Genomic DNA, 72,089 nt, shown 5'->3' with positions numbered 1-72,089 from the left:
AGTCCATGGTATATTCAATATTCTTCGCCAACACCACAATTCAGAGGCGTCAATTCTTCTTCGGTCTTCCTTATTCATTGTCCGGCTTTCACATGCATATGATGCGATTGAAAATACTATGGCTTGGGTCAGGCGCACCTTAGTCTTCACGGTGACATCTTTGCTCTTCAACACGTTGGAGAGGTTCTTTGCAGCAGATTTGCCCAATGCAATGTGTCTTTTGATTTCTTCACTGCTGCTTCCATGGCTGTTGACCGTGGATCCAAGCAAAATGAACTCCTTGACAACTTCAATCTTTTCTCCGTTTGTCATGATGTTGCTCATTGGTTCAGTTGTAAGAATTTTTGTTTTCTTTATGTGGAGGTCTAATCCATACTGAAGGCTGTGGTCTTTGATCTTCATCAGTAAGCGCTTCAAGTCCTCTTCACTTTCAGCAAGCAAGGTTGCATCATCTGCATAATGCAGGTTGTTAATGAGTCTTCCTCCAGTCTTGATGCCCTGCTGTTCTTTATATAGTCCAGCTTCTTGTATTATTTGTTCAGCATACAGATTAAATAGGTATGGTGAAAGAATACAACCCTGACACACACCTTTCCTGACTTTAAACCAATCAGTATCCCCTTGCTCTGTCCGAACAACTGCCTCTTGATCCATGTAAAGATTCCTTATGAGCACAATTAAGTGTTCTGGAATTCCCATTCTTAGCAGTGTTATCCATAGTTTGTTATGACCCACACAGTCGAATGCCTTTGCATAATCGATAAAACACAGGTAAACATCCTTCTGGTATTCTCTGCTTTCAGCCAGGATCCATCTGACATCAGTAATGATATGCCTGGTTTCACGTCTTCTTCTGAAACCAGCCTGAATTTCTGGCACTTCCCTGTCGATATACTGCTGCAGCTGTTTTTGAATGATCTTCAGCAAAATTTTGCTTGTGTGTGATATTAACGATACTGTTCTATAATTTCCACATTCGGTTGGATCACTTTTCTTGGGGATAGGCATAAATATGGATCTCTCCCAATCACTTGGCCAGGAACCTGTCTTCCATATTTCTTGGCATAGAGGAGTGAGCACCTCCAGCGCTGCATCTGTTTGTTGAAACATCTCAATTGATATTCCATCGATTCCTGGAGCCTTGTTTTTCGCCAATGCCTTCAGAGCAGCTTGGACTTCTTCTTTCAGTACCATTGGTTCCTGATCATATGCCACCTCTTGAAATGGTTGAATATGGATTAATTCTTTTTGGTATAATGACTCTGTGTATTCCTTCCATCTTCTTTTGACGTGTAGTGGTTAAGTGCTACGGCTGCTAACCAAATGGTCAGCAGATCAAATCCGCCAGGTGCTCCTTGGAAACTCTATGGGGCCGTTCTACTCTGTCCTATAGGGTCACTACGAGTTGCAATCAACTAAACAGCACTGGCTTTTGGTTTGGGTTTTTTTTTTTTTTTTTTGCACCGTTTAATATTTTTCCCATGGAATCCTTCACTATTGCAACTCGAGGCTTGAATTTTTTCTTCAGTTCTTTCGGCTTAACAAACGCCAAGGGTGTTCTTCCCTTTTGGTTTTCCATCTCCAGCTCTTTGCACATGTCATTATAATACTTTGTTTTTTCGAGAGGCCCTTTGAAATCTTCTGTTCAGTTCTTTTGCTTCATGAATTGTTCCTTTTGCTTTAGCTGCTCGACGCTCAAGAGCAAGTTTCAGAGTCTCCTCTGACATCCACCTTGGTGTTTTCTTTCTTTCCTATCTTTTCAGTGACCTCTTGTTTTCTTCATGGATGAAGTCCTTGATGTCATTCCACAACTTGTCTGGTCTTTGGCCACTAGTGTTCAATGTCTCAAATCTATTCTTGAGATGGCCTTTAAATTCAGGTGGGATATACTCAAGGACATATTTTGGCTCTAGTGGACTTGCTCTGATTTTCCTCAGTTTCAGCTTGAACTTGCATATGAGCAATTGATGGTCTGTTCCACAGTCAGCCCCTGGTCTTGTTCTGACTGATGATATTGAGCTTTTCCACTGTCTCTTTCTACAGATGTAGTCAATTTGATTTCTGTGTGTTCCACCTGGCGAGGTCCATGTGTATAGTCACTGTTTATGTAGGTGAAAGAAGGTATTTGCAATGAAGAAGTCTTGCAAAATTCTATCATTCGCTCTCTGGCATTGTTTCTATCTCCAAGGCCATATTTTCCAACTACTGATCCTTCTTCTTTGTTTCCAGATTTCGCATTCCAATCGCCAGTAATTATCAACGCATCTTGATTGCATGTTCGATCAATTTCAGACTGAAGCAGCTGATAAAAATCTTCTATTTCTTCATCTTTGGCCCTAGTGGTTGGTGTGTAAATTTAAATAATAGTCGTATTAACTGGTTTTCCTTGTAGGCGTATGGATATTATCCTATCACTGACAGTGTTGTACTTCAGGATAGATCTTGAAACATTCTTTTTGATGATAAATGCAACACCACTCCTCTTCGAGTTGTCATTCCCAGCATAGTATACTATATGATTGTCTGATTCAAAATGGCCAATACCAGTCCATTTCAGCTCATTAATGCCTAGGATATCAATGTTTCTGTGTTTCATTTCATTTTTGACAGTTTCCAATTTTCCTAGATTCATATTTCGTACATTTCAGGTTCTGATTATTAATGGATGTTTCCAGCTGTTTCTTCTCATTTTGAGTTGTGCCACATCAGCAAATGAAGGTCCCAAAAGCTTTACTCCATCCACGTCATTAAGGTCGACTCTCCTTTAAGGAGGCAGCTCTTTCCCAGTCATCTTTTGAATGCCTTCCAACCTGGGCAGCTCATCTTCCGGGACTATATCAGACTATGTTCTGCTGCTATTCATAAGGTTTTTGTTGGCTAATACTTTTCAGAAGTAGACTGCTGGGTCCTTCTTCCTAGTCTGTCTTAGTCTGGAAGCTCAGCTGAAACCTGTCCTCCATGGGTGACCCTGCTGGTATCTGAATACCGGTGGCATAGCTTCCAGCATCACAGCAACACACAAGCCCCCACAGTACGACAAACTGACAGACATGTGGGAGATTTGCTTACTTGAGGATGGGAAATTAATGCCACAAAAATTCAGACATTTTCCACCTCAGTGAAATTTCTAGGGGCCCAGTGGTGTGGGGCATGTGGAGATATTCCTCCTAAAGTGAAGGATAAGTTATTGCACCTGGCTGCTCCCGCAACTAAAAAGAAGGCACAATGCCTAGTGGGCCTCTTTGAATTTTGGAGGAAACGTATTCCTCATTTGGGCATGCTACTTCAGCCTGTTTATCAAGTGACTTGAAAAGCTGCTAGTTTTGATTGGGGCCCAGCACAAGAGAAGGCTCTGCAATAGGTTCAGGCTGCTGTGCAAGCCACTCTGCCACTTGGTCCATATGATCCACCTGATTCAATGGTGCTTGAAATGTCAGGGGCAGGTAGAGATGCTGTTTGGAGTCTTTGGAAGGCCCCTATTGGTGAATCATGGAGCAAACCCTTAGGATTTTGGAGCAAAGCCCTGTCATTCTCTACAGATAACTGCTCTTCTTTTGAGAAACAGCTCATGGCTTGTTACTGGCCCTTAGTAGAGACTGAGCTCTTAGCCATGTGTCATGGATTGTATTACGTCCCCCAAAAAATGTGTGTATCAATTTGGTTAGGCCACAATTCCCAGTATTCTGTGGATGTCTTCCATTTTGTGATTGTAATTTTATGTTTAAAAGGATTAGGGTGGGGTTTTAACAGAACCCTTACCCAGGTTACATCCCTGATCCAATGTAAAAGGAGTTTCTGTAGGGCATGGTCTGCACCACCTTTTAACTCTCAAGAGATAAAAAGGAAAGGGAAGCAAGCAGAGAGTTGGGGAACCTAATACCACCAAGAAAGCTGCACCAGGAGCAGAGCGTGTCGTTTGGGCCTGGGGTCCCTGAGTCTGAGAATCTCCTCGGCCAGGGGAAGATTGAGAACAAGGACCTTCCTCCAGAGCCAACAGAAAGAGAAAGCCTTCCCCTAGAGCCAACACCCTGAATTTGGACTTTTAGCCTACTTTACTGTGAGGAAATAAACTCCTCTTTTTTTTTTTTTTTTTTTGTTAAAGCCATCCATTTGTGGTATTTCTGTTATAGCAGCACTAGATAACTAAAACACCATGGGACACCAAATCACCATGTGACCTGAGCTGCCCACCATGAACTGGGTGTTGTCCGACTCACAGAGTCATAAAGTTGGACATGCACAGCAGCATTCCACCATTAAATGGAAGTGGTATATAAGAGATTGGGCTTGAGCAGGACCTGAAAGTACAAGTAAGTTGCATGAGGAAGTGGCCCAAATGCCCGTGGTCTCCACATTACCTTCCGTCTCCCAGTCTGCACCAATGACCTCATGGGGAGTTCCTTATGATCAGTTGACTGAAGAAGAGAAAACTTGTACCTGTTTTACTGATGGTTCTATGCAATATGCAGGCACCCCTAGAAAGTGGACAGCAGCAGCACTACAACCCCTTTCTGGGACCTCCCTGAAAGACAGTGGTGAAGGAAAATCCTCCTAATGGGCAGAACTTCGGGCAGTGTACCTGATTGTTCCCTTTGCTTAGAAGGAGAAATGGCCAGATGTTCAACTGTATACTGTTTCATGGGCTGTGGCCAGTGATTTGGCTGGATGGTCATGGAGTTGGAAGGAACACGATTGAAAAATTGGAGACGAGGATTTATGGGGAAGATGTATGTGGATAAACCTCTCTGAATGGGCCAAAGAAGTGAAGATATTTGTGTCTCATGTGAATACTCACCAAAGCGTGACCTCAGCAGGGGATGATTTTAATAATCAAGTGAATAGGATGATGCGTTCTGTGGAAATCAGTCAGCTTCTTTCCCCAGCTACTCCTGTCATTGCTCAATGGGCTCATGAACAAAGTGGCCATGGTGGCAGGGATAGAGGTTATACATGGGCCCAGAAACATGGACTTCCACTCACCAAGGCTGACTTGGCTACAGCCACTGCTGAGTGCCCAATATGTCAGCAGCAAAGGCCAACACTGAGTCCCTATATGGCACCATCCCTCGAGGTGATCAGCCAGCAACCTGTGGCAAGTTGAATACATCGGACAACTTCCATCATGGAAAAGGCAGTGCTTTGTCCTTACTGAAATAGACATTTACTCTGGATATGGATTTGCCTTCCCTGCACACAATGCTTCTGCTAAAACTACCATCCATGAACTTACAGAATGCCTCATCCACCATCATGGTATCCCACACCGCATTACCTTGGATCAAGGGACTCACTTCACAGCAAATGAAGTGCAGCAGTGGGCCCATGCTCATGGAATTCACTGGTCTTACCTTGTTCCCCATCATCCTGAAGCAGCTGGCTTGATAGAGTGTTGGGATAGTCTCCTAAGGACACAATTACAATACCAGCTAGGTGGCAATACGTTGCAGGGTTGGGACAGTGTTCTCCAGGTGTCTGTATATGCTCTAAATCAGCATTCAATATATGGTGGTGTTTCTCCCATAGCCAGAATTCATGGGTCCAAGAATCAAGGGGTGGAAATGGGAGTAGTGCCACTCACTGTTACCCTGAGTGACCCACTACAAAATTTTTGCTTCCTGTTCTTGCAACCTTATGCTCTGCAAGTCTAGGGGTCTTAGTTCCAAAGGGACGAATGCTCCCACCTGGACACACACCACTGATTCCATTGAGCTGGAAGCTAAGAATGCCACCTGGCCACTTTGGTCTCCTTATACCTCTGGATCAACAGGGAAAGAAGGGAGTTACCATACTAGCTGATGTGATTGATCCTGATTACCAAGAGGAAATTGGATTGACATTACATAATGGAAGTAAAGAAGAGTATGTCTGGAATGTGGGATATCCCTTAGGGCGTCTCTTAGTACTACCACGCCCTGTGATTAACATCAATGGAAAACTATAGCAACCCAATTCCGACATGACTACCAATGGCCTAGACCCTTCAGGAATAAAGGTTTGGGTCACCCCACCAGGTAAAGAACCACAACCAGCTGAGGTGCTTGCTGAGGGCAAAGGGAATATTAAATGGGTGATGGGAGAAGGTAGTTCTAAACATGTTATGTTCACATGACTAGTTGCAGGAAGGAGGGCTGTAATTGTTATGAGTATTTCTGCTTTGTACATGTGCATCAAGTCTTTTTGTTTTCTTCACTTTTAAAACATAAGATGTAAACAGGGCTTGTGCATTTTCCATTGCACACATGTTAGTTGTATCATATTAGGCACTATTATGACTTCGTACTTGTCTTTATTCAGAGATTATGTATGGTTTGGGGAGATGTGTACAGGTGCCCAGTTGATGAGTGGTGGACTGTGGTCATTAAGATTGGGTGTCAACTTGGCTGGGCCATGATTCTCAGTGTTTATATGTGATCATCCCCATGATGGGATCTGCTGTGAGTAACCAAACAGTTGAAAGGGAATTTCCTTGGGGGTGTGGCCTGCATCTAAATATAAGTGGACTTTCTGGCTTTTGTCTGCTCTGGATCCAGCTGCCTCCTGTTTGTCTGACCTCCTGTTCTTGGGACTTGAGCTAGCAGCTTACCTACTGATCTCAGGATTCATTAATCTTCACAGCCTGTGAGCAAGAGCCCTGCTTTCCAACCTACCGATCTTGGGTTTACCAGCCCCTGTGGCTATATGAACTAAGAGAAGCCTCTATCCTGATCCACAGACTTGGGACGTCCCAACCTCTACTCATGTGAGCCATTTCCTTGATATAAATCTCTCTATATATGTATTAATACACTTTTCTGGTTTTGCTTCTCTAGAGAACCCATCCTAAGACACATGGTATTGTCTGGGGCTGGAGTAGGTGTAGGTGAACACACTGGATATGACCGAAAACAAAAAATCTAAAAAAATGAAAGAATTCCTTGAAATTCTAATATTTTTCTGCAAAAGAATAAAGGAAATAAAACTATTTAAGGTGTACTATCACTGGGAATCACATGAACATTTTCAACTTTCTACAAAGTAATGAGCCCTGAATCTAATCAGCCATGACACAACTGGCAAGGCTGAATCAGCTCATCTCTGGGCAGGAGTTCCCCTTCTCCACAATGGCCAGGAAGACACCTTCCAAAAGGGAGGAGGACTATACTATGCTAGCCATGACCTGTAATGTGTTCTGGTAACTATGTTTTGTTTTGTTTCATTTTATTTACTTTGTCGTTGTCGAGGCTATACACACAGCAAAACATACACCAATTCAACAGTTTCTACACATATAATTCAGGGACACTGATCACATTCTTTGAGTTGTGCAACCATTCTCACCCTCCTTTTCTGAGTTGTTCCTCCTCCATTAACATAAACTCACTGCCTCCTAAGGTTCCTATCTAATCTTTCCAGGTGACTATGTTTTAATCTCAGGGGAACAACACTGGATTGAGAAGAATGAAGTGGAGCATGCACCTTTGCTTGGGGTTCCTCTGTACTAATGTGGTGTGTGGCACTAATGACTGTTTCATTAATTCAAAGTCAACTCAAAGGCATGTTCTCTTCGCGAATACCAGTGTAGGGTATGGAATCTTTTCAGACTCAGTCAGGGTGCCTGGAAGACAGATGATCAAACACACAATTGAACTATTTTGAAACAAGCTTCAAGAATGCTACAACCAACTTTCTACTCTATGAATGTGGGTTAATCGAGCTGGGCGGTATCTATGAGGATACAAGACCCAGCTCGCTCCTCGCAGCAGAGTGACTGCTATAAGCAAAGGCCCTGTCAACCAGGGAACCTGGATCCTGAGGGGAGAGAGACCACTGCCTTAGTCTCAGTAACTAAGAAATGTTCATAAAGAGAGAGCTTAGGAGAATCACCAAAGGGTGAATTCAGGACCCCAGGGAGAGAAGCAGGGCGGGGGGCTCTTCCTAGACTGCTTACTGCCTTAAGAAAGCAAGGAGGAACTCTTGGCATTCTGAGAGGGGGCTGTACCCTGCCCTAGGAGACACCAGCAGTCCCCAAGTGTGGGGTGGGTTGAGCGAAAACTCACGACTTCATTATCTCCTGTACTCTTGTCTCTTAGGGGGGCTTCCATTCCTGGACCCAACCAGAAACTTCTCGGAACAGAGCAGAATGAAGAAGGTGGAGAGGGGGCCTGCGGGGCACACAGAGAATACCCACACACATAGTCTGAGAAAGCAGCAAAGCTGGTGTCCCCAGGTTCAGGGCTGCGTCCTTGAAGGCCAAACTTCCCACACTCTGAGAGGGAGAGCAGCCTTGCCCCAAGGGCACATGCTCCCACCTGCCACCAGGCGGGCTCTGAGGTTCTGTTCCCACAGATGTGATTCAAGTGAGGAACAGCAGAGGGACAGGACAGAGAGAGGCAGTCGGCTTTCACATAGCAACCTAGCATAGACTTCTCTCCCAGGGTCTGAGCCATTCCACAGAGAACTCTAGAATAAAGTGGGTCTTCAGCTTTTGTTCTACTTTCTGTTCACTTTCTGTTCTAACACTCAGATATAAAACATAATTGTAATTTAGAGAGCACTGGGCCCCACTGACTTTCTCTTCGCTGAGGGTCATATTTAAGTTCTCTGTAGTGTAGACACTATTGACTACTCATCTTTCTGGAATTCTCTCCTCTCTTGCTTTCTCTGAGTCTGATCATCTTTCTTGCCTTCATTTTTACCAATCATCTTCAGTCTTCTTTGCAAGATCCCTGTGAATCAGTGTTGTTTTTCCAGTATCTTCTCATTAGCCTGATTTTCTGCCAGCCTGATCTTGGGTACCCTTACTCACTTCCATTGCTCTAAGTCGCCTTTTATCTCCCCAACACTGCACTCTACCACCCTTCCTGGCCAGACACCACATCCACTAATGAGTGCCTCACAGATGCTTCATACCCAGCAACCAGAGCTTGCTATATCCTACTCAAAGCTGTGATCTCTCCTGCATTTCCCATTTCAGTCAATGACACCATCATTTACTTGGTTCCCCAAGCATGTTCCTAAAGCAATTCTGGGCTCCTTCTTGTCCTAAGTTCTACGTTCATTTAAATTGAAAGTTCTGCCAACTTAATTTCCTAGATGGCTCTCAAAACTATCATCTCCTCATCTTTTCAGCATCCCTTCCACTGTGCTATCCTCACTGCACAAATCCTGGTTTTTCTTCTCACGCCACCAGGACAGCCCAATAAGCTCTCCAATTTATCTCTGTGGCACTTGTCCCTTCAAATCTCTAGGCCCACTTCTCCCACCCTCCACTGGGCTCTCTCACCTTAACACCACCAAGTGTGTGTGATACTGCAAACACTCCAGGATATGTTGTTTTCATACCTTTGCACATGCACTACCATTTCCTTTCTTTCTGGTAAATTCATGCTCAAATTCTGATGCTTACTTTGGTGTTGCCTTACTCTAGCACAGAGGTGATCCTGACCTCCTTTGGACTAATTCTGCACTTGTGATTGGTATGCTGTTTATTACTGCTGATGTCATTATTCCTCTTGCTCCCCAACCTAGGGCCTGTTAGGGTCAGACACTGAGTTTTGAAACCTGTGGATTCAATTAGATCAAGAGTTTCAGGATAAGAAGGTTGAGGTTTACTTCCCAGCTTTATCTCCATGGGAAAGTCCCTTTACCCCCTTTTTTATAATGCAGCAGGCATTTCCAAAATCTCATATCTGAGCATGATGCTCTATTGCTCTTAGGCTGAAATCTAAAATCTTCAACACATTGGTGAGCCCAGCGTGATCTAGGCACTGGCTGTCCTGTTAACTTACGCCACACACCCCTTGACCTCCAGGCTCAGGCACCTTGGCCTCCTTTCAGCACACAAATGTGCCCAATACCTTCCCATCCATGTCCTTCACTTATGCTGTCCCCTGTCCTAGGGAATGCCTAGAAGAATGCCTCCTTCCTCTTCAGCTGGATGGCCAAACCTGCTCCATGAGGAAGGATATCCTGAGGCTCTCCACTGAGCAAGGTTCCCATCACAGTCTCCTGTTCAGGGCTCTGCCCCTGTGCACCACATCTAACAGGGCCCTGCACACCAAAGACCAGGCTGACTCAGATATTCAAGGTGCAACTTTCTGACGTTCACAAAGTGCCTCAAAGAAGAGGAGATGTTTTCTTATTTGCACAAATTCACTGCACAGGAGCCTGGCCACCCTATTTTGTTAAACACATCTCTTTTCCTACATAATACTTAACGGAGTTAGCTGCATTTAATTGTTATTAATAAATCATTCGTATATAATTTTTTAAATTTAGATTCCATCTCTCATACTAGATTGTGCATCCCACTTGGGGAGGGATTGCATCTGTCCTGTTTATTGTTGCAACCCCAAGGTCTGCCTTCTCATCTCCCCCTTAGACATACTCAAAAACACTTAGTGAGCTAAATAACTTGGAGCTGGTGGCATTACTCCTTAGTAAGATTTGTGTTGGCTGCACCAATAGTCCGAACAAAACAGAACTGCTCCCTTTCACTATACAGTTATTGCTTGCCTTATGTCTGCTGCAAGAGCCAAAGTAAAGTGAGCTGGGAGTTATCTAGCCTATGTAAGAGAAATGCCAAAGGCAACGGTCTTAGGCTGGGTTCTCTAGAGAAGCAAAACCAGTGAAGTGTGTGTGTGTATATATATATATATATATATATATATATATATAAGAGAGAGATTTACATCAACTAAATGGCTCACATGATTGTAGAGGCTGGAACATTCCAAGCCCGTAGGTCAGGATAGAGGTGTCTCCTGATTCATATAACCACAGGGGCTGGCAAACCCAAGATTGACAGGTAGGAGAGTAGGGCTCTTGCTCACAGGCTATGAAGATTAATTGATTGGCAGGCAAGACTGCAGGTAAGCTGCTACTTGAAGTCCCAAGAACCAGAGGTCAGATGAACAGGAGCTAGCTGCAGAATCCAGAACAAACAAAAGCAAAAGCCCTGGAGCCTTACCAGAACATCCGCTTATATTAGATGCATCCACAAGCCCAAGGAAACTCCCTTTCAGCTGACTGGTTACTCACAGCAGATCCCATCATGGACGTGATCACATATCAAATCTCACAGGGAAGTGGTCACATTATACGACTCCCAGCCACTGAGAATCATGGCCCAGCCAAGTTGACACACAGTCTTAAGCATCACAGCACCAACACCCAATAGAATTACCCCCCCAAAAAAACTGAAAATACATTTTCAGATTTAAAAGTGGTTTTCTTATAAGCATAGTGTTTGCCATTGTCTAGGATGGCACTTAGCGATAACAATAATAATAATAGTGACTTCAGGCCAACATGGCACCATAGACAGAAGCACCACACCGTCCCTCCACAGCAAAGACCCAAAAAACTAAGTAAAACAGAAATAAAAGTCATTCCTGGAGCCCAAAGTGTCAAAAAAAGAGATAAAGAACTCAGCTAAACACCAAATGGAATAAGAAACTGAGAGGACTGAGAGCGAGGAGAGATACTTGCCGAGGTTCCTTTTCAGCTAATGCAGCATAGATTCACCACCTTGGACTCCTGTCGGAGATCGGCTGACAAAGAGCACAGGAAAGCAGCTTCATGGAGCTCCCCGCAAGCGACAGAGCACCCGAAAACCAGAGATACACACTTTCCCATCCCCCAACCTCTCCCCACGGCTCTACCTCCAAGCTTCCTGGCTGGCTGCAGTGGTTCAACAGGACGGGAAGTGCAGTATCCCTGCTGCTTGGATTCGCCCCACCCACATCGCCACAGATCAGCGGACAGAGAGTACTGGAAAGCAGCTTCATGAAGTTCCCAGCCAGAGATAGAGCATTGGGTGATGAGCAATATACGCTTTCCTATTTCGCACCTTTCTTCCCCTCCCGTTTCAACCTCTTCTGCTTCCCGCCAGCCAAGGTCTCTTGGCCAGGAGGCAACTGCTTCCACTCCGGGCTGCTTGGATTTGCCCCGTTCACAATGGCTGGGTCCCTGAGCTGGTGTAGCTACTGTCTCTCTTGGATTCTTCCATTCCTCCCACTACCTCCCCCTCCTTTCTCTCAAACACTTGGCTCTGTGTGCCATCTTTGCTTCTTTTTGAAAGGCTGTGAAGCCCCACTCAGCTGGGGATCCACTTTCCTGGCCAGGAACACTAACCTGGCGGGATCCCTGGGGCTTTTTTTTTTCTTTTCTTTTGCTTGTTTTGCTTTGTTCCATTTTGTTTTTGTCGGTTTGTTTTTCTTTTCAGACTTGGGAGCCCCTTCTAGCCAGGCAGCACTGCACGGCCTAGGAACCACTCCCCTAATCTGCACAGCTGTGTAGGCAGTATCCCTGGGGACATTCCTTTTCTTTTCTTTTTTCCTTCTCTCTTTTTCCTTTCCTGTCTTTCTTTATTTCTCAGTTTTTGTCTATACTTACCTTCTTTTCCAGTTTACTGGATACCTGCTGCTGTGTGACATCTATACCTCCTCTAGCCAGGCTATACTGCACAACCTGGGAGATTTCCCAGTCTTTGCAGCTGCACGGGTGGGACCCCTGAAGGCTTCTCTTTTCTACTTTTTTCCTCTAGTTATTTTTTTTTCTTTTTCCCTTTTTCTTTTTTTTCCTTTTTGCTTCTATACATTTCTTGGGTTCTCATCTCTACACTCCAACTGCAAGCTCCCTTTGCACTCTTTTTTTTGGGGGGGGGGAGGGGGTACTTTTTTTCCTTTGTTTTTGGCTCCTGTTTCTTTCTCCTCTTTCCCATGCCATACTAGCTCCGTACATTACAACCTCCCCCCTCTTTACTACCTAACCGCACTGTGCACTGAACATCACACCTCTGAGTGGCACAGGCACAGCCTACCAGAACCTGCCCAGCTCTGATTCCTGGTCCACCCTGTAGGCCCTAGTACATGCCACAAACAATCGATCCCAGCTTCTCCCAGTAAGCTCGGCCTCTCCTGCTGCACTTTAGCTGAGTGATTGGCCCCCCATTGGACAAGGAGGTGAAAATGGTCACGACTACAGATGAGCAAACAACAAAGAATGCACAGCCCACCTGCTCAGACATCGCCAGATGAAATAAAAAACCAGGACAAAACAAACAAATCTACAATCAAAAAATGAAGAAAATAACTACTGAATGTCCTGAAGACAGCAGACAATATCAAAACATATAAAAAAAAAAAACAGGAGAGGATGGCTTCAGTAGGAGTCCAAAATAAAACACCAGATGACTTTCCGGTAGAAGAGAAGGCACTAGAACTACCTGATAGGGAATTAAAATCTCTAACATTCAGAGCTATCCAAGAGATGAAGCAAAAAGCAGACAAAAATGTGGAAAAATAGACAAGTTCATGGAAAATACAGACAAAAAATGGAAGAATTCAGGAAAATAATACAGGAACAAAATGTCAAAATAAATTCACAATGAGAAATTGTACAAAAACAACAATTAGAAATCCAAAAGATAAACAAGATTTCAGAAAAGGACAGTGTCACAGAAGAACTGAGGAGCAGGTTTGAAATGATGTAAGACAGGATGAGTGAAATTGTAGACAAACACTTGGATACAACTCTGTTTAAAGAAAAATTAGAAAAAAGAACAAAGAAATATGAGGAAACACTGAGAATTTTCTGAGATACAATCAAAAGCAAAAATTTGTGAGTGATTGGAGTTCCAGACCAGGGAGAGAAAATGGAAAACACAGAGAGGGTCATTAAAGAATTGCTGACAGAAAACTTCCTTAATATCATGAAAGATCAAAGGCTGACCATCCAAGAAGCTCAGCGAGCCCCATATAGGATAGACCCCAAAAGAAAATCACCAAGGCATATCATAATCACCCTCACTAAAACCAAAGACAAAGAAAAAAATCCTGAGAGCAGCAAAGAAGAAATCCTGAGAGCAGCTCAAGAAAAACAAAAAGTTACATTCAGAGGAGAAACAATAAGATTAAGATCTGTTTATTCATCAGAAACCATGCAGGCAAGAAGACAATGGGACGATATGTATAAAATCTTGAAAGGAAAACATTGCCAACCACGAATAATATATCCTGCAAAACTTTCATTCAAATATGTTGGCGAAATTAGGACATTTCCAGAGAAACAGAAATTAAGGGAATATGTAAAAACCAAACCACACCTACAAGAATTATTAAAGGGAGTCCTTCAGTCTGAGAATAAACAACATCAGACCACAGCCTGAATCCAGGATGCAAGATTGTACCAGCCAGTTAGCAACATAGGAAATGAACTCTCAAGGACTATCCAAAACCGAAAGAATTGCAACAGGAAACCAGAGAGGTTAATTTGTAAAAGACAATGTTGTCAGAATAATAAAAGAGGGAATAAAAAGTGTAAGTATAGAACTTTCTAATGGAGAGGAAGGCAAGGTGATACCAAGTAATAATAGACTAGTTCAAACCTAGGAAGATATGGGTAAATTTCAAGGTAAACAGAAAGAAAGTTAACAAAGCTACTCGTCAAAATAAAGAAGAATAACATAAAGTCTTAACAAAAACAAAATCTACAAAAACAAAAGAAATCCACAGCCAAAAGGAACTCAGCACAGGACAGTAAGAGGAACAAAGAAATATTAGCACCACTAACAAAAGCACTACAAAATGACAACAATCAACTCACACCGATCAATAATTACACTGAATGTAAATGGCCTAAATGCACTCATAAAGAGACACAGAGTGACAGAATAGAAAAAAAAAAAAAGGATCCATCAATATGCTGTCTACAAGGGACACACCTTAGAAACAAAGAAGTAAATTTATTAAAAGTCAAAGGATGGAGAAAAATATATCAGGCAAATAAGTACCAAAAAGAAGAGGAGTGGCAATACTAATCTCAAATAAAACAGACTTTAAAACAAAATCTACCATAAAAGACAAAGAAGGGCACTATGTAATGATTAAAGGGACAACCCGTCATGAAGACTTAACCATAATAAACATCTACACACCCAATGACAGGGCTCCAAAATACCTAAAACAAACTCCAACAGCACTGAAAAGAGAAACTGCTGGTTCCACAGTAATAGTAGGAAGACTTCAACAAAGGACTCTTGGCAAAGGACAGAACATCTAGAAAGAAGCTCAACAAAGATACAGAAGAGCTAAAGAGCACAATCAGCCAACTTCATAAAAAAAAAAAAAACATTAGATATACATAAAACACTACACCCAACAGCTGCAAAGTATACATTATTTTCCAATGCACATGGTATGTTCTCCAGAATAGACCACATCTTACGCCACAGAGCAAACTTCAACAAAATCCAAAACATTGAGATAATACAAAGTATCTTCTCTGACCACAATGCCATCAAAGTAGAAATTAACAACAGGAAGCGTAAGGAAAAAAAATCAATTGCATGGAAACTGAGTAACACCCTGCTTAGAAACCACTGGGTAACAGAAGAAATCAGAAGTGGAATAAAAAAATTCCTAGAATCAAAAAAGAATGAAAACACATCATACCAAAACCTTTGAGACAAAGCAAATGCAGTCCTCAAAGGTCAATTATAGCAATAGATGCACACATCAAAAAAAGAAGGGACAAAATCAAAATATTAGCTACACAACTTAAATAGAGAAAAGCAAAAGAAGCCCACAACCACAAAAAGAAAGGAAATAATAAAGATCAGATCAGAAATAAATGAAATAGAGAATAGAAAAACAACAGAAAGAATCAACAGAACCAAAAGTTGGTTCTTTGAAAGAATCAACAAAATTGACAAACCACTAGCCAAAGTGACAAAAGAAAAACAGGAGAGGACACAAATAACCCAAATAAGAAATGAAATGGAGGACATTGCAACAGAGCCAACTGAAATAAAGAGGTTCATAACAGAGTATTATGGAAAACTATACTCCAACAAATCTGAAAACCTAGAAGAAATAGACAAATTTCTAGAAACACACTACCTACCCAAAATAATACAAAATGATGTTGAAAACCTGAACAGACCTGTAACAAGGTAAGAGATTGCAAAGGTGATTAAAAAAAAAAAAAATTCCCAACAAAAACAAAGCCCTGGCCCAGATGGCTTTACTGGTGAATTCTACCAAACATTCAGAGAAGAGCTTACACCAGCGCTACTCAAACTATTTCAGAATGTAGAAAAGGAAGTGACACCACAAAAAAAGAAACTTACAGACCAATAAGTATCATGAATATAGATGAAAAATCCTCAACAAAATTCTAGCCAATAGAATTCAGCATCATATCAAAAAAATAATACACCACAGGCAAATAGGATTCATAGCAGGTATGCAAATATGGTTCAATATTAGAAAATCAATCAATGTAATCTATCACATAAATAAAAAGAAAAGAATCAAATGCTCATCTCAATCGACGCAGAAAAGGCATTTGACAAAGTCTAACAACTATTTCTGATAAAAAACTCTGAATAAAATAGGTATACAAAGAAAACTTCTCAACATAATAAAGAGCGTATATGCAGAACCAATGGCCAAGACCATTCATAATGGAGAGAGGCTGAAAACATTCCTTTTGGGAACAGGAACAAGACAAGGATGCCCTTTACCACCACTCCTATTTAACATTGTGTTGGATGTACTAGCTAGAGCAATAAGGCATGAAACAGAAATAAAGGACATCCAAATTGATAATGAAGAAGTTAAACTCTCCTTATTTGCAGATGATATGATACTATACATAGAAAACCCAAAAGACTCCACGAGAAAACTACTGGAACTAATAGAAAGATTCAGCAAATTACCAGGATACAAGATAAACATACAAAAATCAGTTGGATTCCTATACACCAACAAAGAGAACAATGAACAGAAAATTGGGAAAACAATACCATTTATAACAGCCCCTAAACAAATAAAATACTTGGGGATAAATCTAATCAAGGATGTAAAAGACCTATACAAAGAAAACTACAAAACGGTACTGCAAGAAACCAAGAGAGATCTACATAAACTGAAAAACATACCGTGCTCATGGATAGGTAGACTCAACATTGTGAAAATCACAATTCTACTGAAAGTGATTTACAAATACAATGCAACCCCAATCCAAATAACAACATTCTTTAAAGAGATGGAAAAATCTATTATTAATTTTATATGGAAACGGAAGAAGCCCTAGATAAGTAAAGCACTATTGAAGAAGAAGAACACAGTAGGAGGACTCTCACCATCTGACCTCAGAACCTACTACACAGCTACGGTAGTCAGAACAGCCTGGTATGGGTACAACAACAGACACATTGAGCCATGGAACAGAATTGAGAACCCAGATGTAAATCCATCCACCTATGGTTACCTGATCTTCCACAAGGGCCCAAAGTCCATTAAATGGGGAAAAGACAGTCTTTTTAATAAATGGTGCTGGCAAAACTGCATGTCCATCTGGAAAAATATGAAACAGGACGCATACTTCACACCATATACAAAAACTAACTGAAAATGGATTGAAGACCTAAATATAAAGACAAACTCCATGAAGTTCATAGAAGAAAAAATAGAATCAATGCTAGAGGACCTAATACATGGCATTAACAGGATACAAACTGCAACCAACAGCACACAAGCTCCAGAGGATAAGCTAGATAACTGGGATCTTCTAAAGACTTCCCAAAAGAGTAAAAAGAGAACCTACAGACTGGGAAAAAAAAATTTGACTATTAGAAATCAGACAAAACTCTAATCTCTAAAGTCAAGAAAATCCAACAAAAAGACAAATAATTCAATTAAAAAAATGGGCAAAGGAAATGAACAGACACTTCACCAAATAAGACATACAAGTGGCCAACAGACACATGAAGAAATGCTCAGGACCTCTAGCCATCAGAGAAATGCAGATCAAAACCACAATGAGATACCATCTCACCCCAGCATTACTGGCATGAATCAATAAAACAGGAAATAACAAATGTTGGAGAGGCTATGGGAGATCACAACTCTCATGCACTGCTGGTGGGAATGCAAAATGATACAACCATTTTGGAAAATGATATGGTGCTTCCCTAGAAAGCTAGAAATAGAAATACCATATGACCCAGCAATCCCACTCCTAGGAGTATATCCTAGAGAAATAAGTGTCATCACACGGACTGACATATGCACATCCATGTTCATTGCAGCATTGTTCACAATAGCAAAAAAGATGGAAACAACCTAGATGTCCATCAACAGGTGAATGGATAAACTCTGATACATACACACAATGGAGTATTATGCAACAATAAAGAACAACGATGAACTTGTGAAGCATCTCATAACATGGATGAATCTGGAGGGCATTATGCTGAGTGAAATAAGTCAATCACAAAAGGCCAAATATTGTATGAGTCCACTACTGTAAATACTCATGACAGGGTTTACATACCAAACGAAGCAATCTTTGGTGGTTACGAGGAAGGGGAGCGGTGGGGATGGAAAAACAGTTAATAGAAAATAGATAAGTAGAAACTGAAAACCCTGGTGGCACAGTGGTTAAGTGCTACGGCTGCTAAACAAGAGGTCAGCAGTTTGAATTTACCAGGCACTCCTTGTAAACTCTATGCGGCAGCTTTACTCTGTCTTATAGGGTCACTATGAGTCAGAATCGACTTGCCAGGAGTGGGTTTTGAAGTGGAAACTTTGGTGAAGGGTAAGACACAGTACTGGGGAAGCCAGCACAACCTGTACAAGGCAAGGTCATGGTAGCTCCACAGACACATCCAAACTCTCTGAGGGACCGAATTGCTGGTCTGAGAGCTGTGGGGATCATGATCTCGGGGAGTATCTAGCTCAACTGCATAACACATAACATAGTTTATAAAGAATATGTTCTATATCCTACTTCGGTGAGTAGCATCTGGGGTCTTAAAAGTCTGTGAGCAGCCATCTAGGACACTCCACCGGCCTTATCCCTTCAGGAACAAGGAAGAATGAAGAAAACTAAAGATACAAGGGAAAGATTAGTCCAAAGACTAATGGGCCACATCTACCACAGGCTCCACCGGACTGAGTCCAGAACAATGAGATGGTGCCTGGCTACCACCACTGACTGCTCTGACAGGGATCCCAACAAAGGGCCCCAAACAGAGCTGGAGAAAAATCTAGAAGAAAATTCTAACTCAAAAAGGAAGACCAGACTTGCTGGCCTGACAGAGACTGTAGAAGCCCTGAGAGTATGGCCTTTGGACACCCTTTCAGCTCAGTAATGATGTCACTCCTAAGAGTCACCCCTCAGGCAAAGATTGAACAGGCCCATGGGACAAAACAAGAGTAAAGGGGTGCACAAGCCCTGGGGCAGGGACTGGAAGGCAGGAGGGAACAGGAAAGCTGGTAATAGGGAACCCAGGTTTGAGAATGGAGTGTGGTTGTTAAACAATGTCATAGAACAATGTGTGTACTGTTTGATAAGAAACTAGTTCGTTCTGTAAACCTTCATCTGAAGTACAATTTTAAAAAATCTAAAAAAAAAAAAAATACAGCAAGTTTAATAACATATGCTTTCTATCAGGGGAAACCCTGCTGGCGTAGTGGTTAAGAGCTATAGCTGCTAAGCAGAAGTTCAGCAGTTCAAATCCGCCAGGCGCTCCTTGGAAGCCCTATGGGGCAGTTCTTTGTCCTTTAGGGTCGCTATGAGTCAGAATCGACTCCACGGCAATGGGTTTGGGTTTTGGTTTTTTTTATATCATTTTGTATACCATTTTAACCATTTATATTTCCTTCCCATCGTGTAAGCTTTTATCCACTACTCTGATATAATCTCATGTTCTGGAGAACCTCCACATCAGCATCTCTCCTCTATGTATGGAGACACTGGCCAGGTTCCCCAGGCAACCAGAGTCTAGGGAAGCATCTTAACACTCTGCCCATTTGGGCTTCACTTAATTTTAGCCATTAATTTGCTAAGAAAGAAAAATAAAATAGGAGTACTCAAATGAAACAAAATAGTTTTATCATAATTAACAGTTTTACCTTCAGAGGACTATCTCAGCTGGTCTAGGTTTCTTATCAAAGATCAGAATTAGAGCATCCTCCCAGGCTGAGTTCTGCCTCCTGCTTTGGTTACTGAAGTATTTTCTCAACAAAAACTTCCCATTCATTACAGATATATGAAAAAGGGGAATTGAGAGTTTGAATTATATCAACTTGGAAACCTCTTTAAAGCTTTTGCCACTTTAAAACTTTGCCTAAATCCTTTCAAGTAATAACTTTTCCTTTCTCATTGAAGGGAAGCTTTCCCTTTGCCCCTCAAATCACCCTGCTCCAAAGCGCAGTGTATTTGCAAGGCTGTGGAAACACTCTGGTAGTCAATTCCCTTTTAGGATTTAAGTGTCTTAAAAGAGGCATGAGACCTTCCTTTGGCTGTCACCGTCAGCCATCATGGTGCCCCTGGGTGGTGCAAATGGTTAACACTCTGGGCAATTGGAAATTCGAATCCACCTAGAGGTGCCTTCAAAAGAAATGGCTGGCAACCTACTCCCGAAAAATCAGCCATTGAAAACCTTATGGAGCACAGTTTGACTCTGACACATATGAGGTGGAGCCAACTCTACTGGCAACTGATTTAGGTGGGGCATGGACATGAGCTAGTGGGAGAGTAGGGGCTCTATGCCTTTGTTCCAGGGAATCCATGCCAGAAACCTAGGAGGCTAGCCCTTGTCTCCTAACTCCCTGCCTCCAATACCTCGTTGGGGATGGGGAATCCACTGCTTCTTCAGGAGCTACGCTTTGGAGAGAAGCTGAACCCTGGCTCTCTGGCACTTGCACTATGTCTGGAGCACCAATCACTCCACCCTTGATTTCTTGTCTTTGTACCATTGTTCCCAGGTCCCTTTGCTTTGCCGGCTTTATTTCAGGAAGCAGACTCTGACAGTGATCCTTGGACTGGCAGAGTTATGGGAAGAAATGGTGGTGACTGAATTTCTCTCTGGAGCTCCAGATCTTGGGAGGGTTGATAGAGGAGGCCCTGTGTGAAGGAGCAGCAAGGAGAAAATGGTGGCCTCAGGGAATTAATTTAAGACAAAGAGGCCTCCTGAACTCCTGGGAGCAGCTCTAAGGCCTGGGTGAGGAACCTCTTTCACTGGTAAGACCAGCACATGGCCTAGGAGGGGCAGTCTCTATGCAGTCTGCTGGGCCAATGAGGCAGGGGGACTGAAAGGAATAGAATGCACGGAAATATTCTACGTGTCTTAAATCATTAATATTTTCAGAGCTGGTCTTATTCTAACTGGATTATTTTGCCTACTTTGCTGGGATGAGTCCTTCGAATAAATAGAACTCCGTTTTTTCTCCTCTCTGGAAAGGGCTGTACCTCAGGAACTATGCCTACACTGAGTTCTAGACGCATCACGAACGATCCAGATGCACGGTCGTACTGAACAGACACGCCCTCCCTTATTATTAAGTCGAAGCGGTTCGGAGGTTCGTTAAGAGAGCTGCAGAACAAGCCGAGAGCTCCTGTCCTCACTGGTATTGGAGACACCGGCGCGGGGCGAGCCTGCCAGACTGGGGTGAGCCTGCCGGGAGCGCTGGGGGCGCGGGGCTGGGCGGGGCTCGCGGACTTCGGGGGCGGGTCCGCGAAGCCCCTGCCGGGCCCCTAGCCCCTGGCCCCTTCCCGCGCCACCGACCCCAGGGGCTAGCTGCCGCCTTCTTGTGAGGCGCGCAGGGCTGTGGGGACGGCGCTCGGCGGAACGGGCGCCATTGGTGGAACACAGGGCCGGCCGGGGTCCTAGAGCCGGCGGGGGCTGCGGGTGCTCGGCGGCCGCGAAGACTGAGCGCACCCTGGGTGGACTGAAGGGCGGGGCTCAGGACCCGACTGGGCGCCCGCGGGACCCGCAGGTCTCTAGGAGCCAGAGGTGAGCCTGAGGCTTTCAAGGTGCAGTTCTTGGGCGCGACGGCTCCGTCCCTCAGGGGCCCTATCCTTGGGGGACCTCTTGCCCCGTAGAGCTCGGACCCGCAGTCTGGCAAAGCGTGCCACCTGGGGACCTTGCCTAGGCAGGGTGGGACATCTCGGGAGAGCCAGGCCAGCGCTCAGCTGAGCGTTTGCCTGACGGATGGCAGCGAGAGGTCTCTCCTCTCGCTCCCATCCCCGAGGATGAGCGGCCTGGGTCGCAACCGAAGGCCCTCGGCTCCCAGCGCCTTCCGCGAGCTGGCCCCGGCTGGGAGAAAGTTTGCGTCTCCGGGTCCAGCCAGTCTTCTCGCTTTCCTCCGCCGGTAGGTGCCACCCTCCTCGCTGGCCCTCCAAGCGCGGCCGCCGACCATGGAGCCCCCGGTGCAGATCTTCCGCGGGGACCCAGTCCCCACTTGCGCTCCGAGCGCCTGTCTGCTCCCCAACAGCAGCGGCTGGTTCCCCGGCTGGGCCGAGACAGACGGCAACGGCAGCGCTGGCCCCGAGGACGCGCATCTGGAGCCCGCGCACATCTCTCCGGTCATCCCCATCATCATCACCGCCGTCTACTCCGTGGTGTTCGTGGTGGGCTTGGTGGGCAACTCCCTGGTCATGTTCGTGATCATTCGGTGAGCTCGGGGTCCGGGGAGGGGGGGGTCAGCGAGGCGGGGGTAGGGACTTTATTCCTGCAGGGTCCAGGAGATTACTAGAGGAGGGGAAGCATTACCTTGGAGAGCTTTTTGCTGGGAGGCTTCGAGGTTCACACAGGGCGAAACTGAGCAATCTGAAGGACCGAGGAGGGACCCTCTGTTCGCAGACCCCTGTGGAAAACTGAATGGGCAGGGACGTGCCAGAGTGTGGGGCAACAAGATCGGTTTTATGATCTCTTGGAAGAGAAGCTGGTCCATTTGCGTGGCCTTTTGCCTGATTGCCTGTGTCACTTTGGAGTACTTTGTTTTGCCTTTTGCAAATATTAAGATAAATCGCTGGCTCGCTGATTTTACTGATAATAATTTAAAAATTTCCGTTACTCATCAGATAGGTGGTATGGTTTATGAAGCAAAAGCCGATATCCTATTTGGTGTTGTTGATATCCATATATGAATTTTTTTAGTACTGAAAAGGAGCCCTGGTGGCGCAGTGGGTAAAAGCCCTGAGCGTCGGTTCCAACCCAGCAGCCGCTTGGAGGGAGAAAGATGTGGCAGTCGGCTTTTATAAAGATTGCAGCTCTGGAAACCCTGTGAGGCAGGTCTATTCTGTCCTCTGCTGTCGCTATGAGTTGGAATCCACTGGACGTCAATGGGTTTAAGTTTTTTTTTTTGCTTTTTAGTACTGCAATGCCTTATGGTTGCGGATATCAGTGAATTTTGTAACTAAGCCATCCAGTGTTTTCCTCTGAAGTGTGAGCTGTAGAGGTTTTCAAAAATGGGCTTTGATTTCTCGTTTTCCATTATTTTATTGTCCTTTTGTGGAATTTTACTAAACTCAACATCCTGTAATAAATATGTCTAGATATATACAAAAGTATGCTAATTTTCTGGCTCTGGAATTTAATTACAGAGTCTGGTTATGCATTCTGATTTTGGCTTCTTTCCAAAAAAAAAAAAAAAAATACCAACATGGCCTTTGAGATCACGTATTTTACTCTGTGAGAGTGCACCTTTGAGAAGTCTCTGGTAAATAAAGGAAGCATGCAATTCACCCTGTGTAGGGACTCTGAAAGGATGAAGATCTAATTTCTTTTCTTGTCCTGACTTTAGTTTTAAAACAGGCCATTTATTTATTTTGAACTTTAAGGACAACATCTACAGTAGCATGAATCTTACTCTTGGGAAATGTCGTAATAAAAATAGCCCTTTACTTTTTTTTTTTTTTGGTTGAGAATATCAGATCTTTTTTGTCCCATCTATGTTATGAAGTTTAAAACCATAATTTAAAACTCGACACACATATTTTAAAGCTCATTTTTACTTACAACGAGTGTTCGTAGCATGGTATCCTTGGTTTCCATAATTGCTTATTGCATGTCACAGGAATCCTATCCGTGATAAGTAAAGGCTACAGAAAGGGGACATATTAAAGACAAATTGTTTATCCAGGTCATTATTAACCTCAGGGATTATCTCCATTAGAGAGAAGATTATAGAAAACCAGAAGAAAATACATCTGTAATTTAAATTATGTTTATACTTACTATGACACCTTCGGTGTAGGGGTCTTCTTAAATAAAAATATCAGTCCACAAAAAGAGGATGCTAAAAAAAAAAAAAAAACAAAAACCTCTGTTTCCACTCATTATATTTAGGTGCTTAAGTAAAAGTTATATCTTATTGTTACTTGATATAATTCCTGAAATCTTAAGTTTGAGAAGAGCTTCTCGGTTGCTCTACAGCTTTTTATATAGACCTGCAGCCAGGATTAGAATACTGAAGAATCCTAAAATATGTGAAAAGATAACTCACTGGGGTCATTAGAAGAAGAGAAAGGTCTTGTGAATTAATTATGACTTCTTATGGTGGTTCGGTGGCAGAATTCTTGCTTTCCATGTAGGAGACCCAGGTTCGATTCCTGGCCAGTGCACCCACCTCATGTCTGTCAGTGGAAGCTTGCATGATGCTATTAAGCTGAGCAGATTTCAGCAAAGCTTTCAGACTAAAACAGAGTAAGAAGAAAGGTCTGATGGTCTACATCCAAAAAATCAGCTAATGAAAACCCTATGGATATATATACCCCACAAAACCACTGCCATCGAGTCAATTCTGACTCATAGTGACCCAGAAAACCAAACCCAGTGCCATCAAGTCGATTCCAACTCATAGTGACCCTACAGGGCAAAGTAGAACTGCCCCGGAGAGTTTCCAAGGAGCGCCTGGCAGACATATATATGTACGTATGTATGTATATATGTACGTACGTATATATGTTCCCCAAAGATATTCAGGGCTAAAATTTGCTAGATGGGCATAAATTCAGTTAAAAATATCAAAGAAATTGATAAAATAGTAGTCATGAGAATGTCCTTCAGCCTCCCACCCCACTCTCATATACTGGGAGATTGTTTGATTATAAATGAAAGTGAAGAGTTTTACTGCTATTCTGGAATGCCAACCTACTGAAATGTTAGTTTAAATCTAAAGCTAACATGGTTAAGGAATATTTCAAATTTGTTCAAACTGATAGTCAGATAATTGAAAAACAAACTTTCAGAAGGACAATTAATTGACTTGGATTTATTTAGCTCAGAAGAAAGGTCTGAAGATTTGAGAGAAGGTGGCATCGAGAGGCCCCTGGTGTGGCCGTCAGAGCAGAACAGGAAGTGTGGGATTCAAGTGCAGATTTTATAACCGACATTGATGCTGGTCGACATTGCTTGAAAAGTTGGAGAACCACTTTTGAGAAGGGCACTATTTTAAAGTATTATACATGGAATGGGGTCTTAGCTTAGCTCAGTCTTATAGGTTATTTTAGAGAGAGAATTTAGAGGCTCAGCTGGCTGAGCAGATGAAGGTCTAGGATGGCCAGCTCCAACCTGGGAAGAAGGTTAGGTCTGCGGGAAAAGCTCTGACTGTTTTTAGGCCTGCCTTGTAAATAACTTTTCCCACTTTGGCACCTGGAATGCTGCCCACAGTCTCCTGAAGATACTGAGGTTTTCTCGGGTTCTCATCATTTCAAGTGCACCAACTGCCATAATTCTTTACTGTTGCTGTCGTTAGTTGCTGTCGAGTCGATTCCTACTTACGGCAACCGCGTGTGCGCAGAGTAGAGCTGCACCATAAGGTTTTCACCGGTCTATACCAAGAAACCAGGAAGACAGCTACCTGGCCAACCGACTGGAAAAGATCCATATTTACGCTTATTCCCGAGAAAGGTGATCCAACCAGAATGTGGAAATTATCAAAAAATATTGCTAACATCACATGCAAGCAAAATTTTGCTGAAGACCATTCAAAAGCAGCTGCAGCAGTATCTCGATAGGGAACTGCCAGAAATTCAAGTGGGATTCAGAAGAGGATGTGGAACCAGGGATGTCATTGCTGATGTCAGGTGGATCCTGGCTGAAAGCAGAGAATACCAGAAGGATGTTTACGTAAGTTTTATTTACTATACTAAGGCATTTGACTGTGTGGATCATAACAATTATGGATAACATTGTGGTGAATGGGAATTCCGGAATGTTTAATTGTGCTCGTGAGGAATCTGTGCATGGATCAAGAGGCAGTCGTTTGAACAGAACAAGGGGCTACTGTGTGGTTTAAAGTCAGGAAAGGTGTGTATCAGCGTTGTATCCTTTCACCATACTTATTCAATCTGTATGCTGAGCAAATAATCTGAGAAGCTGGACTATATGACGAAAAATGGGGCATCAGGATTGGAGGAAGACTCATTAATGACCTGCATTATGCAGGTGACATAACTTTGCTTGCTGAAAGTGAAGAGGACTTGAAGTACTTACTGATGAAGGTCAAAGACCATAGCCTTCAGTATGGGTTACATGTCAACATAAAGAAAACAAAAATCCTCACAACTGGACCAGTAAGCAACATCATGATAAATGGAGAAAAGGTTGAAGTGGTCAAGTATTTCATTTTACTCAGGTCCACAATCAACATCCATGGAAGCAGCAGTTAAGAAATCGAAAGACTCATTGCTTTGGCCAAAGCGGCTGCAAGAGATCTCTTTAAAGTGTTAAAAAGTAAAGATGTCACCTTGAGGACTAAGGTGTGCCTGACCCAATCCATGGTGTTTTCAATTGCCTCAGATGCTAGACAAAGAATAAGACCAAAGAAGAATTGATGCATTTGAGCTATGGTACTGGCAAAGAATATTGGATGTACCTTAGATTGCCAAAAGAACGAACAGACCTGTCTTGGAAGAAGTACAACGAGAATGCTCCTTAGAAGCAAGGATGGCGAGACAATATCTTACGTACTTTGGACTTGGTATCAGGAGGGATCAGTCCCTGGAGAAGGACATCATGCTTGGTAAAATAGAGCGTCAGTGAACAAGAGGAAGACCCTCAATGAGATGAACTGACAAAGTGCGCTCAACAATGGGCTCAAGCATGGCAACAATTGTGAGGACGGTGCAGGACTGGGTAGTGTTTCCTTCTGTCGCTGTGAGTCAGAATTGACTCAATGGCACCTAATGACAATGCCAGCATAGGATTTTCAAGGCTGTGACCTTTTGGAAGCAAATCACCAGGCTGTCTTCTGAGACACATCTAGGGAGTTTCGAACCTCCAACGTTTTGGCTAGTAGTCGAGCGCTTAACCATTTGCACCACCCAGGGACTCCCCATATTAGGACACGCTAACCTGTAATGACTTTAACATGTTAAATGCTCCAACCTCCCCTATCTTTGGTCCTTGTGGTTCCTGAGTGGGAATTCCTAGCTTAGCCCTGGATCCAACTCCTGGGATACTGACATCTCCTTTGGTGTGTACATGGATGTGTCTAGGATGCTAATCCCATAGTTTTTTTTTTTTTACTTCCTAATGTGGAGGCCTCTCCACTGCACACTGACCACCCACACTCAAGCCTACACCCTGGACTTCACCCTCTCCTCTGACATCTTACAAATCCATTATCTCACTCTCACCAGGACCTCCCACACATGCAGAACCCTTCACTCCCTCAGCAAAGTAATTGAGACTTTAACGAGCGCTTACTATGTGCCAGGCAGGGAAAGCTAACTGCTGCACATGAATTACTTTATTGAATCTTCACAACTATAGCTATATTATTACCATACCCATTTAACAGATGAGGAAACTGAGGTTGAGAAAGATTGAATAAACTGGCTAAGGCCCCATTTAGCTAACTTGTGGGCTGGAATGATCCCAGCAGCCTGACCCCCAGAACCTGCGCTTTTAAACACTATGCCATTCCATTTTCCACTATTCTAATTTTTCAAACTTTTGGAGACTTCTTCCGTGGTTGTCCCCCATTTTCTCCCAGACAGTCTCTTCTATCTTACCTAGACTCTGTGAGCCATCACATCAGCACCTTTCTGGACAGTACCCTCAATTCCCCTACCTTCTTGACCTTCTGCCACTATCTCCCACCAAAACTCCCACCCTGGATCTAGTCAGTAATGTCCTTGCTTTGTTCTCACACACAGCTTGCTGAATGTAGCGGAATAAAGTCAGTTTTTTCTACCGTCATAGACAATTTTATCAACCTCAAGAATATCTGACCCTAATTCTGCCCAGGAGTTTTTCTGTGTCCCTCAGCTATTTCCTAGAAAGAGCCAGATCTTTCTCCTATTTTCCATAAACACAAGTTCAAATTCGTATGATTTCCCAGCCGTCCACCTGACCATGTTCCTTCATGGTTAGTGGATGCTCTTCCTGCTAGTTCACTGAGATGCTGGGGCCTCCACCTCTCCTGCAGAGGCATGCTGGCAGCTATCCTTCCCTCCTGTTACATCTCAGTGGAAGAGTCTCTTCCTTCTGTCCTGTTTCTAATCCCATCCCTGGCTACTTTCCTGGGGTCTTTGTTGTATTCATTGTCTACTCTCTTCACTGTATCTGCAATCTCTTTCTTCTCTATGTGACTCTGTCCCTTTAGCATATGAACATATTCAAGAATTTTCCATCATACAGATAACAGCAACACAATATCCACAAAACCCTCCATTTTTCTGATTTATCTTTAGCTAACATTCTTTCCTATCACCCGTCTATCAGTTTGAAGTACTGTGGTGGATTGTGTGTTGCTATGATGCTGGAGGCTGTGCCACCAGTGTTTCAAATACCATTAGGCTCACCCATAGTGGACGGATTTTAGCAAAGCTTCCAGACTAAGACTAGGAAGAAAGACCTGGTGATCTACTTCAGAAAATTAGCCAGTGAAAACCCTATGGATCACAACAGAGTATTTTTTGAGATAGTGCTGGAAGGCAAGCCCCCTAGGTTGGAAGGCACTCAAAATACACGGTTACCTCAACAATGGATTCAAGAATACCAAGGATCATGAAGATGGTGCAGAACCAGGCAATGTTTCGTTATGTTGTGCATCAGGTTGCCATGGGTCAGAACAGACTCTGTGGTGCTAAAAACAACAAACGTTCTTTCCTCCAAAGTTAAGCTTCTTGAACGAAGAGTCGATGTCCTTCATTCCTAGCTTATCCTCATTCCTCAGCCCGTTGTACCAGGACTTTCTGCTCTGCTGCTGCTTTTACTGTCTCGTGGCAGTAATGCTTCTGGTGTGCGTTTTAGGCCTTCTGCTACTTCTGTGAAGGATTTTGCATGTTGACTGATCTTGTTGTTGTTAGGTGTCATCGAATCAGTTCTGACTCATAGCGACCCTACGTACTACAGAGCGAAACACTACCTGGTCCCGTGCTATGCTCACAATCATTATGCTTAAGCCCATTGTTGCAACCACTGTATCAATCCATCTCGTTGAGGGTCTTCCTCTTTTTCAATGACCGTCTACTTTACTAAGCATGATGTCCTTCTCCAGGGACTGATCCCTCCTGATACCAAGTCCAAAGTATATGACATGTAGTCTCGCCATCCTTGCTCTAAGGAGCATTCTGGTTGTACTTCTTTCAAGACAGATTTTTTAGTTCTTTTGGCAGTCCATGGTATATTCAGTATTCTTCACCAACACCACAATTCAAAAGCGTCAGTTCTTCTTAGGTCTTCCTTATTCACTGTCCAGCTTTCACATGCATATAATGTGATTGGAAATACCATGGCTTGGGTCAAGTGCACCTTAGTCTTCAAGGTGACATTTTTGCTTTTCAACACTGTAAAGAGGTCTTTCGCAGCCTGTTTTGCCCAGTGCAGTGCATCTCTTGATTTCTTAACTGCTGCTTCCGTGGATGTTGATTGTGGATCCAAGTAAAATGAAATCCTTGACAACTTTGATCTTTTCTCCATTTATCATGATGTTGCTTATTGGTCCAGTCGTGAGGATTTTTGTTTTCTTTGATCTTAAGTCGTTCAATTTCCATGACAGCGCCTTCTCCTCAGCATCCCCCCATATCACTCTGGGTTTCTCTTTAGTCTTCTTTACAAATCCCTCTTCCTCATTTGTCTCTTTATGATCATATTCTCTAGAATTTTCTCAGCTGTCATCTGTTCTCACTTTGCATACCATCTGTTCTCACTTTGCATACCATCTATCAGTCAGGGTTCAACTACAGAAAGAGACCTAGTTGGTGTGCAGTGGTTAAGAGCTCAATTGCTAACCAAAAGATCGACAGTTCGAATTCACCAGCCGCTCTTTGGAAACCCTATGGGGCAGTTCTGCTCTGTCCTGTAGGGTTGCTATGAGTTGGAATCAACTCAACAGCAACGGGTTTGGGTTACATATTAAGAGATTTATCCTAAGAAAGTGGCTTATGCAGTTGTTGTCACTAGCTGTACAAGTCCTAAATCTGTAGGGCAGGGCATCAGGAAAGGCAGGCTGGTACTCTTGGGCATGGGCTGAAGCTGTTGTCCACATATGGAATTTCTTTTCCTTCAGTGAAACCTCAGTTCTGCTCTTTAAACATTTCAACTCATTGAATCAGATCTACCCAGATGATCTGGATTAATCTCCTTTGCTTAAAGTCAACTGATTTAGTCACATGTACAGGAGCTCTCAGATGAGTGTTAGATTAAATAGCTACGAATATAGCCTCAACACGTTGACACAGCACTATAACCTTGACACTTTCTTTAAAAGATTTCATCCATTCTCATGGCTACAATGATCAGGTAAATTCTGAGAAATCTCAAATCTGGATCTCTGGCCCAGGTACCTGTCCCTTGCCGTCTCCTGGATGGCTCTGTGGGATCACCTCACAGGCACGTCAGGTTTCCAGAGAATCTCTCCGTCCTCTTTCTGTTCCCCTTAAGAGTTATTAAAAATCTCAACCTTCCATTTCCACGTAACTGTGTGTGTGTTCTTTCTGTTTAAAAAAAAAATTTACTCTTATGAAGGTATATTTTTGTAAATTAATTGTAAGGATAGAGAAGAAAGACTTTATTAGGAATCAGAAAATTATGTGGCCCTTAGTTTTTTAAGTTTTACCTTTTTCTTTTCTCATTATGTTTGATTAACTCTGGAGTACCTCAGTAAAGAGGACTCTATGTCTTCTGCTAACCTTATTTGCCTCTGGGTGGCCTCTAACCTCCAATCTTTTGGTTAGCAGCCAAGCACATTAACAATTTGTACCACGAAGGGATCCATCTTGAGTTACCCGGCATACATTGCCTCACTCAGGCCCTCCCTGAGCCAATCTTGGCCTCATGGTTGAACTGGTGTCAGTCCCACAAAACTGCATCTGTCACTGAATGAGGGAAGCTTGGGAAGGACTGAGAGACCCAATCACAATGTCTGCTATGCTGCCTGCTTCTTGTATACCCCAGGTTTCTTATTGCCCCCCTTGGAATGCCCTCCTGCACTCGCTGACACTCAAGAGTGTCAACACAGTCTAACTCAGACAATACCACCAAGCTACACACAGACAGGCATTACAACAGTCAGCAGTACAGCGTGGGACCTCCATAATGGACCAGTTGCTGTCCTCTATCTAACATCAGTATTACCATGGACTTCAATTAAAATAATATATTCTGATGTATCTCGAATCTTCTCATGGAATCAATGTTAAATGTTTCCTTTAAGGGAAACATTAAAAAAATAACCCCAGAATTTATTTTTTAAAAAGAGCCAATTTTTTATTTCCTAAAATAATTTTTATATATTTCGTAAGCTCTTAAAAAAGAGAATTGGTTTCATTGCAAGTGCTTATGGGGATTAGCTAAATGAAATTACTTTCTTCCTCGTGGGATATGTGATTACAGCTGAAGTCCAGAGCCTCGTGGAACTGTTTCAGTGTTCCATGCAGAGGCCCAACAGCTGCAAGAAATGAAAAAGAAAGAAAAAGAGAAACAACTTGATGGTCAGGTATAGGCTCTTGAACAGCCTCCAGGTGGAAGTGTATGCTTCAAGATCATTTCTTGACTGCGTGGATGTTACAGTTCTTCTTGGGGCCTGTCTCGGGGTTTAACTGAAGTCCACTGTAGTCTGGAAGTTCCTCCGAAACCTATTCAGCATCATAGCATCATAGCAACACGCAAGTCTGTACTGACAGATGGGTGGTGGTTGTGCATGAGGTACGTTGGCCAGGAATTGAACTTGGGTTTCCCATATGGAAGGCTAGAGTTATACCACTGAACCGCCAATGTCAAGACAGGATTAGAATTGTATCAATAAATTGTGGTTTTAGAACAGCATCTGTTTATTTTTCTACAAAAAATCAGTAATTTTTGCAGGGAGTAGGGGTGATTTATGTCTGAGACAAGGATGACTGTACACATTTTGTGAGAAAAATAAATTTTAGGCATAGAGATAATATTAAAGGTTTTAAAAATTATTTTTTAATATTTACCCTCACCACTGGCCAAGCAAGTCAGAATTTAAATGTCAGAAAGGAAAAACACCAAAAAATGGAATGAACTATGAGATCCCAAAGGGATGCTGGGCAGTGCAAGACTTCAGATTAAGGATGACTAGAGTTATGATGAGTTAGAGGTCAGCTATAACAATAAAAATGATTTTCTGAGCCCCTGTTGAATATTAAATCATTTAACTTTTCAAGAAACCCTAATGTCCCAACAAACCTACAAGATAAAGATTGTTATGGCTTGGTTTCAGACAAGGAAATTAAACTACAGAAGTTCCAGTGACTGTCCAAGGGCACAACATTGTTAAATGACCCATCAGTGTCTGGGCCAGCCTGCCTAGCTCCAATCCTCACCCAGCTTTCTCTGCCTTCTGGGGTGCTTCCTAGACTGTGTGGGATCATGCCACTGGGTGGAGGACAGAGCAGGAGGGTAACAGCCTGGGCCTCTCTGCTCTCCCACAGTTGGGGACTGTACTCCAGCTAGATCATTTTCTGTATAAAACTTCAAAAATCATTTCATATCCACATATTTCTTAATGCCCAGGTAACTGTACTATGGAACAAAAGTACTGGTCATCTGAGAATGTCAGTTTTCTCCTGAGTGCTGTTGGGCACTACATACACACACCCTGTGTGGTCCTGAATGCCACAGGGACATTCATCTGAGATTGGGAGGGTACATCATTATATCTACAGAGAGGGTCCACATTATGTCGGCAGAGGGTGTCTTAGTTTTCTGGGGCTTCCATAGCAAAATACCACAGACTGGGTGACTTTAAAGAACAGAAGCTTATGTCTCACTGTTCTGGAGGCTGGAAGCCCAAATTCAGGGCATCAGCAGGACTGTGCTCTCTCTGATCACTCTAGGAGAAGGCTTTTCCTTGTCTCCTCTAGCTTCTAGTGACTGTCGGCAATCCTTGGTGTTCCTTTGCTGCTTGTAGATGTATCTTCACATGGAGTCTTCACCCTGTGTGTGTCCCTGTTCCCATGTCTGTCCTCTTTTATAAGATACCACTCAGAAGGGATTAGAATTAGGACCCACCCAGCTCTAGTACCACTTCCTTAACCTAACTAAGCCAAAATGAACAAACCTGTTGCTGTCGAGTCAATTCTGACTTAACCTAACTACTAACATCCTATTTCAAGAAACAAGGTCACATTCGTAGGTACAGCAGTTAGGACTTCAGTTTATCTTTTTGGAGGATACAATTCAATCCAAAACAGAGAGGAAGAGATGTGTGGTTCCTGTGGTGCTGTCTATTCCAGGGAAACCATGACTTCATCATTCCTCCTCTTGTTATCTCTTTCCCGCTACATGTTCGGACTGTACGGTGCAGGATGCGTCTGTGGTCTGCCATCCTGACAAGGCTTCCCTCCAGCGTGGAACATGGGTATGCGCCCAGCATTCCCTTTGTGTGTGTGGGAGCAATTCTGGGGTACCAAGAGGGCACGCAGCCAATGTGAATCTGACTCCTTCAGAATAACGCAGGCTAAGGGAACATCAAGGTCAGCTTGAGAAGACGTAACTGAATCTACTTTCTTTTTTTAAGTTAATAAATTACTGCCCTTGTAATGAAACAAACAACAACAAAACCATTGCCACATAGTCGATTCCGACTCATAACGACCCTCTAGGATAGAGTAGAACTGCCCCATGGGGTTTCCAAGGAGTGTCTGGTGGATTCAAACTGCCAACCTTTTGGTTAGCAGCCATAGCTCAATTTCAATAGTAAATATTCCAAAAGGATATGTAGGAAATGAATTTCATCAACATGAACTGAAGCTATTTGGGGGAGTTTAATGAAGAAAACTCATTATATTTTCAAATAAGTTCTAATAATTCACTTCAGCACAAGTCATCATGATTTCTGATAAACTTGAACATAAATTCTGGAATGCTACGTCTCTGGAACATGTGCCCAAGAAAATGAGTAAGTCATGCGTGTTGGCAATACAGAAAACAATGCCTTGTTTTCCATCGCTTGTAAAAAGGGCCCTGTTGTCCTGTGGCACTGCAATCTCCCCTCCTCTGAATTTGGTATTTGGGGTCCTTCCAACTCTCACCAGGGTGGTAAGGTAGCAGCTGTCTGCTCCCGTGGCCTGCTGGCATTTTGGTCACACTCATTGTTCTAGAGAGCAAACAGTTCTTGTTCAGGTGTCTCCCATTGGCCTCAGGCATCTGCTAAATAAAAGGAGTCCACTGGGGAGAATGGCCACTAGATTTTTTTTTTTTTCTTTCCATTATGTTGGAGCTCTAGCTTGACAGCTACTCAGAAGACTCAGATTTTTTTTCCTAGTAGTTTTTTTTTTTTTGAACATTTTATTGTGCCTTAGGTGAAGGTTTACAAAGCAAATTAGTTTCCTATTCAATAATTTATATACAAATTGTTTGTAACCTTGGTTGCAATCCCTGCAAGGTGTCAGTGTTCTCCCCATTACCACCCCGAGTTCCTGTTTCCATTTGCCTGGTTTTCCTGCCCCTTCCTGCCTTCTCATCTTTGCTTTTGGGCAGATGTTACCTTTTCGATTTCATATAGATGATTGTTCTAAGGAACACTTTCTTCACGTGTGTTATTGCTTATTTTAGGCCTGTTTAGTATTTGGGTGAAAGGTTATCTCCAGAAGTGGATTCAGTTCCAAGTTAGAAGGGTGAGAAAACCTGCCTCAGTAGTTCCTGGCTTCAGACAAGTCAATGAATCTCTCCTATGTCAGTTTCCTGATCTGATAAAAGAGTCTAACAAGATCTCTCTGTCTGTGGAGAGGTTCACAGTGTGTATGACAGCAGGTTGTACACTGATGGCACAGGCTCTTGTTCTGTAACATTATTCCCTCTGTACCTGCCCAGTGTCAGTGTGTAAAGTGTCCTCCACCTTGTTATGCATGCCTGACCACACTGTTCGGAATGGTTTTCAGTCGTTAGTGGATGGAAGTGGCAGAATTCACTTAATCACATTATTCCTCTGATAAAATGCCCAACTCCTCAAAAAATTCTGGAAAAAGACAGCCCTGGTTCCTTTACTTATTTCCTGTGGACTCTGAGAAACATCCCTAAGACAACTTCCTCTTTGGAAAGAGTGGGGAACAGGGTGCTGATGTGGATTGCAAGGACTGTGGTAAGTAAGTAATGAAAATAATAACGGTAATGATAACAGCAGCAGCACAGCAATGCCAACGATGGTGGTGGCATTCAATGAGCAGCTATCAAGCACCAAGACCTGTGCTGAGTAATTTTGTGCATTGTCTTATTTAATCATCATGACTACTTTGTCTGATGATATAAAGTTCCTAGAATAGTGTCTATCACACGAGTCCTCAATATATGGTTAAAATGATTTTTTCTCTTTGTGTTCAAGGCACTCGGTGACCTGACACCACTTTTCCCATTCAAACCAGTCTCTCATTACCCTCTCACAGGATCCCAAGACCAAGAAATTGATTTTCCTCACCAATCCCTGAATAAGATGTTAGCCATCAAGTCCCTTAATCTATCTAAATCTGTCTCTAAGTTTCAGGTCCTGTTCAGGCTCCCTCTTCTCCAAAATATGTCCACATGTCTCCACTACACACCGATCTTTTCCTCCTGTGCATTGCTGTAGTTTACATTAATAATTTTGACTACTTTAATTGAAAAGATCCTGAGGCATCCTTCATGCCTAGTGCATTGGTGTATGGAGCGGGCACTTAGCACACTGTTGAAACACTGAAGGAATGAAGACAGGACAGGTAGCTACACCTAACTGGACAGAGAAGAAAGTGTACCGGTGTCAACATGGGGCACAATTGCAGGGAAAGGTTAAAAACAACAAATATATAAAACTAAAAATTAGTGCTTGTATTTGAAAATACATATACAGGCAGTCCTCGGCTTACAATGGGGTTCCCTTCCAGTGACTTCATCGTAAGTCAATTCTGATGTAAGTCAAATAACTCATTCTTTTTGTTGTTTGTTTTGTTTTGATCACCATGGGCTTTTATTATCAGCATCTTTATAAATCCATTTTTATTGTCTTTGGGGGTGGGAAACATTGCATATAATCTTACAGTTATATTTTAGGACATATATAAAAAAATAAACAAATCCTAAAAATTTACTTCAACGATGAAGAAGAGTTGGACAAAGGCATTTTGTCAGTTGTAATAACTCCTCTTATAGGAAGCTTCTGGATCATCTGGATTATCCCTGAAATTGGGGATGGTGTTTCTAGTCAGAAAATTAGTGAGAGTTGCCTGAATGGACCTTTTCCTTTTTTTTCTTCGTATATTTCACGGTAACATCTCACTGCTTCCCAAATCTGCCTGTTGACTTTAGCAAAGCGATCAGCGTTTGGGTCCATGTTTTCATGCAACCTAAGCCCTTGATTTAATTTAGAAAAAACTCCAGCTGATCCTTTAACTGTAAAATTGTTTTGACAACTAATCTCCTTTTTCCTCATTATTTCTTTCTTCATCATTTCTTTCCTCTTCAAAATCCATTAAGTCCTGATCTGTCAATTCCTGTTTTTCATGATCTGTGAGCTGTTCCCCATCAGTGATCCAAACCAAAAATCAAACGCAGTGCCATCAGGTCGATTCCAATTCATAGCGACCCTGTAGGACAGAGTAGAACTGCCCCATAGAGTTTCCAAGGAGAGCCTGGCAGATTCAAACTGCCGACCCTTTGGTCAGCGGCTGTAGCACTTAACCACTATGCCACCAGGGTTTCCCCATCAGTGATATCAAGTTCTAAATTCAATTTTCTTGCCTTATGGGCAATTATTCCACCAAGCTCTTCCATCATATTATCCTGATCAAATGCTTGGAGTGTGTTCACATAACTCAGCAATTTTTTCCAAATCCTTGCATGCATTTTCCTGTAACTTCCTCCCAGGAAGATGTACTAACAATAGGATGTACAAACGAAAGACAAAACGAAGAAACTGACGGTCATAAGTGTGGTTTGTTGTACCTTGAATACATCATAAGTTGGGGACTACCTGCATGATGCTTAGTCATCAAGATTATGAGTTGATTATGCTACTGTCATGAAACTGAAAAAAACAAATCCTGATTAAAGAAGCATCATTTAAATAAAAAGAGAAAAACACACAGACCATGCACCTCAATAGCAAAGGAAGCTAATGATCCGAGCATTATCTCTTCTCCCTGCATCATCTTGTTTGGCCACAGCAGGCAGAAGGGAAGAACAACACATGGAGAAAGAGCCATTATGCCAGGCTGCTGTCCCTCCAGCCAGCCTTCACAGACACCCTGCCTAGCAACATGGCTACTGACATAACTTTGTTCCCGTCTGCATTGTGCAGACTCTTCCAGCTGCCAACTTAGAGGGCCATCCCTTAATTCTCTGTGAAGAGCTTCCTTCTTGTTAAAGCACTCAGCTAGGAGGGTCTTTGGTTGAGGTGTGGTGGGGGTAGCAAGCCCCCATCCTCTGAGTCAGAGAACACAGCTTTGCCAAGCAAGCCCTTCATCCCCCATAGTAGTAGGCGTGTCGCCTGGTGATGGCGCTCCCTGTGTGCACCCTGGTTTCTGTGGTTGCCCTCCTCTTCCAGGCCTGCTGAACCCACCCCCCTGTGCACATCCTATTGTAGTTTCCAGGTTTGTAGACAAGCCAGGTTTGGTGAGGACACCCCATAGTCTTTGCTCTTTTAGTGCCATATGCTCCTGTGGTGTGTATGCTAAAAAGTGCAACAACTCACAGCTTTTCTACCCTAGCGAGAGATTCTCACCCAGGTGGCTGCCATTTTACTTGAAACACTTGCGAATTTTTCTAATGCCATGTGAATAAAATAGAAAATAGTCTCACATCCTGTTATAGTAAGAAAAATGACTTGTTTCTTCACCCGTGGACGTGCAACAAGTGAAAGGACTAATGTTTTGTGTTGTTTACGTACAAGTAATACCCAGATGCTCAGTGTCTTTGAGGGTGAGGGTCTTTTGTATAATGGTGTGTTCTACAGAATCCAGTCCAGCATAGTACATAAAGGACTGCCAGGAAGTATTGGTGGCATTCACAGTTTATTCATTATTTTAAATATCTTTTTGTTTCTTCCCTTCCAGTGTTGTAGGTTCATGAAAGAGTGTCCCCCAGAACGCTGGAAAAGGGGAAATTGCCCAGTCATCCCCTTCCAGAGCCTCCCACAGAGGTTTCTGGCTCTGGTTTTGCTGCCCTCTGACTCTGGGACATTTTAGGCTGACTATTGACCTCCCTGAGCCTCACTTTCTCAATCTGTATTTGAAAAACCCATACATCTCCTGGGTAAACTCAGGCCATTGTTGTAAGAATCAAATGAAATATATGGAAGTCAAGATACTGGCTGGATAAGTTATCAAGTGCTGGGAGGTGTAAGAATGCAGAAATTGGAACCAGTCAGACCTGGGCTTGATTCCTGCTATGCTTTCTGTAACTACATTCCTTTGAAAAATGTACAGACTCCTGTGATTCTTCAGTGTTGCATCTATAAAATAGGCATAATGATGCCAACCCCTAGAGCTGCTGTGAGCATTAAGTGAGATGAAGCAGGTGGAATGTACAGCACTGACCTAGGAAGTTTTTGGAATAAATGGTTATTATGGTTATCATCATTAATATGAACCATCTCAAAATATGGTAGCAATGCCCCAACACTGGAATATTGGCAGAAGTCACTGGTCCTGGCAGTAGGAGAGTGCCAGTGGTTCCTAGGTTCCTGTCACGGGTTGAATTGTGCCCTCCAAAAATATCTGCCAACTTGGCTAGGCCATGATTCCCAGTGTTGTGCGTGATTGCCTACCATTTTGTCTGGTGTGATTTTCCTATGTGTTGTAAATCCTGTCTCTATGATGTTAATGAAGTGGGATTAGCAGCAGTTATGTTAGTGGGGCAGAATTCAATTTACAAGATTAGGTTGTGCTTAAACCAATCTCTTTTGAGATATAAAAGAGAGAAGCTAGCAGAGAACCAGGTGGACATCATACCACCAAGAAAGCAGCACCAGGAGCAGAGTGCATCCTTTGGATCCAGGGTCTCAGGACTGAGAAGCTCCTTGACCAGGGAAGATTGATGACACAGACCTTTCCCCCACAGCCCATAGAGAGAAAAAGCCTTCCCTTGGAGCTGGCACCCTGAATTCGGACTTCTAGCCTCCTAGACTGTGAGAGAATAAATTTCTCTTCGTTGAAGCCATCTACTTGTGTTATTTCTGTTATAGCAACATTAGATGACTAAGACAGTCCCTGACCTTCTGGGTGGTGATGGTGGCAGCTCCCACATGAGAAGTCTTGGCAAAACCAGTCTGGGAGCAGGGACTTTTATTACTATTGTTAGAGCATCTATTTCATGCTTCTGTTTGTTATAAATATTTTGTGAGCCGAGAGCAAGCTATCACTTTACATTTTATGATTCCATAAAGATGCTTATTTCATTTTATTATCATTTGTGTCATACCATCCATGTTCTTCTAGCATTTGTGGCCCCAGACTTCGTTTTTAGTCTTATCTTTTATATTGAAGCTGTTGTTTTGTGCACTTGAGTCAGTTCCAACACAAGCTGAGTAGTGGTAAATCTGACTGAGAACATTAACTAGAAACGACATTCTACTCCCTTGCATGTGGTAGCTGGCAACTTTCATCCATTTGAGAGAGGGAAGAGGAGCTGGGGAAAAGGAAATAGAGTACGTACCCTGGGCCAGGTGCATTCCACTAATTATCTCAGTAAGTCTATGAGATAAGCATTATGTTTCCCATTTTGTAGTGGGGGAAACTGAAGTTCAGGGTGGTTAGTGGCTTCTCCAAAAGCTGCCTATTAGCTGGAAAGAAAATAAGTAGATCCCAGGTGTGTGTAACTTTATAAGGCAAGGACCTAACTTCGTGAGAAAGGAGAGTCACAAAATACAAGAGTAGTAGTCTAAAATATTGCCCTCCAGAATCTTTGTTAGAATCGGGGCTTTTATGGAAGGAAGTTGAAAGAGTGGCACGTCGATTTGTAAGTTGCATTTTTCAAACATAAAATCTTATTTTTAAGAAAACCAAAACCAAACCCATTGCTGTTGAGTTGAATTCCAACTCATAGCGACCATACAGGACAGAGGAGAACTGCCCCCATAGGGTTGCCAAGGTTGTAAATCCTTACAGAAGTAGACTGTCACATCTTTCTCCTACAGAGCGGCTGGTGGGTTTGAACTGCCATCTTTTGGTTAACAGCTGAGTGTATAACCACTGACAGCCAGGGCTTTATTTTTAGGAAGATGATATTTAAACAGATATTATTTGTCTTTCTCATTAATACGGTTGGCTGTTCCCCAATAAGTAGATTTGCTTAGTTTTCTATGTCTTTATACAGCCGCGGTTCTGGGTGCTTGGCCATGCATATTTAATCATTTTCTAACTCTAACCACCAGCTTACCAGTTTGCTGTTGAGTTGATTTCAACTCATGGCAACCCCATGTGTGTCAGAGTAGAACCGTTCTCCTTAGGACTTCCAGTGACTGATTTTTTGGAATTAGATTGCCACACCTTTCTTCTGAGGTACCTCTGGGTGGACTCAAACCTCCAAGGTTTCGGTTAGCGGTCAACCGTGTTAGCTCTTTGTACCACCTAGAGATTCCCTTTCTAACACTTGCAGGCAGTTAGTAATGTTTGAGGAGAAAGTGCAAATGCAAAACATATTTTTAAATAAATTCCTTCATTCTCCACATTAAAGCACTGTTTATTTGACAGAGCTTCAAAATGGAAGGCAACAGAGAGAGACTCCAGTACAGTATCAGTCTTTACATGGCCTTCCCATCCAAACACGGACAAATCCATTTCCTAAAAAAGAGAGAAGAGAGGAAGGGAGGGCTGGAGAGGGGAAGGATGCTAAGCATGAAGTGTGACCCAGTGTGTCAGATACTTTGAGTAGGGTCGTTTACAACCTTAACTCCTTTACTCTGGGGCAGGTTTTCTTGTTCCGTTTATCATGAACTGAAACTCAGAAAAGTGTACTGATAATGTAGGGCAGCCCAGGAGCTCAGACTCAGAACTCTGTGTCTACACTAGAGCACACTGTCTTCAAGGGGAGCCCTGAATGTCCTGTCACTAAATTTCAAAAGAAATTTCTCATATGGAAGTTTATACATTGAATGACATAGACACCCAAAAAACTCCTTACTGTCGAGTTGATTCCGACTCAAAGAGACCCTATAGGACAGAATAGAATTGCCCCATAGGGTTTCCAAGGAGCGACTGGTAGCTACTGACACCAGTTTTATGTCCAAAGCAAAAGTGGTTTGCCAGAAAAGAAAAAAAAAAAACCATTACCATCAAGTCAGTTCTGACTCATAGTGACCATATAGGGCAAGATGGAACTATTCATAGGGTTTTCAAGGAGCAGCTATTGTTGTTGTTGTTAGGTACTGTGGAGTTGGTTCCAACTCATAGTGACCCTATGTATAACAGAAGTAAACACCGCTTGGTCCTTCACCATTCTCACAATCGTTTTGGATTCGAACTACCAACCTATTGGTTACCAGCCATAGCACTTACTCCACCATCAGGGTTTGCCAGAAGACAGCTCTTATAAATGACCTGTAATAAAAGTCAAGGGCATAACACTGAAGAAGCCCGACTCCTGGAAGGTGCCTGTGGGATAGTTGCATTAATTGTGATAATATATGCAAATCTGAGGTGTGTAGAAAGGAATAAACATACGATTTTCCCAACATACCTTATCTCCAGAGCCTCCTGGAAAACTAATGGTATAGTGTGTGTCACGGATTGAATTATGTCCCCCCAAAAATGTGTGTATTAACTTGGCTAGGCCGTGATTCCCAGTATTGTGTAGTTGTCCTCCATTTTGTGATTGTAATTTTTTTAAATAATTTTTATTGTGCTTTCAGTGCAAGTTTACAGATCAAGTCAGTCTCTCACACAAAAACCCATATACACCTTGCTACACACTCCCAATTACCCTCACCCTAATAAGACAGCCTGCTCTCTCCCTCCACTACCTCTTTTCATGTCCTTTTCGCCAGCTTCTAACGCCCTTCACCCTCTCATATCCCATCCAGGCAGGAGATGCCAACATAGTCTCAAGTGCCACCTGATCCAAGAAGCTCACTCTTTACCAGCATCCCTCTCCAACCCATTGTCCAGTCCAATCCATGTCTGAAGAGTTGGCTTCAGGAATGATTCCTGTCCTGGGGCAACAGAACTTCTGGGGGGCCATGACCACCGGGGTCCTTCCAGTCTCAGTCAGACCATTAAGTCTGTTCTTATGAGAATTTGGGGTCTGCATCCCACTGCTCTCCTGCTCCCTCAGGACTTCTCTGTTGTGTTCCCTGTCAGGGCAGTCATTGGTTGTAGCCAGGCACCATCTAGTTCTTCTGGTCTCAGGATGATGTAGTCGCTGGTTCATGTACCCTTTCTGTCTCTTGGGCTCGTAATCACCTTGTGTCCTTGGTGTTCTTCATTCTCCTTTGATCCAGGTGGGTTGACACCAATTGATGCATCTTAGATCGCTGCTTGCTACCATTTAACACCCCAGACACCACTCTTCAAAGTGGGATCCAGAATGTTTTATTAATAGATTTTATTATACCAATTGACTTAGATGTCCCCTGAAACCATGGTCCCCAGACCCCTCCCCCTGCTACGCTGGCCTTCGAAGCATTCAGTTTATTCAGGAAACTTCTTTGCTTTTGCTTTAGTACAATTGTGCTGACCTCCCCCGTACTGTGTGCTGTCTTTCCCTTCACCTAAAGTAGTTCTTAACTACTATCTAATTAGTGAATACCCCTCTCCCACCTTCTCACCCTCCCCCCTCTCCTAACCACAAAAGAATGTTTTCTTCTCAGTTTAAACTATTTCTCAAGTTCTTGTAATAGTGGTCTTATACAATATTTGTCCTTTTGCAACTGACTAATTTCACTCAGCATAATGCCTTCCAGGTTCCTCCATGTTATGAAATGTTTCACAGATTCCTCACTGTTCTTTATCGATGCGTAGTATTCCATTGCGTGAATATACCATAATTTATTTATCCATTCATCCGTTGAGGTTGGGCGGGGCCAAGATGGCTGACTAGGTAGAAGCTACTTCGGATCCCTCTTGCAACAAAGACTCGGAAAAACAAGTGAATCGATCACATACATGACCATCTACGAACCCTGACCATCAAACACAGATCTAAAGAGTTGACCTGAGTGACAGAGACTGAGAATGAACAACCACGAGGAACCAGCGACTGTTTTCGGAGCCTGAAGCCAGCATCCCAGTCAGGAAACCTTGGCACTGGGCTTTGGACTGGGCGCAGGGGAGCTGAGCACGGCATCCTGAGACAGCGCAAACACGGGACACAGCCCTAGCCCCCAGAACTGACCTCGGGGGAAGCCCAACCAGTGCACGCAGGCAGCGCAGTGACACGGCTGACAAGAGGAGAAGTCACCGGGAGGCAGCGACTGGTTTTGGAGCCTGGAGTGTGGCGTCTCAGCTGGGGAACCTTGGTGCTGGGCTTTGGACTGGGAGCAGAGGAACTGACCACGGCCTCTGAGACAGCGCAAGCACGGGACATGGGCCTGACCTTCGGGGGCAATCTCTACCCAGCCAGCGCACACAGTCGATGTGCCCCTCAGGAATCTCAGATAAAACAGTCATCCCAAGCAAGATAAGTAACTTTTGTCTATATTCCTGGGTGCTACTCTCTCCTATTTATCTGAACCCTCCCATCCCCTTCCCAGGCGGCTTCATTAACAGTGGAATTTCCTGAGCCAGAGAGTGAAGTGCCCTGTGGTTTTTCTTTCCTTCTTTTTTTTTTTTTTTTTTGGTCTATTCCTAACCCATTCTCCAGGCCTGAGAGAAGCAGCTACAAAAAACCCAGGGACCAAAAATCCCTCCCTAATTGGACTAAAAACACAGAACCAGCTCCAGCCAAACATACGTGATCCACAGTTTTGGGCTTTCATCCCTACAGGGAACAAGGAGGCTATTATAATGCAGAGGCATTTCTGATAGGGATCTGACTGTAATTTTTTTAGCGGATTACTAGAAAGACAAGTTTCCCATTCATCCCTTGATGGCCACCTTGGTTGCTTCCATGTTTTTGCTATTGTAAACAGTGCTGCAATAAACATGGGTGTGCGTCTATCTGTTCATGTAAAGGCTCTTATTTCTCTAGGATATATTCCAAGGAGTGGGATTGCTGGATCGTATGGTAGTTCTATTTCTAACTTTTTATGGAAGCACCAAATCGATTTCCAAAGTGGTTGTACCATTTGACATTCCCACCAGCAGTGTAGAAGTGTTCCAATCTCTCCACAGCCTCTCCAACATTTATTATTTTGTGTTTTTTGGATAAATGCCAGCCTTGTTGGAGTGAGGTGAAATCTCATTGTAGTTTTGATCTGCATTTCTCTAAAGGCTAATGATCGTGAACATTTCCTCATATATCTGTTAGCTACCTGAATGTCTTCTTTAGTGAAGTGTCTATTGATATCTTTTGCCCATTTTTTAACTGGGTTATTTGTCTTTTTGCGGATGAGTGTTGCAGTATCATGTAGATTTTAGAGATCAGGCGCTGATCAGAGATGTCACAGCTAAAAACTTTTTCCCAGTCTGTAGGTAGTCTTTTTCTCTTTTGGTGAAGTCTTTGGATGAGCATAAGTGTTTGATTTTTAGGAGCTCCCAGTTATCTAGTTTTTCTTCTATATTCTTTATAATGTTTTCTATACTGTTGATGTCATGTATTAGGGCTCCTAACATTGTCCCTATTTTTTCTTCCATGATCTTTATCATTCTAGATGTTATATTTAGGTCTTTGATCCATTTTGAGTTAGTTTTTGTGCATGGTGTGAGGTATGGGTCTTGTTTCATTTTTTTGCAGATGGATATCCAGTTATGGCAGCACCATTTGTTAAAAAGACTGTCTTTTCCCCATTTAACTGTTTTGGGGCCTTTGTCAAATATCAGCTGCTCATATGTGGATGGATTTATGTCTGGATTCTCAATTCTGTTCCATTGGTCCATGTATCTGTTGTTGTACCAGTACCAGGCTGTTTTGACTACTGTGGTGGTATAATAGGTTCTAAAATCAGGTAAAGTAAGGCCTCCCACTTTGTTCTTCTTTTTCAGTAATGCCTTATTTATCCGGGGCCTCTTTCCCTTCCATATGAAATTGGTGATTTGTTTCCTCATTAAAGAATATCCTTGGGATTTGGATCGGAATTGCATTAAATATATAGATCGCTTTTGGTAGAATAGATATTTTTATATGTTAAGTCTTCCTATCCATGAGCAAGGTATGTTCTTCCACTTATGTTAAGTCTCTTTTGGTTTCTTGCAGAAGTGTCCTGTAGTTTTCTTTGTATAAGTCTTTTACATCTCTGGTAAGATTTATTCCTAAGTATTTTATCTTCTTGGGGGCTACTGTAAATGGCATTGATTTGGTGATTTCCTCTTCGATGTTCTTTTTGTTGGTGTAGAGGAATCCAACTGATTTTTGTATGTTTATCTTGCATCCTGATACTCTGCTGAACTCTTCTATAAGTTTCAGTTTTCTGGAGGATTCCTTAGGGTTTTCTGTGTATAAGATCATATCATCTGGAAATAGAGATACTTTTACTTCTTCCTTGCCAATCTGGATGCCCTTTAATTCTTTATCTAGCCTAATTGCTCTGACTAGGACTTCCAGCACAATGTTGAATAAGATTGGTGATAAAGGGCATCCTTGTCTGGTTCTTGATCTCATTGGGAATGTTTTCAGGCTCTCTCCATTTAGGGTAATGTTGGCTGTTGGCTTTGTATAAATGCCCTTCATTATGTTGAGAAATTTTCCTTCTATTCTTATTTTGCTGAGAGTTTTTATCATGAATGAGTGTTGAACTTTGTCAAATGTCTTTTCTGCATCAATTGATAAAATCATGTGATTCTTGTCTTTTGTTTTATTTATGTGGTGGATTACATTAATTGTTTTTCTAATGTTGAACCATCCCTGTGTACCTGTTATGAATCCCACTTGGTCATGGTGAATTATTTTTTTGATATATTGTTGAATTCTATTGGCTAGAATTTGGTTGAGGATTTTTGCATCTACATTCATGAGGGATATAGGTCTATAGTTTTCTCTTCTGGTGGTGTCTTTACCTGGTTTTGGTATCAGGGATATGGTGGCTTCATAGAATGAGTTTGGTAGTGTTCCATCCTTTTCTACGCTCTGAAATACCTTTAGTAGCAGTGGTGTTAACTCTTCTCTGAAAGTTTGGTAGGACTCTGCAGTGAAGCCATCTGGGCCAGGGCTTTTTTTTGTTGGGAGTTTTTTGATTACCTTTTCAATCTCTTCTTTTGTTATGGGTCTGTTTACTTGTTCTACCTCTGTTTGTGTTAGTTTAGGTAGGTAGTGTGTTTCTAGGAATTCATCCATTTCTTCTAGGTTTTCAAATTTGTTTGAGTATAGTTTTTCATAGTAATCTGATATGATTCTTTTAATTTCAGTCGGGTCTGTTGTAATAACACCCATCTCATTTCTTATTCAGGTTATTTGCTTCCTCTCCTGCTTTTCTTCTGTCATTTTGGCCAATGGTTTATCAATTTTGTTCAGTTTTTCAGAAAACCAGCTTTTGGTCTTGTTAATTTCTTCAATTGTTTTTCTGTTGTCTATTTCATTTGGTTCTGCTCTAATTTTTATTATTTGTTTTCTTCTGGTGCCTGTGGGTTTGTTTTGTTGCTCTCTTTCTAGTTGTTCAAGTTGTAGGATAGTTCTTTGATTTTGGCCCTTTCTTCTTTTTGGATGTGTGCATTTATTGATATAAATTGGCCTCTGAGCACCGCTTTTGCTGTATCCCAAAGGTTCTGATAGGAACTGTTTTCATCCTCATTGGATTCCATGAGTTTCTTTATTCCATCCTTAATGTCTTCTATAATCCAGTCGTTTTTGAGCAGAGTGTTGTTCAGTTTCCAAGTGTTTGATTTCTTTTCCCTGCTTTTCCTGTTATTGATTTCCACTTTTATGGCCTTATGGTCAGAGAAGATTCTTTGTAATATTTCAATGTTTTGGATTCTGCTAAGGCTTGCTTTGTGACCTAACATGTGGCCTATTCTAGAGAATGTTCCATGTGCACTAGAAAAGAAAGTATACTTGGTTGCTGTTGGGTGGAGTGTTCTGTATATGTCTGCGAGGTCAAGTTGGTTGATTGTAGCATTTAGATCTTCCGTGTCTTTATTGAGCTTCTTTCTGGATGTCCTGTCCTTCACCGAAAGTGTTGTGTTGAAGTCTCCTACTGTTATTGTGGAGCTGTCTATCTCACTTTTCAATGTTGATAGAGTTTGTTTTATGTATCTTGCAGCCCTTTCATTGAGTGCATAAATATTTAATATGGTTATATCTTCTTGGTGTATTGTCCCTTTAATCATTACATAGTGTCCTTCCTTATCCTTTCTGATGGATTTAACTTTCAAGTCAGTTTTGTCAGAAATTAATATTGCCACTCCTGCTCTTTTTTGATTGTTGTTTGCTTGATATATTTTTTCTGTCCTTTGATTTTTAGTTTGTTTGTGTCTCTAAGTCTAAGGTGTGTCTCTTGTAGGCAGCATATAGATGGATCTTTGTTTTTTAATCCATTCTGCCACTCTCCGTTTCTTTATTGGTTCATTTAGTCGCTTGACATTCAGGGTAATTATGGATAGGTATGAATTTAGTGCTATCATTTTGATGTCTTTTTTTGTGTGTTGACAGCTTCTTTCCTACTTGATTTTATGTGCTGAGTAGATTTTCTTTATATATTGTCCTTTCCTCATATTTGTTGTTGATTTTGTTTCTGCTGAGTCTGTATTTTTCCCTTGTGTTTTATTTTGATGAATAGGATAGTTTGTCTCCTTTGTGGTTACCTTGTTATTTACCCCTATTTTTCTAAATTTATAACTAAATTTTATTTCTTTGCATCGCCATATCTTCCTCTCCATATGGAAGGTGTATGATTACATTTCTTAGTCCCTCTTTATTATTTTAATGTTGTCTTCTTTTACATAATAACATCACCGTTACCCAGTATTGGGCTTTTTTTTTTTTTTTTAATCTTGCTTTTTTTTTTTTTTTTTTTTATTTCCCTGTCTGGGTTGACTTCTGGTTGCTCTGCCCAGTGTTCTAGTCTTGGGTTGATACCTGATATCATTATTGATTTTCTAACCAAAGAACTCCCTTTAGTATTTCTTGTAGTTTTGTTTTTTATGAATTCCCTCAACTTGTGTTTTTCTGGAAATGTCTTAATTTCACCTTCATATTTAAGAGACAGTTTTGATAGATATATGATTCTTGGCAGGCAATTTTTTTCCTTCAATTTTTGAAATATGTCATCCCTTTGCCTTCTTGCCTGCATGGTTTCTGCTGAGTAGTCTGAGCTTATTCTTATTGGCTCTCTCTTGTAGGTGACTTTTCTTTTATCCCTCGCTGCTCTTATAATAGTCTCTTTATCTTTGGATTTGGCAAGCTTGATAATAATATGTCTTGGTGACTTTCTTTTACGATCTACCTTATGTGGAGTTTGATGAACATCTTGGATAGATATCTTCTCATCTTTCACAATATCAGGGAAGTTTTCTGCCAACAAATCCTCAACAATTTTCTCTGTATTTTCTGTCATCCCTCCCTGTTCTGGTACTCCAATCACTCGTAGGTTATTTCTCTTGATAGAGTCCCACGTGATTCTTAAGGTTTCCTCATTTTTTTTAATTCTTTTATCTGATTTTTCTGTAAACATATAAGTGCCAAGTGATTTATCTTCAAGTTCAGAAATTCTAGCTTCTACTTGCTCAATTCTGCTTCTCTGACTTTCTATTGAGTTATCTCATTCTGTAACTTTATTGTTAATCTTCTGAATTTCTGATTGCTTTCTGTCTATGGATTTTTCCAGCTTATTAAATTTTTCATTATGTTCCTGAATAATCTTTCTAATTTCTTCAGTTGCTTTATCTGTGTGTTCCTTGGCTTATTCTGCATATCGCCTCATTTCCTTCCTGATGTCTTGAAGGGTTCTGTATATTAAACTTTTGTATTCTGCATCTGGTAATTTCAGGAATGCACTTTCATCTAGAAATCCCTGGATTCTTTGTTTTGAGAGCCTTTTGAGGTGATCATGGCCTGTTTCTTTATATGACTTGATATTGACTGTTGTCCCCAAGCCATCTATAAGTTATTGTATTAGTTTATGCTTGCTTACTGTGTCGTAGCTGCTTGCTTTGTTTTGTTTTGGTATACCCCTATGGGTTGCTAGAGTGCGCTAGCTTGATTATTTTCACCTTTGGAGCTTTGGTGTCCTGTCCCCAGCTGGCTAGAGCTGTTATCAGGTATATCAGTCTAGGAGTCCATTCAGTTTTCTTGTATGAATTCGACTCAGGTTTCCAGGTAGCTGATATCAAGTGTGTGGTATGGGCTCTGTCATACAGTCTTAGAGGGGCAGGAGTGATTGGGGTATATACCTGTATCTGATTGCAGCAGGGGGTCACGCTCTGAACAAGGCAGGGGGGTGAGAGTTGACCCCCAAGTTTCTCTGAGGAAAACGCATCTCTGTTCCCTAGAGCGTGCTGGCGGGTGGGTTCTGCAGAGGGACCGTGGGCACCCAAAGTTTTTGGTTGTAAGGACTGGGAGGTACCAGTTATCTTTGGGCCCCTGTAGTGGGTGGTTGGGTGACCTGAGTGGAGCTTCTAGTCCTTAGGTCCCTGTTGTGGGCAGGTGAGGACCTTGTTTAATAGGCAAAGCAATGTCAAACATCAAACACCCACCTCTCCACTGCACAGCTGAAATGGTTGGAGTTTGCCATCAAGGGCCTATTCTCACAAAATAGGCCCAGGCAGGTCCATGCAGAAGGCAACGGTGCTCAAGGTCCATGGAAGGTTTATGCCTGGACAGGAGCCACTTCTGTCCTGAGCTCCCCCAGTTAATGGAGCTAGGAAATTATCTTTTCCCCCCAGTTGCAAATTTTGTCCTTCCCCAAGGCTGGGAGAACAGCTCCAGGTGCTCACCAGGGTCTATTTCAGGCCTGGGGATTCAGCCGCTGAAGCTGGGGGAGGGGGTGGGGGGGGTGCGGTAAAATATACACAAGTACTTAGCTTTTGCCGAGAGCGCCCTTCTCCTCAGGTTCTGGAGGTGTGAGTGGGCTGTGTGGCTGGCTCCTTCTCCCTGAGGAAACTGCGGCTGAACGCTAGGACCAGCCCGCTGCCTCTCCGGGAGTGGTGCCTGAGGGCCCCCCGCGATTCAGGTCCGGCAACTCCTCTCCACTTCTGAACAGTCTCTTCCTTCCCCTGCCCCTCAGTTCGTTGTCTAAGCTTGCCTTTGATGCTCAGGGCTCCTAGCTTGTCACAAATATACTCGTTTGACTTGTTTTTTGGGGTCTTTGTTGTAAAGAGGGCTCCACAGAAGCATCTGTCTATTCCACCATCTTGGCTCCTCCTCTCTCCTGTGATTGTAATTTTTTGTTAAGGAGGATTAGGGTGGGATTGTAACACCACTCTTACTCAGGTCACCTCCCTGATCCAAGGTAAAGGGAATTTCCGTTGGGTGAGGCCTGCACCACCTTTTATCTCTCAAGAGATAAAGGAAAGGGAAGCAAGCAGAGAGTTGGAGACCTCACACCACCAAGAAGGCAGTACCAGGAGCAGAGCATGTCCTCTGGACCCGGGGTGCCTGTGCTTGAGAAGCTCCTCGACCAGGGGAAGGTTTAGGACAAGGGCCTTCCTCCAGAGCCGACAGAGAGAGAAAGCATTCCCCTGGAGCCGACCTCCTGAATTTCGACTTGTAACCTACTACCAAACCAACGAAACCCCGTGCTGTCGAGTCAATTCCAACTCATAGCAACCCTATAGGACAGAGTAGAACTGCACCATAGAGTTTCCAAGGAGCACCTGGCGGATTCGAACTGCCAACCCTTTGGTTAGCAGCTGTAGCACTTAACCACTACGCCACCAGGGTTTTCTGTAACCTACTAGACTGTGAAAAAATAAATTTCTCTTTGTTAAAGCCATCCACTTATGGTATTTCTGTTATGGCAGCACTAGATGACTAAAACAGTATGGAACCTTCAAAGCTCTAGAGATGTCTGAGGAAGCAGCCTCTAAGCAAAATAATCATTTTAATTCAGTTTTAGTTGAAAATGGAAGTTATACTAAACTTCATGTTAGGATGGGAAGAATGATTTGATCTTGAAAGCAATCTTTCTAACCTACTTTGAAAATTACTGCCCCCTCAGCTGGAAGATGAAACAAATTACTTGCCTTAAAAATCTCTCATGTTTGGAGAAAAGCCATGTCAGAAGTTTTTCTTCTCTACTGTATCAGACTACATTTAGTGCTATGATGTGTATAAGAAAAGAACTCAGCCTGCTTTATCTATGTAATGCATTTAAAATGACCAGTAACCTAATGCTACACTGGTAAGCAAAAGTCAGCAAAACTAATTTTGCTTCAGCAATTGTAATTTAAACTATTGAATTGTAAAAACCATTTTTTCATTGTCAAAAGGCATCATAATTATAATAATTGATTTCTCAAAATAATCCTGAGAAGTTGAGTGTGTGTTACATTTATTTTACATAAGTGAACGAATAAAAAGTATTTTGTCTCAGAGAAAGACAACTTTCAGTGCAGTCAGTGAGTCAAAGGCATAATATGCTGACCATGCTATCTAATTTTCATCTGGATTTCTAGACTAACAGCTATGTTTTTGAGAAAAACATGTTTTTCCTCAGTGGTCAAAACCATATGCCTGGAGGGATCTTGACCAAGTGACCATCTGCACCCCTCAAAATACACATATTCAGAAAGACTGCTATCTGGGTGCTGTTGCCAACAAGGTATTTTTGCAAGATAGACAAAGAAAATACATGTCCGCATCTTGTGATCATGATCTAAGCATGCTGTGAAACTATCTGTAATCACTAACTATACTTTTAATAACCAGTAACCAATCAGATGGTGATTATTACAATATTCATTGATTTTCCTCTAAATGCCCTCCCTATGGCTTGGTTCCTGTTTTTACCCCATAGGAATACTTGTATAACGAAACCACCCCAGACTATCTGGTTACATTTTCAATGGGCTACTATGTAGTGCCCCAATTGCAAATTGTTAAACCCTTAGTAAACCTTTCTGTTTTAACTTGAAGCAGAGTTCAAGTTTTTCTCTACCACAATTGTAAAAAATGCCTAAATCAATCAATTCTAGATAGAATTAAAATGAATTGGCAGTGACAAATAAAAACTATCACATGCAAGTTTGTGAAAATACCTATATGTATTATCAGTTGTATCTACATTATTTTCTTTTCTTTACCTTTTGATCTTTTTACTTAAATATTTTATGAGGTATTGTAGATGGTTGCACAACATGATTAATCTTTTTGGTGCCACTGAATTGTACGGGAAAAAATGTCGAATTGACAAATAGTTTATAGATTGTTTAAAACAAACAATAAAAATATTTTATAAGAAAACCAGTAGAATATAAGCTAAATAAAATCAAGGGGTTATGCCCATTTTCTACTATTCCCAATATCCTTTTACATACTAAAAACCAAAACCAAACCTGTTGACACTGAGTTAATTCTGACTCATAGTGGCCCCTTGTGTTACAGAGTAAAACTGCTCCAGAGGGTTTTCTTGGCAGTAATCTTTATGGAAGCAGATCGCCAGGCCAACCTTTAAGTTAGTAGTTACGTGCAAACTCTTTGCACCATCCAGGAACCTTCTTTTACATTTTAGATCCTCGATAAATACATAAAGAATAAGTGAGAATGAACAAGCATAATCAATAGTCTAAAGGCTGTTCATCTTATGGATTTGACAGGAAGATGGAGGAAAATGATATTGCTTCTTGTCTTGTAGATACACAAAGATGAAGACAGCAACCAACATTTACATCTTTAACCTGGCTCTGGCAGATGCTTTAGTGACTACAACCATGCCCTTCCAGAGCACAGTCTACCTGATGAACTCCTGGCCGTTTGGGGATGTGCTATGCAAGATCGTCATTTCCATCGACTACTACAACATGTTCACAAGCATCTTCACCTTGACCATGATGAGTGTGGACCGCTACATCGCCGTGTGCCACCCTGTCAAGGCGTTAGACTTTCGCACACCCTTGAAGGCAAAGATCATCAACATCTGTATCTGGCTCCTGTCATCATCTGTTGGCATATCTGCGATAGTCCTTGGAGGCACCAAAGTCAGGGAAGGTAAGAGAGTCATTTTTACTCAATGCTTTAAAATGTAACTTTAGGCAAACTTCTAATTTTGGAGTGAATAGGACACGCACATGTGGGAGAAAGATGTGGCAGTCTGCTTCTGTAAGGGTTACAGCCTTGGAAACCTTACGGGGCAGTTCTACTCTCTCCTGTTTGGAAGCTATGAGTTGGAATTGACTTGACAGAAATGTGTCAGGACACCCATGACTCATGGTGACTCCAAGTGTTCAGAGTAGAACTGCACTCTATAGGGTTTCAAGGCTGTGACCTTTCGGAAGCAGATTACCAGGCCTTACTTAGAATAAGGATTTGGGGTCACTGTGAGTCAAATTGACTCAACAAAAATTAATAACAACAGGACACACATTTAGAGGAACAGTCAGGAGATATATAATGCCTAAGTCATAAAAGTTGAGAAATAACATGATCCTGTGTTCCTTTCTACCTCTAAACACAGAATGAGATCATGAAGTTACTAGGATACAGATATCCCATCTACCTCCTGCTCCTGAAATGCATTTCAGAATCTGGAGAGGTGGGGATGACATGAGAACCTGCAGGCATATTCATTTGCAAAGTACAGCCTGGTGATTCCAGTTTACACCTTCTCACACCCCCTCTTTCTCCCTAATAAGGGCCTTATATCATTAGAGACCTGTGCTAACTCTTTCCTCCTTTCTCTTCAGTGGTCATTCTCTAGATCACTATCTTAACAGCTTCATTTGGCTGCTGTTATTGTTGTTGTTAGCTGCTGCCAAGGTGGATCCCAACGCATGGTGACCCCATGCACAATGTAACAAAATGCTGTCTGGGCTTAGGCCATTCCCATGATTAGTTGAGCATCAGGCTGTTGTGATCCGTAGAGTTTTCACTGACTTATTTTTGGAAGTAGATTGTCATGCCTTTCTTCACAGCCTGTCTTAGCCTGGAGGTTCTGCTGAAACCTGTTTAGCATCATAGCAACACACAAGCCTCCAGTGACTGAGGAGTAGTGGCTGCGTATGAAGTGCATTGGCTGGGAATTGAATCTGGGCCTCCTGCATGGAGGGAAAGAATTCCACCAGTGAACCACCACTGTCCCATCATTTGGCTGTAGGCCATTTAAAATTGTGCTTATAGCTAGATGGTAGTTACAGCTGAACAAAACTGTGGGATTGTGGACATGTCAGTTCTTGCCTCAGCTAAGTTAATCTATGTTTTTCCTTATATTTCTCAGACAGTGGTTCTCATCTTTGGCTGCACATTGGAATCACCTAGACACTTTAAAAAACACTGCTGTCTGGGTTCCACCCCTGGAGAATCTGATTTGAGTGACCAGGGCCAAGCCTGCAGGTAAAGATGTTTAAGATCTCCTCAGATGACTCTAGCGTGCAGCCAAGGCAAGAACTACTGTTCTAGGAGTTTTTCTTTACTGGCAGACTTTCGCAGGTATGGCTGTGAAAATAATTTTGATCTTAATAGAAATTCACTGGGGGGAGGAAAGCAGAGCAATGACTCTGGACTTTATGAATGCTATTTACTGTTCCAGTAGAAGTCTAAAATATTCCAGTTTATTGGGGAGGCTTGTGATACCTGAGAGTATACATAATTGAATACACGCAGCAAAGGACTTTCAAGGTCATAGGGAAAGGGCAGGCCCTAAAACCATAGCTTGTCTTGTGTAGTACACATTTCTTAATGAAACATAATCTTTTTTTCTGAAACTGTAAAATGAATTTCCAACATAGTCACAGCAGGTGTTAAGCTATAATAGCTGGTAATTTTTAAGGAGTGCCCAGCCTTCTCTATCAGATAAGGATTCTTGATTGAATATGATTAATCACACACAGGATTTGGTTTCTTCATGCTTCCAACAAATGGAATAAAATTGCCAGAAACTGCTCTGAGGCTAAGGAGTTCGTGCATAATAACTCAGATTCAAGAGGAGTCGCTGTGAGTCCACCACAAGGGTGAAAGGAATGGGCACAGTAACAAAAGAAGATAGATGATTTTCCCCAGGAGAAATGATGAACTGTTTTTTCTACTCCATGTTACAGTTGTGGACTTAACCACTACATTTCTCTAGTCATTATCAAAGAATGACAGCTTAGAAGAAATGGACTTCAGTTAGGGTTTTGAAAGAGAAAATAAAGACAGATGACGTTTATCCAGAAGGAGTTTCTATAGATGAAAGCATGCAGATGCAATGGAAGAAAAGATGAACCTCTGCTGGCAGAGGATTAATTGGTACAATGAAGAGAGGAGAAAATGGGAGAAGATTGAAGTAGTGTTGTAGGGAACCCCTGTCTTCCCGTGTGTTTTTGTTTTCTAAAGCAGGTTCTGTTGATGTGATACAAGGTTGTCGTGGGCTGTCCAGAGCGTTCACTGTGGAGTGCTGCACCCCTCTGCATGTTTAGATTCCTGGGTAACCAGGAGAAGCATTCTACAGCATCTTAGCACCTAAGCAGAGCGAGTGGCTTTTGTAGCTCATAGTCTCATGTCTGTGGAAATGCTCACTGTCTTAGTTTCCTAGGGCTGCCATATAAACTACTCAAAGTGGGTGGCTTAAAGAACAGAAATGTATTATGTAAGAGTTCCGGAGACTAGGACATCAAATTAGGATGTTGGCCTTGTTGATTCCTTCTGAGGGATCTGAGAGAGGAACTGCTCATGTCTCCCTCCTACCTTCTAGTGTCTGCCAGCAATCCTTGGCATTCCTTTGTTGTTTGTTGATGCATCTGCCTCCATCATTGCTTGGCATCTCCCTTCCCCCTTTGTGTGACTCTCTTATCAGACACTACTCAGAAGAGATTAGTACTGTGACCTACCTTACCCTGGTATGACTCAACTGATAATATCTTCAATGAAAAACACTATTTCCAAACAAGGTCACATTCACTGGTATAGGGGTTAGGACTTCAACATATCTTTTTTGTGGGGGCACCATTCAATCCATAACACTCACTGAAAGGAATCAGGCGTCCATTGTTTTAGAACACGTCCACTTGGACAAACACATCTCAGCTAATGGTTCAGAGTTTAAGGTATTTCTGTCTGGTTGATAGCACAGCTTTGGAATCAGACTGCCGAGGGTTGAATCCTGACTTCACCATTCACAGGCAGTGTCACTTTGGAGAAATTGCTTTGTCCCTTCACTTCCTTATCTGCAAAAACAGGGCCAGGGAAAAAGAGGAAGACCCTCAATGAGGTGGATTGACACGGTGGCTGCAAAAGGTTAGACAGGCCTATAAAACAAACAATAACACACATGAGGAACAAGCTTCTTAGTTCAATCAAATATAAGAGACCAAATGTGCAACACCTGCCCAAAGGCAAAGACAAGAAGGCAGGAAGGAACAAGAAAACTGGATGAATAAACACAGGGCACCCAGGGTGGAAATGGAAAGGGAGAGAGTGCTGACATGTTGCAGGGATTGCAACCGGTGTCACAAAACAATTTGTGTATACACTTTGAACGAGAAACTAATTTGCATTGTAAACATTCACCTAAAGCACAATAAAAAAAATTTTTTAAAGCTACTCATCTTGGGTTCCTGCTTTTTCTAATGTTAAGGTCACTCCACAGAGAATACTATCTGGTAAACAGAAGCAGAACAAAAGAACAATTACCTAAGTAAACAGACAAAAAGAGTCGGTACGTCCGCATTACTTAGTTAATGTTGGTCAAAATGAAAAGTGTGCCAGACTTATTCACCTTGATGGTGATCTGCTGCTGCTTATGATAGTTCTGTTCCTCCTCCTCCTCTTCTTCCTCTCCTTCTTTTTTTCCTTCTCCTTCAAGAGTTTTATTCGTGTTTCAGAAATGCACTTAATCACAGTGAACACAGTTCATTAGATCACAATACTTGGGCCATAGTTATACAAATTTTATATTCATTTTTATTGATTTGTATAATGATTTTATTTTTAATTTTTTTTCAGACAACGTGGCTTTTGTGAAATTGAACGGCTAGGTTTGAAGTACTTAGTTAGGTATTGCAAATGAATACTAGTTTTTGTTGCCAGAGCTTTAGGTCTAGGAGAGTTGTTAAAAAGTAGAAATCCGAATGAGAGCCCATGCCATAAGTGGACAATCTAGCTCTTCCTGAAAGTCATCAATATCAAATAAGTTTCCAACACTAGATAATTCATATTGCCAACTAATCTTACTAATTTATTCTGTAGCACATGCATGTTGCCAATAAATGAAGACTTTCAAGCTTCATTGTTTTGTACACAAAGATAAGATGGTAATATAATATGGTATTCGTTTATAATTTAGCAAACCGCTTCGAATAATATTATCTCACCATAATTGGGCCTTTGCAACCAAAGATGTCAAAATTCACATTTAAAGCATGTTGCAGCCATGGTAACAAAACTAATGGATTTGTGTGTGTGTGTGTGTGTGTGGTTTTGTTGGTGTTGGTCACCTCCTTCAGATGTGGATATCATCGAGTGCTCCTTGCAGTTCCCAGATGACGACTATTCCTGGTGGGACCTTTTCATGAAGATCTGCGTCTTCCTCTTTGCCTTTGTGATCCCTGTCCTCATTATCATTGTCTGCTACACCCTGATGATCTTGCGCCTGAAGAGCGTCCGGCTCCTCTCTGGCTCCCGAGAGAAGGATCGCAACCTCCGCCGGATCACCAGGCTGGTCCTGGTGGTGGTGGCTGTCTTTGTGGTCTGCTGGACCCCCATTCACATCTTCATCCTGGTGGAGGCTCTGGGGAGTACCTCCCACAGCACGGCAGCCCTCTCCAGCTACTACTTCTGCATTGCCTTGGGCTACACCAATAGCAGCCTGAACCCCATCCTCTATGCCTTCCTTGATGAGAACTTCAAGCGGTGTTTCCGGGACTTCTGCTTTCCCATTAAGATGAGAATGGAGTGCCAGAGCACTAGTCGGGTCAGAAATACGGTTCAAGAGCCTGCTTACATGCAGGATGTGGATGGGATAAATAAGCCAGTATGACTAGTCGTGGAGATGTCCTCTTATAGTTCTGCAGGAAGAGAAGAGTTCAATGATCTAGGCTCAACTCAGATTACAACTGCAGTCTGAGATGAGAGAGGGAATTTTTAACAGACTTTTAGAAATCCTGTGGTCTGAAGTCAGCCATTAGCAGCTCAGGTCAGTGGATGCAGAAGGCCAGAGAGAGTAAAACGAAAGATTGACCAAGCAAGTGGAAGCCCTCGCTGGGTTAGGAAAGCAAGGCTGACTCCCAGTTCCTACGCGAACAAAGAAACAAACCTTTTTGTTCCAGTAACCTAGTTCTAATTCAGCACCCTTCTGCTGTGACCTTCATATGTAATATGGTTTCAAAAGCTCTGTTTAGAAAAAAAACAAAGAAAACGTTAGTTTCAGAATTCAGTGGACATTCAGTTGAGATGCTTAACATTGACTGCAACAACCTCAAAAAGAGTGATAACCACTTCTGGACTCTTGCCCAGCTTTATGCTCTGTGGACTAGCATTCCACGCGGCTGTGTGTTGAAAATTCCAGCTTACATGTGCCTCGGACACACACCTTAGGTGTCTGATGTTCCTGTGTAATAGAACATTATCTTGATATTGATGAAACTATTTAAGCATGCTGAAGGTGGTATCTAACATGATTTACTTTTTTGATAACTACTGAGTTTTTTAGCATGTTATTCTCATAAAAAATCTCATGTAACGCATGCCCTAATATCAAGTAACAAAGTGGTTTGAGTATCTCAGTAAGTATATCTAGTTTCATATGTAAATATAGTATATTTGCAAATAAGGAATGGGCTTCCTTTCAGCCAGGCCACTTCCTGAGGGCCTGCTAATGATGTTCCCCAGTTATTTAGAGCTGATGTTGAAATCTCTCCCCAGCATATCAGCTGTTCCCTGGGAGACTGTCATGGTGCCATCACTGACGCCCTGAGCACCATCTACCGCTTTACCAGTGCCTGTAACTCACGTGTTCATGCATTCAACCCACTCCCAGGCTGCAACTCTAGGCAGTATCTAGTTGCAGCATCTGTTTATGAAAATGGAGCTATTACCACATTCCCTCTAGTCACAGAGGATAGGGCATTTTGCTTATGTATATCTTGGGATATAATTTAGTGGCTTTCAGCAGAAAGTAAAATTGCTCGTAAATGTGGGCAGAATGAGGACATTATGTCACTCACGGTGCCAGAACATACCTTGAACTTTGTTCTGCAGAGAGTGCACCTGCTGGGGATGATACCATGAGCAGCACATTTACGGTAATTTTGCTAAAACTTCCAGGGGACATATAAATCCACCCCCTCTTTTTTTTTCCTCCTGAGCCTTACGGTTTCAGAGGTAATAGCTTTTTTCTATAATGTGTCTCATCATAAGAAAGGGATAATTCAGAAATAACACTTATCTCTTCTTAAAGCCTGTATGTTATGAGGGCCTCACCCTCTGGAATTTAATGGGAAAATCAAATGTATGGACCAGTGTAGCTCTAGACATCATTACATCTATAAGTCCTGTTCACACTGTACTTTCTCTTTAGTGTATATACTCTCTTTTGAAAACAAAACCTTGTATCGAAGGTTTTACGTGTGGCTTCAGAATTTTACTGTGATCATGTTTTAGATTTTCATGCCACCTAACACAGAGGACTTAAGGCTAACATACAGGAGCGATATCTGTATATAGAGAGAGTAGTTCCAGGAAAAAGCCCTGTTGAAACTCTTATGGAACAACAAAACCCAGGAGATCTTCTCGGCGGATTCTTACGCAGAGCAAAAATATAACAGAGATACAATCATAGAATGAAATTACAGTAGTGTGTTCTCTTTAAATTAACACCCTATATGCTTTCATGGGATTAATTGCCATTATTGGAGTCTAACTTTTTTCCTAATCATCCTGCCTCTCTTCAAATCTAAGTTTCTAGCCAAAAGAAAGAGAAAAATGCCCACAAGGGGTGTTCTAAGCTTCTCTGTTATTGTTAACACCTGTTTCCCCAAACCAAAAGAGGAGAGAAGATGGATCCATCATTTTTGGCCCCTACGCTAAAGGAATGGTAAAGTGAATCATGTTAGGAAAAATATGACTTAAAGTTCACACATATTGGCAAAACAACTCCCTCTCTTTATGTTCGGCAAGGAGGAGACTCTCTGCTGTGTCTCTTTGAGACCAGAACTGTGCATGTCTAACCTTGGGATCGACTCTTTGACATCAGCTCCATCCTTCCACCTTGGTAACGACTTCTGTAAGACAGGACCTAATGAGGGGTAAGAAAAAGTGTGGAGGAATGAAGCAAAAATATGGAGCCAGCACTGAGTGTGAAACACCACACCTCTAGCTGGGAGGAAGAGAGCGTAACCACTGCTAGCGTCTAAGAATCCTCTGACGAATCTAAAAGCATTCCATATGCAGAGTTTAAGCCAAAATTCCAGGCTAACAAAAAGGATGCATAGTTTGGAGAAAAAGCAAGGAATTTTCACATAAATCTTAAGAATATGGTTCAATTCTGTGATGTATTACTGAGAAACAAAGGTTTTTAAATGTGAATAGTTATTATCTATAGATAGATAGATGTTTGTAGGAGCTCTTGTGGTACAGTGGTTAACTATTTGGCTGCCAACCAAAAGGTTGGCAGTTCAAAGCCACCAGGTGCTCCTTGGAAACCCTGTGGAACAGTTCAACTCTGTTCTCTAGGGTCGCTATGAGTCGGAATCAACTCCACAGCAGCAGGTTGTTTTTTTTTTTAATCCCAGAAGGGCATAAACCTGCTTGTCCTAAGGCAATTTTCTTCTCTTTTACAAAAGTATATTCATGTTTCAATTCTGTACCACAATGTGTGTTGTTTATATCTCGAACTTTCAGATGATAATTATGCATTGTACATATGATTGTGTGCCTTGAAATAAAACGAAGATTGTATCTGTTAAAAGTCATAACAGTCAGTTATTGTGGTGAATCATTTATTTTTTATGGCTTCTATGATGCTGCATTTCAGTGACAACACTGTTAAATTTTTCTCAGAACTATAAAAGTTGCTTTAATATTCCACCTATGAAAATGTTGTGGAGGATTAAGGGGAAGGAGCAAAACCTGATGGAATTTATACTATGATTTTAAATGATTTCCAAACTTAGGAAAATTCACCTGTTTTCACAGTAATGCTGACAGTTTCCCAGAATCAATGTTGTATACTGCCATCCCTATAAAAAAAAATCAAGCACTTTTTCTTTTCACTAGGAAAAAACCCAAAAAACTATGAAATTCAAAATCAAACCACCCTATCAATAGAAGTACAAAGAAATCAAACTCGTTAACCTAGAAATACAAGAAACCTATTGCCCTTCCAGTACAACATAACCTACACCACTGCCGTGAACACAAACAATCAAAAAGCAATTGAAAACCACTTTCTTGACAAAATAAGCATTTTTCTTTTTCGTATGTCAAAGCAGAAACCTAAGGAAGGGAAATAAAAAGGGACACTCATTTTGCTAACTGGGAAGAATGCACAAGCAGCTTCTAGTCTCATTTTACAACTGAGCAAATTTCTTATTACTGTTTATCTTTACTAGCTCTATTTTGTAACTGATTGGAGCTCAAGTGTATATGAACTTCCACTCTTGGTGGATTCTTTGGCCTGTTTAATAAAAGAGGAACAAAATAAATTTGAAAAGACCTAAGGAAATAGGAATTAAGGGAAGTAAATAGCTTTTCATTTGAAACAAGATTCTTTCATTGGCTTGGATGCTGTGTATAAATATGTGGACATGTGATTAGGAAGTTACTCTTTAAGGAAATTGTTAACACAGTTGACTAGAGAGAAACTTTAATATACAGCAAATTTTAGGCATTATGATATTTCTGCCTATAATTAATTTTCAGCACTATCTATTTTTGCTGACGGCCTCCAGCCTTGTAGAAACTAAGGATGACAATTTTTAAAAAACAACCAAATATTATAATTGAGTTATTTTTTCATAACTGATGCTTGAGAGAATACTCGTATTTGTGCCAGGAACTATGCTAGATACTGAATCAACAGTCATAAACAAAGTACATTTTTGACACAGTCTAAGAAAGAGAAGCAATTAAACAAGTAATTATATTGCAATAGGAGTACAAATTAGTGGGATGCAACCTATTCTAAAAGGCCAGTCTATTCACCTATCTAAGAGTCCCTGAATATTGCAAACAGTTAAGCACTCAACTACTAGCTGAGAGGTTGGAAATTCAAACCCACTCAGAGGTGCCTTGTCTGGTCATCTGCTTCCAAAAGGTCACAGCCTTGAAAACTCTATAGAGCACACATGGGGTCACCATGAGTCAGAATTGACTTGACAGCAACTAACAACAGCAACAACATTCATCTATCTGGATATATTTTTTTTATGTTATACCTGGATCTAGTAGAAAAGCTAAAAGAACATTTATTTCAATATTTGGAGATCAGTTAATGCAGCAACTACTAGTAAATATTATGTGACTTTTTTGAGTTTGAATTAGTTAAGAAAACCAATATGTTAGCAGCCAAATAACTTAGGAACAACATAGTCTTGGGATTAACACAGAGGAGGAGACATTGATAATTATGAGCTATGCTTAAAGGTATATGTAAGATACAGACTGAACTACAAGATCTAGGGTAGTTGCTTTCAATACTTTTTAATGGAACTGTTGAGGAAAGAGTTAAAACAGCCGGTCTGCAAACCATTTACTCCCTTTCTTGGGGAGCTTCTATACAAAAGAGGTGGGGAGAAGTCAGCTGCCTTTTTGATCTCCTTGTCAACTGGACCTCTGATAAGTAATGATTGTTACTCTGCAGAAGAGACCTTGTCCATAGTATGTTTTAGCTGGATGTCTCTGGCTACAGGATTATTGATAATAAACCTGCAGTCTATGGATTTATGGTTTTGCAGGGTACAAAATGTATACACTTTATAACTTAAATGCTTCCCCTGACGTGTAAGGTGACCTGCAACTTCATTAGAAACATCAACTGTTATTCAGGGGCAGAGAGCATATGTCTTCCAGAGAGCCACCCTTGAAGTCCCAGACATCTCCCTGTTTCATCTAAGATTTAGCTTTTCTATATCCTTGACATCACCAATAAATAAATAACTTCTATTTCATAATATACCTCAGCTGGAAATTCTAACTATAAATGTGCTATTCAAGCCTGAGAGTTATTTACTAGAGGAAAGTATCAGCTAAGTTTTCATTTAAAAATAACAATGCTGGGAGGCAGGGCCAAGATGGCAGAATAGCCACTTGCTTCCTGGGATCCCTGTTAAAACAAACACCCAAAAAATCAAGTGAGACGATTATATTTGTGGCAAGCCAGGAGCCCTGAACATCAAAGGCAATGTTAGAAAATGGACTGAGTGGCAGCGGTAGAGAGAGACCATTCAGAAGTGGAGAGGAGTTGCCAGACCTGAATCACTGGGATCCCTCAGGCACCATTCCCAGAAGCGCCTGTAGTGGGCTAGTGGTAGTGTTCGGCCTCAGTTTTCTCAGGGAGAAGCAGCCAGCCACACAGCCTACTCACACCTGTGGAACCAGAGAAGAACGGTGGTCTCATCAAAAGCTAAGTACTTGCTTATATTTTACCATACCCCACACCCCCAAGCCAAGCACAGTGGCTGTTGATTTCTCTGGGCTTGAGATAGGCCCTGTTGAGTGCCTGGAACCATCCTTCCAGCCTTGGAGAAGGAATTAATTCACAACAGGGGGAAAAGATAATTTGCCAGCTGCACTGACCTGGGGAGCTCAGGACAGAAGTGGCTCCTGTCCAGGCATAAACGGTCCATGGAATTTGAGCACCTTTCCCCCTGCATGGACCTGTGCAGGCCTATTTCAGGAGAATAGGCCCTTGCTGGCAGACTGCAACTGTTTAAGCTGTGCGGTGCAGAGGTGGGTGATTGATATTTGACATGGCTTTCCCTATTAAATAGAGTCCTCACCTACCCACATCAGGGGCCTAAGGACTGGGGGCTCCACTCAGGTCACCCAGCCAACCATGACAGGGGTCCAAGGATAACTGGTACCTCCCAGTCCTTACAATGAAAGCCTTGTGTGCCCATGGTCCATCTGCAGAGCCCACCCACCTGTATGCTCTAGAGAACAGGAATGCACTTTCCTCAGAGACACTCAGGGGACAGTTCTCAGTCCCCTGCCTTGTTCTGAGCATGACCCCCTGCTGCAACGAGATACCGGTACATACACCAAACACTCCTGCCCCTCTAAGACTGTAGGACAGACCCTGTACCACACACTTGATGACCAGCTACCTGGACACCTAATCTGAATCCACACAGGAAAAATGAATGGACTCATAAACTCATATACCTGATAACAGATCTAGCCATCTGGTGACAGGACTTCAGAGCCCCAAAGGCAAAAATAATCAAGTTAGCTCACTCAAGCAACCCATTTGGGCATAGCAAAACAAAACAAAGCAAGAAACTAGGATACAGTAAGCAAACATAAAATAAACTAGTACAATAACTTATAGATGGCTCAGAGACAACAGTCAGTATCAAACCACATAAAGAAACAGAACATGATTGCTTTACAAGCTTTGAAAACAGAGAATCAAAGCATCTTCTGGAAGAAGGTGCCTCCCTGGAATTACCCAATGCAGAATTCAAAAGATGGATACACAGAACTCTTTAAGACGTAATGAAGATCAGGCAATATGTAGAACAAGCCAAGGAACACACAAACAGTTGAAGGAATTAAAAAGGTTCTTTAAGAACATAACGAAAAATTTAATAAGCTTCAAGAATCCATAGAGAGACAGCAATCAGAAATTCAGAAGGTTAACAATAAAATTACAGAATTGGACAACTCAATAGAAAGTCAGAGGAGCAGAATCAAGCACCTGGAAGGCAGAATTGGTGAGTTTGAAGACAAAGCACTTGGCACTAATATATTTGAAGAAAAATCAGATAAAAGAATTTTAAAAAAAGAAGAAACCATAAGAACCATGTGGGACTCTATCAAGAGAAATAACCTATGAGTGATTGGAGTACCAGAACAGGGAGGGATAACAGAAAATACAGAGAGAATTCTTGAAGATCTGTTGGCAGAAAACTTCCCTGATATCATGAAGGATGAGAAGATATCAATCCAAGATGCTCATTGAACTCCACATAAACTAGATTTTAAAAGAAAGTCACCAAGACATATTATAATCAAACTTGCCAAAATCAAAGATAAGGAGAGAATTATAAGAACAGCTAGGGATAAACAAAAAGTCACCTACAAAGGAGAGTCAATAAGAATAAGCTCGGACTACTCAACAGAAACCATGCAGGCAAAAAGGGAATGGGATGACTTATATAAAGCATTGTAGGAAAAAAATTGCCAGCCAAGAATCATATATCCAGCAAAACTGTCTCTCAAACATGAAGGTGAAATTAAGATATTTCCAGATAAACAGAAGTTTAGGGATTTCATAAGAACCAAACCAAGACTACAAAAAATACTAAAAGGGGTGCTTTGGTTACAAAATCAATAATATCAGGTATCGACCCAAGACTAGAACATTGGACAGAGCAATCAGATGTCAACCTATACAAAGAAATCACAAACACTCAAAACAGGGAGACACCAATGTCATTATGTAAAAGAACATGTAGTCATAGATCTTTCATATGGAGAAGAAGACAAGGAGATATAAAGAAATAAAAGTCAGTTTTACACTTACAAAAATAGGGGTAAATATTAAGGTAACCACGAAGGAAACTAACTATCCTACTCATCAAAATAAAAGAAGAAAAAATAGAGACTCAGCAGAAGCAAAATCAACAACAATTAGACGAAAAGGCAATATATAAAGATAAAGTACGCAGCACAAAAAATTAAATGGGAAAAAGAAACTGTCAACAACACACAAAAAAAGACATCAAAATGATAGCACTGAACTCATACCTATCCATAATTACACTGAATGTTAATGGACTAAATACACTGATAAAGAGACAGAGAGTAGCAGAATGGATAAAAAACACCATCCGTCTATATGCTGCGTACAAGGGACACAACTTAGGCTTAAGACACAAACTAAAACTCAAAGGATGGAAAAAAATGTATCAAGCAAACAACAATCAAAAAAAGACCAGGAGTGGCAATATCAATTTCTGATAAAATAGACTTTAAAGTTAAATCCACCACAGAGGATAAGGAAGGACACTATATAATGATTAAAGGGACAATATACCAGGAGGATATAACCATATTAGATATTTATGCACCCAATGACAGGGCTGCAAGACACATAAAACAAACTCTAACAGCTTTGAAAAGTGAGATGGACAGCTCCACAATAATAGTAGGAGCCTTCAATACACCACTGTCAGTGAAGGACAGGACATCCAGAAAGAAGCTCAATAAAGACACAGAACATCTAAATGCCACAATCAACCAACTCGACCTTTGAGACATATACAGAACACTCCACCCAAGAGCAGTCAAGTGTACTTTCTTTTCCAACGTACGTGGAACATTTTCTAGAATAGACCACATATTAGGTCATAAAGCAAGCCTTAGCAGAATCCAAAACATCGAAATATTACAAAGCATCTTCTCTGACCATAGGCCATAAAAGTAGAAATCAATAACAGAAAAGGCAGGGAAAAGAAATTAAACACTTGGAAATTGAACAATACCCTGCTCAGAAAAGACTGGGTTATAGAAAACCATTAAGGATGGGATAAAGAAATTCATCAGATCCAATGAGAAGGAAAACACTTCCTATCAGAACCTTTGGGACAGAGCAAAAGCAGTGCTCAGAGGTCAATTTCTGTCAATAAACGCACATATCCAAAAAGAAGAAAGGGCCGAAATCAAAGAATTATCCCTACAACTTGAACAAATACAGAGAACAACAAAAGAAACCTTCAGGCCCTAGAAGAAAGGAAACAATAAAAATTAGAGCAGAAGTAAATGAAATAGAAAACAGGAAAACAATTGAAAGAGTTAACAAGACCAAAACGTGGTTCATTGAAAAAATTAACAAAATTGATAAACCATTGGCCAAAATGACAGAAGAAAAACAAGAGAGGAAGCAAATAACCCAAATAATACATGAGATGGGAGATATTACAACAAACCCAACTGAAATTAAAAGAATCATATCGGATTACTATGAAAAATTGTACTCTTAACAAATTTGAAAAGCTAGAAGAAATGGATGAATTTCTGGAAATACACTACCTACCTAAACTAACACAAACAGAAGTAAAACAACAAAATAGACCCATAACAAAAGAAGAGATTGAAAAGGTAATCAAAAAACTCCCAACAAAAAGAAGCCCTGGCCCAGAAGTCTTTATTGCAGAGTTCTACCGAACTTTCAGAGAACAGTTAACACCACTACTGCTAAAGGTATTTCAGAGCATAGAAAAAGATGGAATACTCCCAAACTGATTTTGTGAAGCCAGCATATTCCTGTTACAAAAACCAGGTAAAGACACCACAAAAAAAAGAAAATGCAGACCTATATCCCTCATGAACCTAGATGCAAAAATCCTCAACAAAATCCTAGCCAATAGAATTCAACAACACATCAAAAAAATAATTCACGATAACCAAGTGGGATTCATACCAGGTATGCAGGGATGGTTCAACATTAGAAAAACAGTCAATATAATCCATCATTTAAATAAAACAAAAGACATGAGCCACATGATTTTATCAATAGACGCAGAAAAGGCATTTGACGAAGTTCAATACCCATTCTTGATAAAAACTTTCAGCAAAATAGGAATAGAAGGAAAATTCCCCAACATCATAAAGGGCATTTATACAAAGCCAATGGCCAACATCATCCTAAATGGAGAGATTCTGAAAGCATTCCCCTTGAGATCGGGAACCAGACAAGGATGTCCTTTATCACCACTCTTATTCAACATTGTGCTGGAGGCCCTAGCCAGAGCCATTAGGCTAGATAAAGAAATAAAGGGCATCCAGATTCGTAAGGAAGAAGTAAAAGTATCTCTATTTGCAGATCACATGATCTTATACACAGAAAACTCTAAAGAATCCTCAAGAAAACTACTGAAACTAATAGAAGAGTTCAGCAGAGTATCAGGATACAAGATAAACACACAAAAATCAGCTGGATTCCTCTACACCAACAAAAAGAACATCAAAGAGGAAATCACCAAATCAATACCATTTCAGTAGCCCCCAAGAAGATAAAATACTTAGGAATAAATCTTCCCAGAGATGTAAAAGACCTATACGAGAAAACTACAAGACACTACTGCAAGAAATCAAAAGAGATCTACATAAGTGGAAAAACATACCTTGATCATGGATAGGAAGACTTAACATTGTAAACATGTCTATTCTACTGAAAGCGATGTATAGATACAATGCAATGCTGATCCAAATTCCAACGACATTTTTTAGTGAGATGGAAACAAATCAACAACTTCATGTGGAAGGGAAAGAGGCCCCAGATAAGTAAAGCCTTACTGAAAAAGAAGAACAAAGTGGGAGACCTCACTCTACCTGATTTTAAAACCTGTTATACCACCACAGTAGTCAAAGCAGCCTGGTACTGGTACAATGACAGATGCATAGACCAATGGAACAGAATTGAGAATCCAGCATAAATCCATCCACATATGAGTAGTTGATATTTGAGAAAGGCGCAAAGTCAGTTAAATGGGGAAAAGACAGTCTTTTTAACAAATGGTGCTGGCATAACTGGATATCCATCTGCAAAAAATGAAACAAGACCCATACCTCACACCACGCACGAAAACTAACTCAAAATGGATCAAAGACCTAAATATAAAATCTAAACCAATAAAGATGATGGAAGAAAAAATAGGGACAATGCTAGGAGTCCTAATACATGGCATAAACAGTATACAAAACATTACTAACAATGCAGAAGAGAAACCAGATAACTGGGAGCTCCTAAAAGTCAAACACCTATGCTCATCCACAGACTTCACCAGAAGAGTAAAACGATTACCTACAGACTGGGAAAAAGTTTTTAGCTATGACATTTCCGATCAGTGCCTGATCTCTAAAATCTGCATGATACTGCAAAGACTTAGCTACAAAAAGAGAAATAACCCAATTAAAAAATGGGCAAAGGCTATGAACAGACAGTTCACTAAAGAAGACATTAAGGTGGCTAACAAATACATGAGGAAATGCTCACGATCATTAGCCATTAGAGAAATGCAAATCGAAACTACAGTGAGATTCATCTCACTCCAACAAGGCTGGCATTAATCCAAAAAACACAAAATAATGAATGTTGGAGAGGTTGTGGAGAGACTGGACACTTATACATTGCTGGCGGGAATGTAAAATAGCACGACCACCTGGAAATCGATTTGGCCCTTTCTTAAAAAAAAAAAAAAAAATTTTTTTTTTTTTTTTTAAAAACTAGAAATAGAACTACCCTACGATCCAGCAATCCCACTCCTTGGAATACATCCTAGAGAAATAACAGCTTTTACATGAACAGATATATGTGCACCCATGTTCGTTGCAGCACTGTTTACAATAGCAAAAAGATGGAAGCAATCAAGGTGCCCATCAATGGATGAATGGATAAATAAATTATGGTATATTCACACAATGGAATATTATGCATTGATAAAGTACAATGATGAACCCGTGAAACATTTCATAACATGGAGGAATCTGGAAGGCATTATGGTGAGTGAAATTAGTCAGTTGCAAAAGGACAAATATTGTATAAGACCACTATTATAAGAACTCAAGAAATTGTTTAAACGGAGAAGAAATCATTCTTTTGTGGTTACAAGACGAGGGAGGAAGGGAGGGAGGAGAAGGGTTTTCACTAATTAGATAGTATTATATATAGTAGATAAGAACTATTTCAGGTGAAGGAAAAGACAACACACAATACCGGCGAGGTTAGCACAACCGGACTAAACCAAAAGCAAAGAAGTCTCCTGAATAAACTGAAGGCTTCGAAGGCCAGCGTAACAGGGTTGGGAGTTTGGGGACCGTGGTTTCAGGGGATATCTAAGTCAATTGGCATAATAAAATCTATTAAGAAGACATTCTGCATCCCACTTTGGAGAGTGGCATCTGGGGTCTTAAAGGCTAGCAAGCAGCCATCTAAGATGCACCAATTTGTCTCAACACACCTGGAGCAAAGGAGAATGAAGAACACTAAAGACAAGGTAATTATGAGCCCAAGAGATAGAAAGGGCCACATAAATCAGAGGCTACATCAGCCTGAGACCAGAGGAACTAGATGGTGCCTGGCTACAACCAATGACTGCCCTGACAGGGAACACAACGGAGAATTCCTGATGGGGCAGCAGAGCTGTAGGATGCAGATCTCAAATTCTCATAAAAAGACCAGACTTAATGGTCTGACTGAGACTGGAATGACCCCAGAGGTCATGCTCCCCAGACCTTCTCTTAGCCCAAGATAGGAATCATTCCTAAAGCTAACTCTTCAGACAAGGATTGGACTGGTCTATGAGATAGACAATGATAATGGTGAAGAATGAGCTTCTTGGGTCAAGTAGACACATGAGACTATGTTGGCATCTCCTGTCTGAAGGGGAGATGATAGGGTAGAGAGTGTCGGAAGCTGGCCGAATGGACACGAAAAGAGAGAGTGGAGGGAAGCAGTGTGTTGTCTCATTAGGGGGAGAGCAATTAGGAGTATATAGCAAGGTGTTTATAAATTTTTCTATGACAGTCCAACTTGATTTGTAAACTTTCACTTAAAGCACAATAGAAATTAAAACAATAAATAAATAATAATGCTGTTAGTGCTAATACCAATAATTATAAAATTACACTTATTGCTATTCTAAGTGTTTTATATGTCCTGAGTTAATACTCTCAACAATTCAATGAGTTATTTGTATAACTTGGACATGTCAAGTTGTAAAAATGGCACGGGAGCAGTATCTGCCCCTCTTACTTCACAAGGGGGAAAGAATCAAGATCAACAGCCCAAGGCTGATTCCCATGAGGCGGTCAGACATGCGTGCTGTCTCCGCCATCTTTACCAACTCTGACACCAAACAACCCTCTCATGGCATGCTCTACTTCTCTGCTGGGTTCGATAATTCATTGCAATGGTCACACAGAGCTCATGATTATGGGATTTATTAGGGAATTAACAGGTTACAATTCAGGCTCAAGAACACTGAGGATACAGTTCTTGCATCAGGACAGCCTCTTTATAGCTGTGCTCGAAGGTACACCTCTCTCTAGCCCTAGGCATCTGCCCTACTTAGGCAAGCATAACAAGGATCTTTTAGCCCTTGCCAATAAGTCCCCAGAGGGACCCTAGACACTCAGCTCTCTTGTCCCATGCGCTGGCAAGCCCACTGTGGGGTCTTCTGCCACCACTATTCGATGCCTTCAGGGTTTATACCTCTCTCTCTCTCCCCCCCCCCTCTTTCTGTCTCCGGGTTCCAGGACCTTCTCAGAGTAGGGATCCAGGGTGCAAAGGACACACTCTCTGCTCCTGGTTGTTCTTCCTTGGTGATGGTGGGATCTTCTCTTTCCTTTGCGGTGGCTCATTTCAAGACCAGCTGGATAGCAAAACTGACCAATCCTTTTGGTGGGCCACAATTACACACAGTCCCACCCAGTGACTTGGGTGGGAGTTACAAGACCATGGCAAGAAAGGCCACACGAAAGTGGCACATCGCACTGCAGAAGTAAATCACCAAGGCCATGGTCGTGGATTGAATTGTGTCCCCCCAAA

At 41.7% G+C, this 72,089-nt stretch overlaps 1 protein-coding gene and 1 pseudogene across 2 annotated transcripts; both read left to right on the top strand.

The window, feature by feature from the left end:
- The first annotated feature begins 1,481 nt into the window (after positions 1 to 1,481).
- LOC135227680 (uncharacterized) lies at positions 1,482 to 7,308 on the top strand (annotated as a pseudogene).
- Positions 7,309 to 22,191: 14,883 nt separating this feature from the next.
- OPRK1 (opioid receptor kappa 1) lies at positions 22,192 to 58,767 on the top strand. Of its 2 annotated transcripts, XM_064267708.1 has the most exons (4): positions 22,192 to 22,448; positions 53,040 to 53,392; positions 55,718 to 55,728; positions 57,840 to 58,767. In XM_064267708.1, the coding sequence occupies exons 1-4, from the start codon at positions 22,192 to 22,194 to the stop codon at positions 58,353 to 58,355; spliced, it is 1,137 nt and encodes a 378-aa protein (XP_064123778.1). In that variant the 3' UTR covers positions 58,356 to 58,767. The 2 variants fall into 2 exon arrangements, with proteins under 2 accessions (XP_064123778.1, XP_003408363.1); XM_003408315.4 differs by lacking the exon at positions 55,718 to 55,728 and having other exon boundaries at positions 57,823 to 58,767.
- The last annotated feature ends 13,322 nt before the right edge of the window (positions 58,768 to 72,089 follow it).

This window comes from Loxodonta africana, chromosome 14 (genome assembly GCF_030014295.1).
Source record: "Loxodonta africana isolate mLoxAfr1 chromosome 14, mLoxAfr1.hap2, whole genome shotgun sequence".
Classification (NCBI taxonomy): domain Eukaryota; kingdom Metazoa; phylum Chordata; class Mammalia; order Proboscidea; family Elephantidae; genus Loxodonta; species Loxodonta africana.
Note: the sequence above shows the minus strand (reverse complement) of the source record. Positions and strands in the feature narration are given on the sequence as shown.

Bases quoted from the DNA above. Each gene is read 5' to 3' on its own strand.
- OPRK1 (XM_003408315.4), top strand. From the start codon at position 22,192: ATGGAGCCCCCGGTGCAGATCTTCCGCGGGGACCCAGTCCCCACTTGC. The intron at 22,449-53,039 runs GTGAGCTCGGGG...CTTGTCTTGTAG, and splicing joins GTCATGTTCGTGATCATTCG to ATACACAAAGATGAAGACAG. The intron at 53,393-57,822 runs GTAAGAGAGTCA...CACCTCCTTCAG, and splicing joins AGGCACCAAAGTCAGGGAAG to ATGTGGATATCATCGAGTGC.